The sequence below is a fragment of the Nelumbo nucifera genome, chromosome 3 (assembly GCF_055504915.1).
Source record: "Nelumbo nucifera cultivar China Antique chromosome 3, China Antique-T2T, whole genome shotgun sequence".
Classification (NCBI taxonomy): Eukaryota; Viridiplantae; Streptophyta; class Magnoliopsida; order Proteales; family Nelumbonaceae; genus Nelumbo; species Nelumbo nucifera.
The window spans coordinates 30884391-30956278 of record NC_142651.1 but is presented as its reverse complement, the minus strand read 5'-3'; the positions used below and the strand labels follow the sequence as shown (position 1 = coordinate 30956278).

General features: G+C 35.9%; 5 protein-coding genes across 17 annotated transcripts in view; 3 read left to right on the top strand and 2 right to left on the bottom strand.

Moving 5' to 3' along the window:
- Positions 1-6769, bottom strand: part of LOC104587650 (calmodulin-like) — a 7962-nt gene extending 1193 nt beyond the window's left edge. The window contains exons 1-3 of one of the 2 annotated variants that reach the window (XM_010245379.3): positions 6524-6769; positions 1454-1611; positions 207-287 (exon numbers count right to left, since the gene is read on the bottom strand). In XM_010245379.3, coding sequence (XP_010243681.1) covers positions 207-287; positions 1454-1611; positions 6524-6599 — 315 coding nt within the window. In that variant the 5' untranslated portion in view covers positions 6600-6769. Of the gene's footprint in view, positions 1-206; positions 288-1453; positions 1612-6340; positions 6423-6523 lie in introns of those variants that run through there. The other variant, XM_088901651.1, reaches the window with a different exon arrangement.
- Positions 6770-22444: 15675 nt separating this feature from the next.
- LOC104587573 (uncharacterized) lies at positions 22445-31513 on the top strand. The gene is made up of 3 exons (XM_010245271.3): positions 22445-22817; positions 22951-23280; positions 30979-31513. The coding sequence occupies exons 1-3, from the start codon at positions 22791-22793 to the stop codon at positions 31264-31266; spliced, it is 645 nt and encodes a 214-aa protein (XP_010243573.1). The 5' UTR covers positions 22445-22790; the 3' UTR covers positions 31267-31513.
- Positions 31514-36896: 5383 nt separating this feature from the next.
- Positions 36897-38698, bottom strand: LOC104594802 (cationic peroxidase 1-like). The gene is made up of 4 exons (XM_010255284.2): positions 38536-38698; positions 38101-38363; positions 37794-37964; positions 36897-37700 (listed from the first exon to the last, which is right to left on the bottom strand). The coding sequence occupies exons 1-4, from the start codon at positions 38696-38698 to the stop codon at positions 37662-37664; spliced, it is 636 nt and encodes a 211-aa protein (XP_010253586.1). The 3' UTR covers positions 36897-37661.
- Positions 38699-43193: 4495 nt separating this feature from the next.
- On the top strand, positions 43194-47863 carry LOC104587416 (11-beta-hydroxysteroid dehydrogenase A-like). The gene is made up of 7 exons (XM_010245057.3): positions 43194-43327; positions 43532-43726; positions 43849-44041; positions 44171-44256; positions 44379-44510; positions 44639-44809; positions 47415-47863. Exons 1-7 carry the CDS (start codon positions 43262-43264, stop codon positions 47664-47666), a joined length of 1095 nt encoding a protein of 364 aa, XP_010243359.1. The 5' UTR covers positions 43194-43261; the 3' UTR covers positions 47667-47863.
- Positions 47864-48916: 1053 nt separating this feature from the next.
- TRZ1 (tRNAse Z1) lies at positions 48917-60775 on the top strand. 12 transcript variants are annotated; one of them, XM_010244722.3, is made up of 10 exons: positions 48941-49106; positions 49606-49710; positions 51606-51887; positions 54822-54984; positions 55079-55149; positions 56315-56410; positions 56578-56682; positions 59790-59858; positions 59964-60038; positions 60235-60461. In XM_010244722.3, the coding sequence occupies exons 3-10, from the start codon at positions 51648-51650 to the stop codon at positions 60325-60327; spliced, it is 912 nt and encodes a 303-aa protein (XP_010243024.1). In that variant the 5' UTR covers positions 48941-49106; positions 49606-49710; positions 51606-51647; the 3' UTR covers positions 60328-60461. The 12 variants fall into 12 exon arrangements, with proteins under 12 accessions (XP_088757959.1, XP_010243024.1, XP_010243251.1 ...); XM_010244802.3 differs by lacking the exon at positions 60235-60461 and adding an exon at positions 60468-60775 and having other exon boundaries at positions 48957-49106; positions 56578-56691; XM_010244440.3 differs by having other exon boundaries at positions 48957-49106; positions 56578-56691.
- Positions 60776-71888: the final 11113 nt, after the last annotated feature.

Below are 71888 nucleotides of genomic sequence, written 5' to 3'. Positions count from 1 at the left end.
ATTTCAGGGGTATTGTTCTCATTTCAGCACTGGTACTGCATATTCAGATATTCTCGAGAGTTCTAAGAGATTGGCATCTAAATTTGGCCGTACAGCCATTTCATAGGAAATCACTCTCATGCATGTTTAAAGCTCAGAGACGTACTGCAATCCATGCATGTTCTTTAATTTAATCCAAAAAATGAAAAATGAAAAAAAAGCTCTACCTCAGCAGCAGAGATAAAACCATTTTGGTCCTTGTCAAAGACCTTAAATGCTTCCTTCAGTTCCTCCTCAGAATCAGTGTCCTTTGAAAGTAAAGAAGAATATTAGCAAAGAATGAGTGCACAGACAAATCTAAAAGCACATTGAGCCAAACTGCTAAAATGATATAATTATTATTGAAATGCCATTCCACTAGGCAGCTAGGCCTGATACTAGATAGACCAATGTATAACTAGCAACAACACATGATAAAACAAGATGCCTCTAAGATCATCAGCATTATTTCTAACATCCCAGCAGATGTGAATGTTTGTTCAATAAAAATGCTAGGGTGTTAGTACTCCATGGTCACATTTAAGACTTGACTGAACGATATAAATAAAAATGATATCCTTTTCCATTTTTGGCTAGAAAGAGAAATTAACATAATGTTCATGTAAAATGTCTACCAATGACTTTTTCTAGCAGTAACATTTTATCATTAAACATTTATCCAAATTGACAAGGACATGTAACGATGACAACATAGAATTATATCACAGACTTAAAAGTGGAAATAAAAAACTACTCAGATATGCAAAAGGCCAAATTTTAATGCATCCATGTAGAAATACACTCTGCATGGTAGGATGTTAGTAATATCCAGACAAAGGCACAACAAACTTCTGCTAAAATCCAAATTTAATGCCCAAAACCAAGTACTTGCACAGTTATACAGGAGATATTTTTCACCAAAACATGTGACAAATTTGGAGTTAGGACTTAGGATCAAGTCTGCAGCATCAAAAGCTCCATAGAATTAAAGAAAACATTTTAGTATTTGGGAGACCAGAGGCTGGTATAGTTTCCAGGAGGGAAAGAAAATGGATCAAAGAAAAGAAAGAATGAATTTGGAGTTAGGATCTAGTCTGCAGCTTCAACAGCTCCATAGACTTATAGAAAAAAAAATTATGCTTCGGAGGACCAAAGGCTGGCATAGTTTCGAGGAGGGAAACAAAATGGATCAAGAGAAAAGAAAGTAGGAACTTGCCAAAGCAGTTACCAGATTGGCTCAGGAAAAAAGTTGTGAAGTTGCACCACTATGAGCTGAAGCTGCATTCCTAGGATATCAAGATAGCAAACCGGTAGGATAATGTCTCAAAGTAGTAAAGCAGTAGTTAAATGTCTAAAATCACAAGTTCCACGCAATGATGGATGATTATAGTTTCGCCCCAATATTTTAGACATGGTGCACTGAAATTAGACTCACCTTCATCTTCCGTGCCATCAAATTGAGGAACTCAGGAAAATCAATTGTCCCATTTTGATCAGCATCAACCTCATTGATCATATCCTGGAGTTCAGCTTCTGTTGGATTTTGGCCCAGAGACCTCATAACTGTACCCAATTCCTTGGTGGTGATGCATCCTATAAAAAAAAAAAGAAAGAAAGAAAAGGAAAGAAAAGAAAATTGCATGTCAGCAAGAAAAGAATATTGATAGTAAACATTGCCAATAAAATGGCGTGTGTATAACTTGAAAAATCATCACTCATAGAATTCTCATGTTGCAAAAGTCCATAGTTCTGTCAGGGTAAACTTGTCTTTTGATAACCGAAAATATCATCATGAAACATCAATCAGATTGCCTTATTTTTATCATTTATAACCTGAAGCAGTTTCAATGTTTATTTTATCATCAAAACAAAATACAGTGCATAAATAACATTCATTAACCTGCAATAAACTGAGAAATTTTTGGCATGTCACCCCAAGATTCTGATATGGGACCATTACAAGAAGGCCAAGACAACTCAGACCAACAAATAACAAAGTAGAGGTTTATTATTAAAAAAAAAAAAGTAGCCCCTTAATGTAGGATCAGTTACTCTGATACCAATTAATGTAGGACAGAGATAAGTCAAGGATGACAATAAGAGGGAAAGAATGGGCTAAGAAATGTTTAGCAATGATTTCAGGACTAAAGAAAGGGTTTTATTGGGATTGGAGAGCTTGCCAAATTGTTGAGAATTACTGATTTTCCACAATGTTGTGATGTCTGAAATGTGTATTTTACAAATTTACCCCCAAATTGTTGTTTAAATAACAATATATAAAAATCATTAAAATACTAGAATATTATAGAAAAATTTATAAAATATTAAGAAATCATAAAATAAAAATTAAAAAATAATAAAAATATTAATGAATAATGTAACAAAATAATATTGTAAAAATAAGTAAAAACTTAAAAATATTGATAAAAACAATTAGATGAAATAAAAATGTAAATTAAAGAAATTTGTATATCAACAACTTTAGAGGGTTCATATATATAAATTTATATCAAGTTGGCTTTTTTACCTATGTTGAGGAGTAATTGAGTATGAAGAATAGGAAAGTACAGCATGGAACAAGTTGCTACAATTACAATTCAGGCTTCATAAACAATACATCATGAAAACCATTCTAGGATCATAGAAAAATTGGAAAGAGTGCATATACTGTTTGTGGTATATGAAATTAAACATGAATAGGAAAAAAATTGCATATAAATTTTCAGAAGATTGATCATGATTTTATCAAAAAAAATCCTGATAATTAAATTAAGAATTGGATCATTCCATTACACATGAATAAGTTTGAGCTGACGAGGTTCTCTATATGCCTAACAATTGCTTGATAAATTGCTGATCCAAGCTCTTGTGCAATAGATTTTATTGGAGCTCTAGCTCAAGAACCAGCACCCCATGTATGAACACAAAAAAGATGTTCAATTCATACACTCTTTGCTCAAAAGCCAAGATTGGAAAATGATAAAAAAGAAAAATCCAAAGAGTGTTTCTTGATCACCCACCCACCTGAGAGCCAGTTCAGAAGGGCTTAAACTTACATTGAGCTGCTAAACAATAGCAGTACAGTTGAGGAATACGAATACCAGAGGAAGAGAGATAAGCAACACAAGATTAAAGGAAAGTGATAAAATCATAAAAAAAAAGACACCTGCCAGTAGCCAGAATCCATTCCTAATGCATCGGTATGCTAGAGATTGAATGAGAGAAAAGCTTCCAAGTTACAGACTGTGAATGTCGCTACCACCGGAGAAGGTTGAGTGTGAAAGAGGAAAGCAAAGAGAATACAAGATGATTTTAGGTTTTGGTGTTTGAGGTAATTTTGGGAAATAATTATATTAATGGGAGATAATGATGTGGACGCGTATTGGGAGCAGCAGCAGCAATGATCCGGTGTTCTCATCCTATCCAATTCGGCAGCAACAGTCTTATCCATTCAGCAGATTAGATTAGACTATCTTGTTATTCTTATCTTATTAAGTTAGTAGATTAGATTATCTTATCTTATTAGATTAGGATTAAGAGAGACTTATCTTATCTTATCAGTCTTATCTTATCAAGATAGAGTTGGAGGTCTCCCTATTCAGCAAGGAGTCTCCCTAAGAGCAGGACTCTTGTAATCTCCTATTTAAGGAGCCACTATTATTGAATAAAGGGATCCAAGAATTTCAGTCAAGAGAAGAGTTGAGGAGAGTTAGGGTGATCTCTTGGACAAATCACCCCTTAGGTTGCCACGATAGGGTCTGCACGCAAAGGGAGGGGCAAGGAGAAGCAAGAGGTTCTCCCCGTGGACCGACCCGTAACGAGATCCTACGCTCGGGCCCATAACAGATAAACGCGTCCAAGAAATTTTGTTCACTACTTCCGAATGTGCTTGGAGGTAGCAAGACCACTGAACGTTTCAGATCAATGCTCAGAAGCATTTTTTCCGAGGTAGCACCAAATGACCTCCAAACCTCTAGAAAGCAATTTATCCTGTGTTTGAAGGTCTATTCAGTGTTACCAAATGACACTTAAGTTTAGGAATGGATTTTTTATGAAATCTTTCTAGCGGTGTTTAAGATGAAGGATTCTATGGGGTGATTCAATTTAAACCATTATAAGAGGTTTTCAACAAAAGGATAAAAAGTTCCCTTCATAAGAGAAATTACCAAAATCCAAAAAACTAGTATTTGTGGACAATTTTTTGTAAGATGAAAGATGAGAACAACATTATTTGAGGTTTATTGACAGTGGTAATCTCTGATTGCAGAATTAGAAAGAAGATTGAGAGGAAGAAGGGAGGAAAGCCAAACCACTAAATAGGAACCAAGAATCAATCACTCTGGATTATGAGAATCATTAACCATAATAAGAATAACTATGCAGAAGCGTTTACGCCAATGTCATTTTACCACACACACACACATATATACATATGGTACTCAAAACAATACTGTAACAGTGGCAAATCCTACTAGAACTAACAGAAACAGAAATTACAAAGTTGCCACTATCAAACTTTGACTCAAAGAAACTCAAAAACTTTAAAACTACTTAACCAATGACTATGAAATTTTGAACACAACTAAATTATGACTAGAAAAACCACTATACTAGACCAGACCCCAAAATTGAAATGTAAAATGACCAAAATGTGTCCCAACTATCCAAAAAAAAATCCAATTTTGACTTGTTTGATCTTGCATCACCCCCTCAATAAGGTCTAAAAAACGTGTAAACAGATTATCAAGCATATATTAGAATATAGAAGTTAAGAACTAGGGGAATTTTATGGCAGAGGTAATAATAATTTTCAGTTTCTTTGTACATTTACAAGGATATCATATCCAATAAGTGCATTTCATGACTCTAGAACATCGAATGATTAAATACACATGCAATTATGCAAAATATGAAAATCTCATCCTGTTTCATGGTCAAGAAGATCAGGCACATGAAAAATGCAAAACCATATGATGGTCAAGTATAGAAGCAAATAGGATTAAGCATATGGAATTCAACACACTTGTTGGACTTAGCCTTGTAGGCCTGAATTTCTTAGAAACATTTATTACATAGAATTACATGGATATTGTCATGAGGCAAACCTGTAAATTTCATCTTCAACAAGTGCATTTCATGACTCTAGAATATTCACTCATCCGATACATGTGTGGAGCATGAAACTCTCAGCCCGATTCACAGTCAAGCAAATCAGGCATATGAGAATGCAAAACCATATGATGGTCAAGTACTCAAGTATAGAAGCAAATGGCATTGACCATATTGAATTCAATTTATTGTTGGGCTTAGCCTTGCACACCTGAATTTCTTATAAACATTTATATTTTATATAGAATCATGTGGATATTGTCATTAGGGGAACCTCTAAATGTAGTAATAGACAAAGAAACTAGAAATATCCTCTGTCAATGAATAGGCAACATGGATATCTAAGATGCTAAAACTACTTTCTGGATTAACTGAAGCAATTGAATGGAAAGGTTGAATCAAAATTAAACACCCAGAAGGCAGCATCAAAACCTAACACACTAGAACACATTTGACAATTTCAAGATGAATTCAAGTTATACGCTACGTTGATGACCTGAACTTTCTTAGCAGGGAGAGTGAGTGATAACAAGAAACAACAAATTTTGTACAATCACATAGTATAACTTCAGTTTTTTTACATCACATTCATGACATTAATGTTTTTCCAGCTCAACCAAACTAGGGTATACAAATACGTTTCCGCAGTTACCGCAGAAATCCATACGAGATCCCTCGCAAACAAACCATATATGCAATTTGAGAATCTTAGCAGATAGCTTCTGAAAAGGTTAAAATACAAGACAAAAACAAAAGGTGTCAATCAATACTTAAGAATTTTCTTTAAATTTTTTATGCAGATAAGGTCAGCATGTTCTTGAAACATTTATTACAAGGAAAAAAAAAGATTGGGAGCCTTTAAGCAACACCAATAACTAAGAAAAAGAGCATGGGATCCTTCATGCAATATTAGAAAACCCAAAAAATAAAAAGAAAAGAATCACAGTTCGAGAAAGAAATACAGTAAGAAAAACAAAATAAGAACAGAAAAGAAAGATTGAGGTTTTAACTCTCCAAGTAATTGTTTAATAGCAGCGAGTAACAAAAACATGGAATATAAAACGAAAACAATCTTCAGCCTCTGATCTTCAAAAGTCATGAGAACAATCTATTCAAAAGAAAACGCATAGAGAGCAGAAGGATATACACAAAAAAAAAAAAATCGAAACACAATCAAGGTTCGTATAGATAAAATCGACTGGCATTTCCATACCAAACCAGTGTCTGAAAATGATTCCAACGATCAAAACTTTTCGTTCTATTCTACACAGTTGAAAGCTCCAAACCCTGACAAGCTACTTCAGCCAAAATTCTAGGGTTTTAACATGAGAAACAAAATACCAAAGCTCCATGAAGTTCAGGAACAAAGAAATAAACAGAGGGAGCGAAAGCCTACCATCGCCATCCTTGTCGAAGAGGCTGAAAGCCTCCTTGAACTCCGAGATCTGCTCTTCAGTCAGCTGCTCCGCCATTTGTTCTCTCAAATAAAAACGAACTAAAAATCAGAGAGAGAGAGAGAGAGAACTAAAGAGCTTGCTTGGTCCTTTGCTTTCAATTTCTGTAATAAAAGCAAGCTTTCAAATGTCTGTCTACCTTCCTCCGGTCCTCCCCTTGTTTATAATGGGGGGCTGGAATTCAGAATTCTGCATCGGGTCTTTCCGTATTTTATACATAATCACGTGACAAGAGTTGGATTTTGTAACCCTCGGGACCCACAATGAATTATTCCAATCAAAAGGCTGTCCACAGAAGCTCCTTACGTGTGCATCTTCTATTGGGTTTAAAAATAGGAAACATTCATAATTATTTTGCAGCCTGAATTTCGAAACCAATAAAAAATCGACACGTCAAAACGCTTCTATTGTTAAGTAGATGAGAGAGTTCATGTGTGGTCAACGCTCTAAATCTAAAGGCGAAGTTCAATAAGGAGGTAATATCATTTCAAAACTGACAGGTGGGCCATTCTGCTAAAGACAGAGCCGTACACTTCCTCGAACTTTTCACTCTGAATTAGATTCAGAAGGAAAGGGTATATTCGGCAACATCGAACGATTCTAATTTTCTTATAATGATATCAACGGGTACAATTGATGATAATTATAGATTGGTGAATGGTGGTGGGCCCGATCATGATTATTTTTAGTCATTTTAAGAAAAACTGTTGGTGACTGTGCGCGAAATCTGTAGGCTGTTCTAATAACTTATCCCACTTGCAATTTGCAGCCAATGATGAATAGTTATAGCAAAGAACCTTCATCGTGACGTGGTCCCCACCAAAAACGATCGAATCACACGGCTATGATTGATTCAAGAATTTGACCTTGAGTCAAACGTGGTGTGCTTGGTGGTGAAATCAGGAATGTCCAATGAGAATCATGAGATGTTAAGAATTCTACAACCAGCGAAGCTGCTCGCGGCCCGCCCCACTTGACCACTACACTAGTCCGATCGTCCAACCTCCAAAGTCAAGCGCAGAAGAGCTTCAGCTGATGATGATATGATATTGATGGGATTTTGGGTTGGGGGCGGAGGTTCGCCTCATTTGCTTGGAAGGGAACCTGCAATTCGGAGGAAAATTAGGTGGAGAGTGGAGACTCCTGAGTCCTGACTCCGAATCCCCTACGTCCTACTCTGTGGATCAAAGTGTCACACTCAGTTTTGGCTTTTGGGGTCTTCTCTGTGAAGTGCTTGCCACTTGCTCATCTATCTACTTCCCCCATGCCTTTTGGGGTCCATGAAATGCTAAGGTACCTAACATTTGAATTGAATTCTCTACGGTCACAAGCAGGATTGGTTCAAATAAAGATTGATGAGAAGTCAGCAATTGTGTGTTCCAGGAATCCACCAAGAAGGGATCGCAGAATTCTAGAAAGTATTCTCTTAATACCTATTAATAGTTGATGATGATGATGTAAGGGTCCGTTTGGTTTGTAGGCAGAATGGGAATCGGAATCGATATCCTCTAGGATACTGGACTGGAATTGGAATAGTCTATTCCTATAATCTGTTTAGTTCAGACAGGAGTAGTAATAGAAATTAAAGTCAGCAGGAATGAGATTTCATTCCCAAAAGAATAACAGGGAATGGTCATTCCCTCAAATGGGGGAATGTCATTCCAACAAAAAAGGAATGAGATTTGGATTCCACCCAACTAAATAATTAAAATCGGAATAACCCATTCCAATTCCAATTCCAAACTCCTATTCTTGCAAATCAAACGAGGACCAAGTATTTATGAACTCCTATCATCCAAGGGAGAATAGCAACAACACTGAAGATGGATTGTGTTGAGAATATTTAAAATACACTCGGAGGATGGAAACGGAGTACATAGAGCACTCGGATCTATGGTTCCCATCGTTGTGCAGGAAATACACCAATGTTGTATATACACCAGAAGTACACTAATGTATTCACTCGTTATTGATTAGTAGCACACGATATAAAGCTCTGCATGCCATTCTCACAAAATTAGGGGGGCATTTGGTACAGTTGTATTATGTTTATGAGAAAAATGTTTTGTCACTAGACCTGTTTATAGGCCGGGCTTCAGGCTAGGCCCATTCAACTTTTGGCAAAAACCAAGTTCGAGCCTGGCCCATGAATAGGTCTAATCACAATATATATAAATATTATTTCAAATAGAAAAATGCATGTATAATAAATATCAAATTGGACATTTACATATACAGAAATAGAAATTTATATTAATCAATTCATGTTTTGAAAACATTTCAGGTAAAATCACTTTCTCACAAATTTGCATTTATCAAACCAAAACACATTGGTAAAGTAACAACACTGTATCAAACACTCCCTTAGTCATCATACCTCGGGGCTGCAACTTAGGTTGGGTTTGCCTAAACCCAATTGGGTTAGGGTTGACCTTAACTCAACCTACCATGGCATGGTTTGATCATCATCATCTAACCCTTGTCCCAACTATATAGGGTCAGCTACATGAATCCTGTTTTTCCATTCCATTTGGGCCCTGGTCGCTTTTCGGTAAGTTATTTATCCAGGTAAATGCAATTATTTGGGTAAGTTTTTCCTGGGAAATACTTACTCAGGCAAGTGCATTTACCCATGTTCTTTTATTTGTCATGTAAATAAGGCAATGACGATTTTAGCCATAAAAATCCATTATTAAAAGGGGCATTTTTGTCTCATTCAAGTGTTGGTAACTTTGCTCCTAGGTGGGAAAGTTATTTACTCTCCTAAGAGATGGGTATCATTTACCCGAAAAATGAACTTTCCTTGGTCTCCACATAAATATGAAAAAAGAGCATTGGATTCTTAGTCAATGGAAACTAAAATCCCATTGACCAACTTTCCCCTCTTTCAAAATACGAAAAAAGAACGCCCCCTTGGTGTTATATGCATTTTTGAAGTACTAGTAAGTGCGCATGTGGCAATTCTAGATGATGATAATGATAGTAATGATGTATCTAAAAATTTTTATAAATATATATTTTTTATTTTTTATTATAAATTGGATGCATATTGCAAAATGCAAATATGATTACATAAACCAATGTTTTTGAACCATCGTTGACCTGGACGGTTAGACCGTTTGGCCCAAAAATCGTCCAAGCAACCAGTTCCATTTCACCCCTAACCTGTTTCTGGGTCAAAAACCATTGTCTTCGTCAAAAAACCGCTGACCCAGGTAGTTGAACCGTTGATTCATTTGACCTGGACAACGGTTCACAGTATAAAGTTGCAGAGAGGAGAACTTAGATCTGAGATCCAACACAAAGAGAGAGAGAGAGAGAGAGAAGAAGAAGAAGAAGACTATATGATAATCGGATCAAGTTGTGAAGTTTCAAGTACCATTGACAAGCCTACAATAATGTTTTTATATTTTTTGTGTATCTTTTTTATTCATTTATTAAAGAAATGTATAATTTATATAGAGAGAATTGAGTGAGGAAAAAAGTCGTGGCTCAATTTATAATTTAAACCTCACAATTAAATAGGGACCAAATTAAAAAATGAGTATGTGTATAAAAATAATTTTGATATGTCACATTTACTTTTTGTTTAATATGATAATTATATAATATTGTACATGTGTCTGAATGTATTTTTGCAAAATTTATGTATTTTTTTATTTTTATTAATTTTTATTATTTATCCCCAAAAGTTGAACTATTGGTCTTTGTCAAGCAGTAAAATAGTTTCATCTTTGGTGAGTTCTAAATTATTCATTTCATTTTCAGTATCAATAAAAATAATTCTTGTTTATTACACTTATTTTTTTTAATTTGATTAACAAAAACATCATAAATGTGTCTAGATTTTTCTATATTTTTTGTAATTTTTATATTTATTTTTATTTTAAAAAATTTATTACCTAACTATGACTTTATAGATTGATCAATTTGATTTGTATGGTTGAATTAACCACCACTTTGATAAATAATGATTTTGTTTTTTAGTCAATTTTAAAATATACGTGTTTATATTGTTAAAAATATTAACATAGATCTAATTAGTAGAATTTATTAGCGAAAAATAACATAAATATAGGGTTTAATAAGATAAAATGGGAGTTAATACCTTAAGTATAAGATTTATAGAGAGGGGATTAAATCAGGTGGAAAGTAATACTTGAAGTTACATTTTCAACCCTTACAATTAGAGATGGACTAAATAGACAAATATGGGTATTTTAATAGCCATTAAAGCTGTAATAAAATGATTTTTATATCCTTTTTCAAACAAAGAAATAGAGGGTAATTTTAGTCCAAAAAAATTTTCACTTTGCATCCACACTTTTATATATAGTATAGATTAGCTTGCACCCCTTAAATTCATGCCATAATTTTTGTAAACACATTTAAATTTCCTAAGGACATTTTATAAGAATTGGATAGAGGTATTAAAAAATGAAAAAAGAAAAGATAGAGGTTAAAGGGGATTTTCTATGGAGTGAAAAGCAAGAAAGAAAACCCTTAGCCTAGTTAAGTGGAGTATGGTTTGCATCATTGCAAGGCATAGCGAGGAGGGTTAATTTGTGACGGAAAAAAATAAATAAAATTTGGATGGACATATGGGCAAATATATAACACCATAATAAAAGAGAGAGACTACTTGAAAAAGACGGGATAAATCAAAATGTGAACACCAAGTGGAGGATCTTATTCGAAATAGGATTCATGTGGCTAACCCCATATATTTGAGATAAGGCTTGAATGATGATAGAAAGTAGTGGAAGATCTTTATTACTTGTGGAAGAAATGGAAAGTAGATAAAATTCAACAAATGGTACCGGCAAACATCATTGAAGAGATAAGAATTCAAATCATATAAGATGCAACAGTGCAAGGGAGGACATTAAAGCTGATATGAGAAATTAACCTGAATTGGTAATTTACTGTAAAGTCGGTTTATGACTGCATAAACAAGGAGCAATTAGAGGATGAGATTAAGGGAAAAAGGTCAGAGAAGTACAAACAGATGCAGATTTCTGATTTCCACTGCAGAGCTATAAACATTCAAAATGTCAAAAACCCCAATTTTATATATTAATGCCCCCCTGTGAATTGGCATCAATTCTGAGGTAGCACCAACCCCAACTGTATTTTGGATCTAGAAATTCTAACCCTAGGCTGGATCGTCATTCTCCCAAAAAAATCAATATGCAAGGTTTAAAAAGGTATCGTATCATATATTTTGTTTACCAAATAGACCAAAAAATATATTTTACTTACTGATATGCCTATTGTAAAGCATTTGTAAGAAACCCTTTTTAATAATTAAACATAAAAATAGTTACTTTATGAATTATGAAAAAATAAAAATTAAAAAACACAAGATTCAAAATATTGAGAGACATTCCTCCCGGAATATTGTAGTGTATCAATATTTTGAACTTTAATTGTATGCCACCAATAGGTTACCAACAAAGAAGTTGCTAGTACATCAAGACTGCAAGAGATAACAATAGATAAGGACTGGAAACGCATGTACCAATAATATATCGAAAACAAGAATTTGGGCCCAGCCCATGTAGCAGAAAGGGCTGGAAACGCATTCATGAAATACGCTTTAACAAAAAAAAAAAGAAAAAGAAAAGAAAAGCTACTATAATTGATAACATAAGAAAGATTTTGACTGAAATGCACAGTACTAAAAAATGGGGTATTGAAATAAAATTTGAATGTGGACTGCAGGTAGGCCCATTTCATGACTGCCTACAAAGTAGTGCAAAGAAATAGACCAAGAATGGCACAAAACTAGCAATGGAGACCCAATACAAATACAACCACACAACATTTTGAGAGAAAATAACTGGATATTACTTATCTCATTTAGGGCATCAAGGTTAGTTTTCTCTGGATTATTCTTACGTACCATGAAACCTTAGTTAGATAATCACATCACATTTGTGGGGACCACCCTCCCCCTTTTGTGTGGGCCCTTAATCTTCTCGGATTAACCAAAAGAGGTTCACAATTGATGATGGCTCTACTTATTGTCTTTGCTATAATTATTCTTATGAAGATCTCAACAAAGAATTATTTGTACGACTCACAAATAACAGTTCTATGCAATTTATTGCAAATCTATAATTCAATATATAGACATGCATCCTAATCCTAGAAATAGACCTTCAACTTCAAACCAGAATTGGGGTAGGAATGGAGGTTTCATTTGTACGCCGTGCAAATAGTTTTTTGTTGAAATTCTAATGAAAATGATAATTATAGTGAAGGCAATAAATAGTACAATCAATCATGTTTTTTTTTTTAATTCAAAAATATGAAATTCTAATGAGAATGATAATTATAGTAAAGGCAATAAATAGTACAATCAATCTGTAGTGAACCCAAAACTAATATCTGCAGTGAACCTGATTATAACCCTAAAAGTGGGGTAATGGAAAATAAATTAAGAGAGAGAGAGAGGGGAAGGGAATAGAAAAATAAATATACCAAATTAACAAATTGGAGTTTGTAGATTTCTTGGCAAAATTAGGTGTAATTTGAAAGTTAGATAACTTAGATTTCTCTAGCTCTTTTTGGAATTACTAGTAAGTGTGTATATGTTTTGCACATGGTAATTTTAGATGATGATAACGATATTAATAATGTATCAAAAAATGTTTATAAATATGTATTTTTATTTTTTGTTCTTATATGTTTTTTATTTTTTAATATTAATCGGATGCATGTTGCAAAATCCAAATCTGATTACATAAACACCTCATCTAAATATGTGGTAATCAAATCGAGTTTCAAGTTTCAAGTATCTCTATTTAGATTTTTTCTTTTTATAATATTTTATTTTTGGGGTTTCTTTGTTCATTTATCAAAAAAAAATGTAAGATTTAAATAGAGAGAATTGAATGAGGTGAAAAAGTAGTAGTTCAATTTACAATTTAAACCTCACAATTAAATAGAGACTAAATTAAAAAATGAGTATTTTAGTCAAAAAAAAGTTCCACAATCTTATTTATATTTTTAATAGTAGTGTAAATATAGAATTATAGATGTGCTCATTTTTTCTATATATTTTTTTATATTTCTGTGTAAAAATAATTTCAATATGTCACACTTACATTTTGTTTATTATGATACTTAATTAATATTATACATGTACCTTAATTTTTTTGCAACATTTATGTTTTTTTTTCATTTTTGTATTTTTGTATTTTATTAATTTCTAATATTTATTTATGACATTAAATGTTAATACATTTGACCTAAAAGTTGAACTATTGATCTTTGCCAAATAGTTAAATAATTTCATTTTTGGTCAATTCTAAAGTATGTATTTCATTTTCATTATCGATAAAAATAATTCTTTTTATTACACTTATTTTTTTAATTTGACTAATAAAAGTATCTTAAACGTGTCTAATTTTTTCTATATTTTTGTAGTTTTTTATATTTATTTCTATTTTAAAAATTTTATTAACTAACTATGACTTCATAGTTTTTAGCCAGTTTTAAAATATTTGGATTTATATTATTAAAAATATTGACATAGATTTAATTAGTATCATTTATTGGTAAAAAATAACTTAAATATAGGATTTAATAAGAGAAAATGGGAGTTAATACCTTTAAGTATAGGACTTAATGAAAGGGGATTAAATAAGGGGAAAAACAATAATTGAAGTTACATTTTTAATCACTACAAATAGATATATAATAAATAGACAATTATGGACATTTTAGTACATAAAAATTGGCATTAAAGTTGTAATAAAATAACTTTCATACCCTTTATAAAATAAAGAAATAAAGGGTAATTTTATTCCAAAAAAACTTCCACTCTACATCGAAACTTTTATATATAGTATAGATATAAAACTTTTTTTTTCTTTTGTCCATTTATCAAAAAAATATAAGATTTAAATAGAGGGAATTGAATGAGGTAAAAAGTAGTAGTTCAACTTACAATTTAAACCTTAATTACATAGATACTAAATTCGAAAAATGAGTATTTTAGTCAATGTTTTAAAAATCGGATCAGATTGGACAATCAAACCGTTTTGGCCCCGGAATTGGTTAGGTCATCAATTCCATTTTGGCCCTGAACCGCTATTTTACAAAAAAAACCATTGAAATGGTTAGAGAATTGCTGATCCAGACAGTTTTACCGTTAAAAATGTTTGATCCGATTAACGGTTCTTGGGTTGCTTTCAAACTAATTCCAATTTTTTATTTATTTTAAAAATAGGAATTAGAAAAAAATGATAAAAAACTTTCATATCTCAAATCTTGTTCATTATTGCCAATGACCAAAATTAGTTAGGGCTTTTAGTTATTTCATTTTGATTTTGAGTTTTCTCATTTATGTGATTCTTTAAGTTATAACAACAAAAAATTGCAACTCAAAGGAAGAAAATGAAAATTTGATGCAATAGATGAGAGATCAAACACCGATCTTATATTAAAATTTGAGATACACCAGTGAATCAAATCATTTGAGATTTGAGAGAGATTTAGAGAGATGCAAGAAGAGGACAAGCGGTGTTGTAAAGATGGTTAAACCGTTGACTCGAAAACTGGAAGCCAAAGCGGTTCCATTTTTGGGTCGGTTTTTAACACATTGATTTTAATCAAAAGAAAGTTCCACAATCTTATTTATATTTTTAATAGTAGTGTAAATATAGAATTATAGATGTGTTCAATTTTTTTTATATTTTTTTATATTTCTGTATAAAAATAATTCTGATATATCACGCTTACTTTTTGTTTAATATGATAATTAATTAATATTATACATGTGCCTTAATTTTTTTTGCAACATTTATGTTTTTTTTTTCATTTTTGTATTTTATTAATTTTTATTATTTATTTATGACATTAAATGTTAATACATTTGACCCAAAAGTTGAACTATTGATCTTTGCCAAATAATAAAATAATTTCATTTTTGGTCAGTTCTAAAGTATGTATTTCATTTTCATTACCAATAAAATTAATTATTTTTATTACAGTTATTTTTTTAATTTTATTAATAAAAGTATCATAAAAATCTAATTTTTGTAATTTTCTATATTTATTTTTATTTTAAAAATTTTATTACCTAGCTATGACTTCATAGGTTTATCAATTTGATTCAAATGGCTGAATTGCTTAGCCATCACTTGGATAGAGATTTTTTTTTTTGTTTTTTAACCAATTTTAAATTATATGAGTTTATATTATTAGAAATACTGACATAGATTTAACTAGTACCATTTATTGGTGAAAAATAACTTAAATATAGGATTTAATAAGAGAAAATGGGAATTAATACCTTCATGTATAAGACTTAATGAGAAGGGATTAAATAAGGTGGAAAGTAATACTTGAATTTACATTTTCAACCCTTACAATTAGAGATAGATTAAATACACAAATATGACCATTATAATAGCCATTAAAGCTATAGTAAATGACTTTTATACTCTTTCTCAAGCAAAGAAATAGAGGGTATTTTTAGTCCAAAAAAAGTTTCACACTACATTCCCACTTTTATATATAGTATAGATAACTCTATGTACATTTAACTAGTGGACTTGGGAGATGGCTATAGCCCCCACTTGGAGGCCCTTTTGTTTCCTATCTATTACCCATAAAATAAATGCATGGTGCATGGTTGAAGCCAATGAAAGTATCAACATTATATAGTACTTACCGTAGTGGCCGGCAATGTATTATCTCACCTTAGATTAGAGTTTTATTCAATTAATAATAATTCTCTTTGTTTTAGTTTTTAATTTAAAATTTGAACATTATGTAAAGCTTATCTAGGATAAGTGGTAAGGTCTTTTAGCCAAGGTTCAAAGTATTTATATGCACAATACATAATTTTTGTGTATTGCACAATTTATGATTCAAAGGGGCAATACACATAGTAGAAATTGTTTTAGGTTTAAAGCTTTGAACTAGGGCATCTCTAGGAAGGGTATTAACCATTGAATATGGTTACTTGTCCTAAATTAATCTTTTGTATTCATTAGATTATCGGTGATCTTGAACATGAGTACATATTGATCGAAATGCAACGATATATTGTCATACTAGTAGGGGCCCGTGCGATGCACAGGATGGGCATCCCTCCTTGTCCCTCACCTGTAAGTCAAGACATTCTACTCCATCCCTGCCCCGACCCCAGTGGCGGGGCAGGTTTAGGGCGATGCACCCATTCCTTGTCATGGATGGGGAATCCCCAAAATTTCCCAATCTTGAGGCAACCACCTAAAAAAATATCTAATTTATGGATATTTTAGAAATAAGATATGGGAATTTGGGGGTATTTTAGAAATTGGATTATGACAATTTGGGGGTATTTTAGAAACAAATTTATGGGAGCATAGGATTATAAGAATATGAAGAAAACTTAGAGATATTTTAAAAATCAATTTTAAATCTATAGATATTTTACTAATTTACCATCGGGTTTGGGGAATTATATGTAAACCCCATCCCTAATTTGGGACAAAAATATTTTCCTTGCCCCCACCCCATCTCTACCTCATCCCTGTTTAAGATTTGAGAAAACTTAACCAGTTTTACAAGGAAAATTACCATCCCTACAATTCTAATAATTTTCTATAACTAATTAACTAGTAGTACATTAAATAATAATAAATTACAATATTTTATGATCATTTTCAAAAGATTATTGAAATTGCTATTGGTTAGTAGTAATATATACTAAATTAATTATTTATAATAACAATAAATTAATGTAAATTATTTACTATTAATCAAAGTAAATGTAATTATAGTAAATTAATGTAATTATGTTAAATTACATTATTTTTAATTAAAAGTAAACCATTTGTTGTTAATTAATGTAAAACCAAGTATTATCAAAGTCAGCCAAGTGGTCTAGATCGGTGTGGATAGGCTTAATAATTTTCCTAAATTATTTAATAATTATGAAATAATTTATGATAAATTAATTTCCTAATTTAATTTTTCTAATTTTTTAATAATGATTTATTTGAATAATAAAAATGGATTATTAGTTAAAGAGTTTCCCTAAATTATTTGATAATTATTAACTATAATTATTGATTTTGTAGAAATTAGTAAATTATGCTAATTAGTAATTTCTTTTATCAATAAATTATTATTGTAAAAATTTAATGAAAAATTATTAATAACAAAAAATTATTAAATAATGGATTGTTTATGAATTTTTGGTAAATTATTTAATATTTTTTAAATAAAGGGTTATTTCTGAAATAATTATTTCATAATTTTTGGTAGAATATTTTCCATAAATTTTTAATAATTTTCATAACTAATGGATTATTTAACAATAATGGAAGATCCCATGGATATATTGGAAACATCAAATTCCCCTTATTCCCCTCTCTTTAATTTGCTTGAAATAACGTCTATAGATATAAATATTGTTTGATTTGGAAAGCCAAATCTTAATAAACTATGACCCTATTTTTTATGGGAAAGTGGAGAGACTATAGGTGAATTAGAGATATAAGTAAAGGAGAGGATAAAACCAAGGTTAAAAATATTGATACACCCGATACGCTGGTAGGGGCGTATCAGGCATTTTGATACTTGTTTGTTTACTTTTTTTTTTAATTTTTTTTTTCAAAACTGGTTCATGGGAGCCTGTCTAGGATCCCTCCATCCCTTGAACCGATCAGACCCCCGATACACCCACTGTAGGGGTGTATCAGAAGGGTCCCGGAACGATACATCTCGTTCGATATGGGCCGATACGTAATGATACTTTGAACCTTGGATAAAACATATATTGAGCTAATTAAGGAGAGAAGCTAGGTTGTTATAGGAAGTGAGAGACGTGAGTTGTGGGGGGAGAGAGAGAACCCTATGGGAAGGGAGAGGAATGAAGAGAGAGGGTGTTAAGATGGCAAATTCGGAGTGGTGGGAAGGGGAGAGTAGAGAGAGTCAAAGAGAATGCAGGGTTGGGGTAATGGAGCAAGGAGAAACAAGGTGATGTGGACTGTCTTGCTATATATATAGATAGATTTTGAAACCGGCTTCTCACAATACACGCATTTTGGCAATGTACTAGTTTCTACTTTAATAATAGTCGTAGTATTCGTCATTGAGTACCTCTACAAAGCCAAAATCTTTGCATGAACCTAGGACTAGAAGATGAATTGGACTCATTTTGACCTCCAAACTATTTTGCCACATTGAAGATTACTCAAGAATATTTCATATGGTAAGGTTGTTTTGGTTTCAAAAGAAGTCATTGAGTATATCTCTCCCCACCCTGAATTCATGGAAAGATTTTTGTTCTACAACATGCATGTCTTTGTTTTTTTTTTTTTAACCACATAAGCTAAAACACGAAATGTGTTATTAACTGTGCTTTTTGTTTTGAGAAGAAATTGGTTTTGTTTAAAAAATTATTAATGTTTTTAAAACCAGGTTTCTAAAACAAAAACAATATTGGTGTACAAACATAATGGGGTGTTTTGCAATGTGAATTGTTTGTCCTGTTTGTAAGTTTCAAAAATCAAATAAAAACCAGATGGTTTGAAAACAAATTAGTTCTTAATTTGCCCATGGCATCCAAAAGTAGAGAGAAAATCTAAGAAATAGTTTAAATAATGTAGTTAGGAAACTTCTCCTATTATTTTTTTTTTAAAATTTTGATCTTTTCAATAAAATAAAAACCAAGAATTAATAAAGGTCAGAATTTCGATTCCAAGCGGATGCAGTAACTAACCTATTCCGCATCGATCGTACTGTAATTCTTACTTGGTCTAGTTTTGGAATCATTTTAGATGATTTTGTGCAAAAAACATGTCTTCTTATGTTAAAATTAAATGTATTTTAAAATCATCCTTACCCCATCTTCCCTCATTTTCCCTTTTTTTTTTCATTGTTTTTTGTGTAAAATTTAGGTGACTAGTCACTTGGCAACGCTGTGACCCCGTGGATTCCACACAAAACTGATGGAACACTTAATTAATTAGAGCATCACCATCATCTCAGAAGATTCTTAGTATCTTGACATATGGCATCTTCATCAACCATTTGACATCTTTAGTCAATCCTATTCACAATATATTTACTTCAAGTAACAAAAAAAAACCATAATTTTTTTTTCTCTTTCATTTTATTGTTGCCTGTGGGTTCATTTAATTTATTAATTTGGCTTATAGCTTATCATCCAATCTCGTTAAATTTCTCAAAAAGTTTGGTTTCTTTATATCAGTTTTTCTATTATACTCAAATCTATCCAAGGTTTTGAATCATCCTCTTAAATCAGAAATTTTAGAAAGTTGAATAAAATCTTATAAATGGCATATCTTTTCAGGCCTCCTGGTTCAAATCTTTTATTTTATTTTTTTCAGATCTTGTTAGTTAATTAGATCTACTATTCCCCACTCTTATGATCTTATCAGTCAGATCTAAGACCTCCTTTAATTTGTTCTCATATCAACCCCGAGAAAGGTTGATTTTATTAGGAACAGGAAGACTAAAGATGGATTACGAAGTAATGGAACATGCTTTAATTAATTAGAACCGAGATTAAAAACTGAAGAAAAATATTACAGTGAGTAAATGGTAGAGGAAGATGAATAACCAAAAGAGTTATACGTAGAATATTTAGGTGTATCGATCAAGGGTTAATGGGGATTGATCTAAGTCTTAAGCTCTATATCTTGGGTTAAATGATTAATTGTAGCAACTTTAGTGGATTAAAAAGCCTTCAACCTACGCCTTTCATTGAAAATGTGATACTCAAACCAACATGACTGATACACATATATGCTAGTTTTTAACCCAGTTGGTTCTGATCATCATAAACTTGAACTTGTGAAATCACTTGAAAAATTCCAATTATATTGGTCCCAGTACCCTCAGAAACTCTCTCTCGACAAATCCTCTGCCTCATCTTCTCATTATCCTTATTCCATGCCTGCCTGCAGTGGTATGTTCCTTGTACAGAATCATCAGGTCAGATTAGCAGGTTATTTTGTTTTGTTTCCTTTTTTGGCTGCAATTTCATTTTCAAAGTACAAATATAAAATTCTTGCGCTCTGAAACCGGATTAAATAACAAGATGAAATGGAGCTTGTTCAGACGAAACCAGTGGGAACATAAGAATATTAATTTATCAAACTGATGATATTTTCTATAACTATAAAGATTAAGAAAAACAAAAAGATGATATTTTCTGCCATTTTTAACATGGTTTAATTTAATGTGAAAATGCAATGCCGAACTGATAAAGGGAGTTTGGTCTGGGTAAAAGATGCTCTAGCTGAGAGCAGCTTTTGTTGCATTGCAGGTAAGTTATAATACTTTAGATGTATGTGTATGAGAGAGAGTTTCAGTAGTAATAATGAAGGCAACAAGTATACACTTTTATGACTCTTTGAATTGGAATTCTCCACCTGACATTTCGACCGGTCGGGTCTATTACCCCGGTTCCCATATAGCTAGCTCTGTAGCTCATCAAACACATTCACTTGAATTCTAATTCCTAGTGTTGTGAGACTCAGACCCGTCCTGATTGTTAAGCCAATTGTTTGATGATTCTTACTATAGGTTGAAGAATCCAACCAACCGGTTATGTTCTTTTGGCATGGTTTTTCAAACCGAACCGGTCAGGGCACCGTTTTCCAGTTCGTCAGTTCAACTGTCTGGGTCAAGCGATTTGACCCGTGACATCATAAATAAATAAATAAAACAAAAAAAATACTTATATATAATATAATAAAAAATACCATAGAAATTTAAATAAAATACACAGAAAAAATATAGGAAAAAGAACAACATATGAAAAAAATAAAAATAATAAAATACAGAAAAAAATTGTATAGGAATTTTGTGCAAGATAAGGGTGCAAATCACATTATTGCAAACAAAACCAAAATATAAAATTTGTATCTGGTTCAGATCGATTTGTATTGCGAACAAACATAGTCTCAATGTTTTTTGTTTGGAATATTACCATCAGTCCATCACTGACTGGTAAACGGACCAGGCTGGTTTCTTTTGAACCGACCCGGACAAACTTCACAACTATAGCATCAAGGTAATCACGGTTCAGACATTGGAGAAAAATAAATAATTAAATATAATAAAGAAAAGGTAATATCATCTCACTAGCCAGTAGCCACTAGGATTTCTCCCTTTTTCTTTTCCTTTTTCACCTTTTTCTTTAACAAGATTGAAGATTTTCTTTTAGACCCCACGTCCCCACCAAGATACTTCTTTGCGGAGCAAATCTGGCAATACTCGGTTCTTCCGGTTCAGACCGAGTTCTAATCGTCTAGACGTCTATAATAATGAGCCAATCACAACACACCACGTCAGCTCCTAAGTGGGGCTCACGCGTCCGTATGACGTGTTTTAAATTGATTGCCCACTATGTTGGGTTATGGGGCCCACGAACTAGCAAATGGTTGGAGCTTGAGAGCACGAGATCCGAACACCGAATGGGTTCCGGTCCCGCCAAAGGATTAAGTGATTAACGACGACAAAGATCTTGATGATCTGATGATTCTGATCCTGTGTGGACCTCAAATCAGGATCAGATCTACTTGAGCCTGTATCGTGATCCGTAATCTCAATTGCTGTGTGGGCCCCAAATCTATCAACATTGCCACGTTGTAAGCTAGGGACTAAGACCTATCTACGGATTGTAGCAAAGGACAGAAGATATGGCCAAGAAAAGAGAAAGGACAGGCATACGTATCGTGCGTCATAAGGAGGAGGAGTGTACGCCATAAACTTCACATTGAAAAAATGGAACAACAACGGCTAGTAAAGGCGGGCAAGGGCGGAAGGTGTGGGTAGCCTATTCTTGCTTCTGGTCTCTCCCTCTCAGAAATGTCTGAATACATTACATGAAAAGCGAAAAAGTCTCATTTTCTGTTGTTTTTCAAGGAAACCAATACTGTGCTTAAAGCAAGAAAGAGAAAAGGCAGAGATGCAGAGAGAGGTAAAGGTTAAAAATGGTGGGAATCTTTTCTCGTTTTCCATGTATAGCCGATCCCACAGCACCAGAACCACCGCTGTCTGTGTGTGTTTCTCTCTCCCCTCTGGTGGCTTGTACCAGTGCTACTACTTCTTTTCATGTGCTCTTACTCTGTCCTTTTCTTTTCTGTTTTACTCTCTCTCTCTTTCTCTCCCCCCCCCCTCGAGTTCTTGATGGTGGTTGTGTTTCTGGGGTGAACTAATGCCTGTTCCTCAATGGGTTTTTCATGTGGAGATGCATTTGTAAGGCCTACCTTCCTTTTCTTATTTTTGTTTTCAATCTTAACATTTCTGAGTGTTTAGATTTTTGTGGGTTTTCTTGGATTTAATTCCCAGGTTTCTTCTGTTTGTTGGTTTTATTGTGATTTTATTTCAGGACGAAAAAGAAACCCAAGTTCCATTGAGAGAGGAAATTGGAGAGAAGGGCCGCAACGGTGGTGCCAGTACGAGAGGTCAGGAAATGGAGGTCGAATTCGAGTTCAAGCCAATGGAATACCCCCTCGAATTCAAGCCAACAGAATGCCATCCTGTTGAGTTCAAGCCTATAGAATACCACCCTGTTGAGTTCAGGCCAACAGAATATCACCCTGTTGAGTTCAAGCCAATAGACCACCCTGCCGAGTTCAAGCCAATAGACCACCCCATCGAGCCGTCTGATGAAGACAGACCCGTGAAGTGCCCGATTTCGGGTTCTTCAGTTCTAAATGTAAGACCTTGCCTTGTCTCTTTGTTGTTTTTTCTGATATCATGTTCTATGTTTATTAAAGGGCTTCCAGTGCTCATTTTTTGGTTTCTTTTTATCTGTTCTGGGGTCTTGTCTGAAACTACTCTAATTTATACTTGTTCTTCTATATTTACTTTGCATTCATGAATATTATTATTACTATAATTAAAGCAGTTCCTGTTTTGTCTGTTGTTTCTACAATCCTGTCCTGGAAGTATGGGAGTTGCTCCATAACTTTTATTCTGCCTGTGTAATGGAATATCTAAGTCTGCACTGTTTCACTATGCTGCCTGTCTGTCAATCTGTTGGAACTAGAGGTAGGGGACATGAAAGAAGAGAAAGCTGAACATTAAACTCTTAGACATGATGCGAACTCCTTTTTTGATTGTTAGCAACTTTTTCTGGAATTTAAGTGCAGATCCTGTTTATTTTTTCTAAATTCACACTTGGTTGGATTTTCAACTACTTGTTGGCATCTCGTGTTTCTGTTATGGGCCCGAGCGTAGGATCGCGTCACGGGTCGCTCCACCGCAGAACCTCAGATCTTTCCTTGCCCTTGGCCTTGCATACAGGCCCTATTTTGACTATCTCAGGGGTGATTTGTCCAAGAGATCACCGAACTCTCCTTTACTCTCTTTCTTGACTGAATATTCGATATCCTCATTCAATAATAGCGTCTCCTTAAATAGGAGATTACAAGAGGAGGGTTCCTTGTTAGATTCGGCTAGGTTAGTCCTAAACGGACTTAAACTCCTACTTCTAATTAGACTACTTACTTTTAATGGTACTACAATTCCTTCTAAGGATAGGGGATAAGATAAGAGAGAATGGGATAAGGGATAAGGGATAAGGCGCATTCTCTTGTCGTGTCCGGCTAAGGGTGGGCCCACCCTATGAGCCGTCGTGTGGCCCAGCTCTGCTGCTGCTGCTGGTGTGCGTGCGCGCGGTGCTGCGCGTGGTGCCGCTGCCGCGCAGTGCGTGCGCGCGGCGCGTGGCGCCGCTGCCGCGCGGTGCGTGCGCGCGGCTCATGGTGCTGCTGCCGTGCGGTGCCTGTCGTGTGCGCGCTGCTGCCTCAACTGCTGCCGTGTGGTGCGGGTGCTCATAACAGTTTCATGCTAGTTAATTATCTCTTCGTTCCTGTAATCTTGGGATTGTGATCTATCGGCATGGTTATTATTTGATATGCTAAAGGTTCTAATATTGGTTCTTGAAATCCCACGACTATTTCAGCTGTGTTCATCTCCCCACTCCCACTTACATTAAGCAATGACTATGAAGGATAGAGATACACTGTGATTGTTTTTCCTTCTAAAATTGGAATTAAAAGAAGTGCGCATATAGGGAAATAATAAATGCCTGGAAAGAGAAAACTATGGAAGCAAAAGGCCTTCTTATGAGCAGGCAAAGAAATGTCCCTTTAGATGTCAGGGACACATGGGGAAGCTACCATGTTATGAGCTCTGCAAAGGGTCCTTACCATGTAGCCAGTGTCGATCTCTAAGAGCATAAAAACATAAACAACCCATAAGGTGTCTCTTAAGCAGTGCAGTAGATCAGACGATTTGCTACTAATTCTGCATTCCCATAGTACCCTGGCACATGAATCACCTCCATAACTTCTTCCATTGGGTTCTAAAATAACTGTGGCAAGCCTTAGCTCTCTGGCAATCTGGCTGATCCCAAGAGCTCTATAGCTATACTCCAGGAACGCTGTTGTGAACATGGATCCTTGTGCTGCATCAGAAAGCCAGTAGCCATTCTGACAATAAGTTTAATGCCACTTTTACATATTTTGACATCAATGAGGCAGGACTGTTAATTTTGACAAAATTAGTGGGTGGCAAGGCCCATCTACTCTCTGAGCTATGATCATGAATAGCTCTACATGTTTGATGCTGATCAGCTGATCTATGCACAAGTAACATCTCCCTTAATGGTAGGTTGCTGCATTGAATGATGTCCTCTGGGGTTCTGGATTTCTGATTGAAAATAGTTCAATCCCAGATATCCCATAATTCTAATAAAAATCAACCAGAGTTCTATGGCTTTTATGGCTCTTTGTCTTATTGTCTGTTAGTGGTGGTTGTTATGAAACCTGTCCATTCTTCTGCTTTTGAGCTTGCTTGTGTGCTTTTGCTTCCAAGCCAGAAATACAAAGGCACATGGGCACTGGAAAGTAAGTTAGTGTGGTTTTCCACACTGTGTTTACAATGAGGTTAGTGCCATGACATTTGTGATAGATGCTTGCAGAGAATATTAATAATAGGAAGGATACCCAAGTATAATCTCAGTAGAAATTCAGGCTTCAGCTGAATACTAGCTCTGCTCGAGTACCATCTTTTCCTTGTTAGAGGATAGAACAAGTTCTGTGGTGCTCAGAAGTAATGAACTAATGGTGCAATGTTTTTTGCATTGAAGTGATTTTCATTAGTCATGTGAGGCCAGGAACAACCACATCAAAAGTTACTGCATTACTAATTTACTATTGTGTTGACCTGATTGCCCCGTATCTCTCTCTCTCTCTCTCTTGTGTGTGTGCAGCTTCTGTCTTATTAGTCCCATCAAACCATTCACTTGCTATGGATCCCTCTTTTGGACCATGGGTTCATACATGTAGAAAAAGGTTTCAATCCCATGATAATCATCCTCATTACAAAATTGATAAGAGCCAAATGATGAGTTTTCTTCTGAGAAGAAGGGGTGTCTCTTTCAGAAGATTCTGAAGTTCAACCTTGGAGATATCTTCTTTATATCTTCTTTAATGAGCATGATAGGTGATCCTTAACTTTCCCATTAATGAATTTTGATGTAATCGTTTCTGGTTACATATCATTTTTTTCGTGATGTATCAATTTTTTGGCTAAGTACCTCATCATTTGATCTACTCCCAGGTGGCCTGTGGCTCAGTGGATGAAGTGGAGCTCCCTGGTGGCGAACTGCATGGTGGCGAACTACATGGTGGCGAACTACATGGTGGCGAACTACCTTGATGAGCTGCTTGGTGACGAGCTCCCTAGTGTAGTGCAATCCGACTGCTCCCTGCATGAGATGATCTGCTCCTCTTTGTAGACGGCGGGAGCTGATGAACCTGCGAGAACTGAATCAGAGAACCTGGGGGTGTTGACCCGGCGGGGTCATTTCGATGGCTAAGTTAGCTCTCTGATAGTAGAGAGCTTGAAGATGAAATTAGAGAATGAGAGAGATAGAGAGCAGGGGTTACCATCTTTTTTCATCTCTCTCTCCCCTCTGGGGGGTGAGGTCTTTATATACTGGAGTTCTCGTGGGTTAGTGTAACGGTCACTGGATCCCTGTTGTGATGGGACCTGTTGCGTGTTAGGTGGGTGAAAAGCCTTCAAACGGTAAGACTCGTCACATTCCGTCAGAACCGGGGTGCGGTGGTGAGCTCCTTGAGGTTGTCAGGCTGGCGCCTGTGTCAGGCGGCTAGGTCGGCGCCTGGGCTAGGTTGTCAGGTCGACGCCTGTGTTAGGTGGCTAGGTCGACGTCTAGGCCAGGTTGTCAGGTCGGCGCCTGTGTCAGGCGGCGGGTCGGTGTCTGGGCCAAGTTGTCAGGTTGGCGCCTGTGTCAGGCCACCAGGTCGGTGCCTGGCCCAGGCTGCCAGCTCGTGCTAGGGCTAGCTCGCGCCAGGGCCAGGCTGCCAGCTCGTGCCAGGGCCAGCTCGCGCCTGTGCTAGGCTAAGGGTGAGCTACCTGTGGCGAGCTGCCTTATGGCGAGCTGCCTGTGGCTGGCTCGAGCTGTCTAGTTGTCAAGAGGCTGCACATTTGGCATGAGGTGCTAGGTGTCACAATTTCACTGGAGGGCCAAATCCGCCCTCATCATTTGCCCCCCACTCCCGAGCCGAGAGTAACTCGGCGAAGGGAGTAGATTTCTCCTTTTGGCCCGTAAGTTGACAAGCTCATAAGTGCTGATTCAATTTCTTAGGCTCTGGGAGCTACCTGTAAGTGGCGAGCTGCCTGTAAGGTGAGGATGTCTTTGCCAGTTCAGTACTGTAGCCCTTAGGCTCTGGGGGGAACTTATAGTCCATTTTTGTTGATTTTGCCTATGCCGACAAGGCGACTGGGTCTTGAGCAGTAGTATGGCCCGTAGGCTTTTGGGAGCGACTCGTAGTCCACTCTTCTCGACTTTTCCCATGCCGAAGAGGTGACTAGGTCTTTCAGCAGTAATGTTGCCCATGCCGTAGAGGCGACTGGGTCTTTCAGCAGTAATGTTGCCCATGTCGTGGAGGCGACTGGGTTTTTCAGCAGTAATGTTGCCCATGCCGTAGAGGCGACTGGGTTTTTCAGCAGTAATGTGGCCCGTAGGCTTTGGGAGCGACTCGTAGTCCACTCCTGAACTTTGCCCATGCCGTAGAGGCGACTGGGTCTTTCAGCAGTAATGTGGCCCGTAGGCTTTGGGACCGACTCATAGTTCACTCCTGAACTTTGCCCATGCCGTAGAGGCGATTGGGTTTTTCAGCAGTAATGTGGCCTGTAGGCTTTGGGAGCGACTCGTAGTCCACTCCTGAACTTTGCCCATGCCGTAGAGGCGACTGGGTCTTTCAGCAGTAATGTGGCCCGTAGGCTTTGGGAGCGACTCGTGGTCCACTCCCGAACTTTGCCCATGCCGTAGAGGCGACTGGGTCTTTCAGTAGTAATGTGGCCCGTAGGCTTTGGGAGCGACTCGTAGTCCACTCCCGAACTTTGCCCATGCCGTAGAGGCGACTGGGTTTTTCAGTAGTAATGCGGCCCATAGGCTTTGGGAGCGACTCATAGTCCACTCCTGAACTTTGCCCATGCCGTAGAGGCCACTGGGTCTGTCAGCAGTAATGTGGCCCGTAGACTTTGGGAGCGACTAGTAATCCACTCCTGAACTTTGCCCATGCCGTAGAGGCGACTGGGTTTTTCAGCAGTAATGTGGCCCTTAAGCTTTGGGAGCGACTCATGGTCCACTCCTAAACTTTGCCCATGCCGAAGAGGCGACTAGGTCTTGTTGTAGCTCCGAGGTCTCTACCTATGAGGTGCCGAGCTGGATTGATGAGCTTTGTTGCCCTTTAGAGACCTGCAAGGAACTAAGTGTCAGAGGACCCAGGGTGGCTAACCCAGTGAGGTCACTCTGACGGCTAAGTTAGTACTCTCATAGTAGACTGCGAGCTAGAAATCACAATTTGAGAGTTAGAGCTTGCTTACTTGTTTCTGAGGCTGGTGCCTTTTCAGTTCGTAAGTTCGCGCCTGGGCCAGGCTGCCATGTCGGCGCCCATGTCAGGTCGCGCCAGGTCGGCGAACGTGCCAGGCCGCGCAGGCTGCCGGGTGGGCGCCTTAGAGCTATGATTGCACTGCATCCGCCTCGTAATGTGAGGGCTTTAGTTTCTTTGAGTTCATAAGAAATGGAAACTATAAAGCGAGAGCTTCGGATCCTAAAAAGGTGAGGACTTAGCTTTTTGAGAGAAGAGGACTTAGCTTTTTATAAGATAAGAACTTAGCTTTTTGTTGGATGAGAACTTAGCTTTTTGTAGCGTGTTCCCACAGACGGCCTGTGGCTCAGAGGATGAAGTGAAGCTCCCTGGTGGCGAATTGCCTGGTGGTGAGCTACATGGTGGCGAACCGCTTGGTGATGAGCTACCTTGATGAGCTGCTAGGTGGTGAGCTGCCTTGGTGACGAGCTCCCTAGTGTAGTGCAACCCGACTGCTCCCTGCATGAGATGATCTGCTCCTCTTTGTAGACGACGGGAGCTGAGGAACTTGCGAGAACTGAATCAGAGAACCCGGGGGTGTTGGTGGCGAACTGCCTGGTGATGAGCTACCTTGATGAGCTGCTGGGTGGTGAGCTGCCTTGGTGACGAGCTCCCTAGTGTAGTGCAACCCGACTGCTCCCTGCATGAGATGATCTGCTTCTCTTTGTAAACGGCGGGAGCTGAGGAACCTGCGAGAACTGAATCAGAGAACCCGGGGGTGTTGACCCAGCAGGGTCACTCCGATGGCAAAGTTAGCGCTCTGATAGTAGAGAGCTTGAAGATGATATTAGAGAATGAGAGAGCTAGAGAGCAGGGGTTACCATCTTTTTTCATCCCTCTCTCCCCTCTGGGGGGTGAGGTCTTTATATACTGGAGTCCTCGTGGGTTAGTGTAACGGTCACTGGATCCCTGCTGTGATGGAACCTGTTGCGTGTTAGGTGGGTGAAAAGCCTTCAAACGGTAAGACTCGTCACATCCCGTCAGAACCGGGGTACGGTGGTGAGCTCCTCGGGGTTGTCAGGCTGGCGCCTGCGTCAGGCGGCCAGGTTGGCGCTTGGGCCAGGTTGTCAAGTCAGCGCCTTTGTCAGGCGGCTAGGTCGACGTCTAGGCCAGGTTGTCAAGTCGGCGCCTGTGTCAGGTGGCGGGTCGGTGTCTGGGCCAGGTTGTCAGGTTGGTGCCTGTGTTAGGCCACCAGGTCGGTGCTTGGGCCAGGCTGCTAGCTCGTGCCTGTGCCACGCTAAGGGTGAGTTGCCTGTGGCGGGCTGCCTATGGCGAGCTGCAGGCACAAGCTGCCTATGGCGAGCTGCAGGCACAAGCTGCCTATGGCGAGCTACCTGTGGCGAGCTGCCTGTGGCTGGCTCGAGCTGTCTAGTTGTCAAGAGGCTGCACATTTGGCATGAGGTGCCAGGTGTCACAATTTCACTGGAGGGCCAAATCCGCCCTCATCAAATTTCATAATCCAGCACTAGCAGTGTAAGTCAGGTTGCCTGATTTAAAGAATTTCAACTACATCATACTTGTGGCTGGGCTTGACCCATACAAAATTTGAAAATTTCTCAACCTAACCTGACCCAAGTTGCACCACTATCTAGCACAAGGTATGAGTGGTAACATTTATTTGACCATTTAGGATCTTTTGCTGGAGAGACCCTAAATAACTTCCACCAGATAAACATACAACTCAGGTTACCAATGGAAAATGATTCCACAAATCTAATAAAGCACAAATGTTTGACTTGATGACTTTCAATTAACAAGACTTGAATTTGGTGCCAAAGATCCAAAGTCAATTTTTATACCCCTGATATTCATCAGAAAAAATCTTTATACTCCTGACCAAGTAGCAACTACTTTTTCTCATTGCAACATGGCATTTGCGTTGACATGGTTTTCTATATAACAATTTGTGTAACATAAAGCATGTATTGTATTGATAATAACATAGAAAGATACCTAGCTACTTATGTGGAGGGGTTTGGGTATACCACCTATTTTTGACTTCTTCTGCAAAGCTAATAATGAATTGGTGTTCTTCAAAGGAAAATCCTGTTCCACCAGGACTTTTGATCTTCCTGTTTATTTGAATTTTGGATTCTTGCAATACCATTATGACATGGGTATATCATTTCTGTTAAGTATACAGAAAAAAAAAACTGTGGCATGAAGTGTCTTCTTTTCCACTAGAAATCACATATTGCTAGTCATCTCTCGTTAGTCACCTGCTTGATCAATTTTTCTTAGTTACCACCTCCTCCATCCCCAAAAAGAAAAACAGTGACTGATTGTAAATTTTCCATAACTATTTTTGAGAATTATATTATTAGGAACTATAAATGTTACATGCAAACTATTGAATTTTTTTAGCGGGTCCCAAGAATTTGAGGTAAAGCTTGTTAATTAGTGGAATAGCCAATCATTTCTTCTGACAGATTTTTAAATGATGTATGGAAAAGGATGGAGGAATGCGGGAGGAGCGTTTTTCTGAAAGCTTGCGGAAGAGGGTCGAACTATCTTCAATGGTGAACGAAGAAGGGATTATAGTGGTACCCACAGAGCCTCCTGCTCGAGCAGTACGTAAGAGGCATCACACTCTTACTCTTGACCATGCAGTTCTTCCACCCTTGTTTGGGGGAGGCCTTCTTTCACCTCAGTCACCTCATAATATGGCCAGCTTCCACCAAGCACTTGAACAATGCAATGAGTTTGACTCTTGTCAAGACATTACTGCCATTATTGAATGACAAGGATTTAACCATAGATTAGTAAGCTATCTTGAACTTAATGGATAGAGCACCCCAATTCATAAATTTTAGAATTCTAGTAAGGAGTGGAAGTATCTATTAGATTATAACGACTAGTGTTCTGTATAGAATCATGTAACTGTGCTAGAGTCACTGTCTACATTATCTTAGATTAAATGTATTACCAAAAAAAGATGTTCAGTTCTATGGTGTGATAACTTATTGGACAGTCAATATTCATTCCTCAGCTCTTGTGAGTCCATGTAGGAGTCATTTCTAATCCAGCCAGCCTGCAATGCTCTTGTGAGTCAATATATGTGTGTGTGTGTTTTATATTATATTATAGAGTATATATAAGTATTATTTTATGATATAGAATGTTATATATACAATATATTGAAAGTTGTGGGCCTGGAAGCCCAGCGAAGCGCAGGCACATGTAGGGCTAGGCCTAGGCTATGCCCCTTATCAAAGGGCCTATGATCATCACCCCTAATCCAATGTTCTGCATCTTCTCAAAGCACAATCTGCATCATTAAAGTATCTTCGTCTTTCTTTTTTTTTTTTTGGTTTTTTCTTGGTATTGGCATTTTATCAGTGATATTTCTTGGGTACTCGTGTAGAATGTTTTATGTTCAGTGAGGTTGATCTTTTATATCACATTCTTTTGGTTGATCAGGACACTAATGCCAGTGATACTGGTCATGTCCATGTTGGATCCCTTTAATCAAATCCCTTCTTACAATGCTCACCAGGAAAAATATTGCAAGCTGCTCAGAAAAATGGTCATTAGACTGTTTTATTTTATTTTATCTTATTTTTGGATGAACCTATTAGACTAATATGTTTCAGCAAAGATAATTCTCCTGGATGGGTCCCATCTTTTGTCTTTTACCATGTTTGGTTGCTACAGCCTACAGAGGGACTGCCTTTGGATCATTCAACAAGAAGCAATAGGTACTAGAGTCTAGGCAGGAGTCAGAGACTAAAGTTATCAGAACCTCTGGGAAGTTGAATTGAATTTACCCAATGATGCCATCGATATTGTAAAGAAAGAACTTGAGAAGTATTTTTAGAGAGCCCTAATACACTATATTTGTAGAGTATTTTGCTTTTTTATTAATATAAATGTTAGGTACTTGTCAAAAGAATACAAGTATTTACAGTACAAACCTCGCCATTGTTTCAAATAATAATACTTTTCCTATCTTTTTTTGTTATCAGAAATCATTGTATAAGTTTAATAAGTTAATAATTTAATATCTTTAAAATGAGTCGAGATGTAACCTCTCAATATTCCCTGTTACCTTTGCTAAAGTCTTTTAAGAAGCTTGGATAGTGTTGGTAGTTTTAAAAACTCTTAATTTTAACAGGTCTTGAGTTGAGTACAGTTGGGGATTAATGCTGTCTTAATTTTGCAGCTACATGTTCTAAGTAAAATTATTTTCTCAAAACTCCCTTTTACAGAATATTTAGGATAACTTTAAGGCTGTGTTTGGTTTCAAGGTAGGGGAACCTATACCTTTTCCTTGAAACCAAACAACAGCCTAAAGGAAAATTTGAGGAGCTATCAAGTGCTGGTAGAATTCTTATAAAAAGTCTATTAATATATAGCCCGAGTATCTGGGGTTTTCGGAGGGGTAGACTTGATACAGAGTTAACCTTTGACATTCTTATTACACATCCATTGTCAGCATGATATTTTATCATTACAATTTACACCAAGCAATGGCCTCTTGCTGGCTGAATTCTTATATTAAACTAAAACTATGGCCCATTTAGATGTATAAATTATATGGATAGTTGAATGAACTCTACATGGAATCATTTCTTGGATATATCCTTGCTCCAATTTGTTGTCTATTCTTCTTAGATCATCTATTATGTCTATTATCATCCCCTTCTTTCTTCTGCTTTTGCTATTACTAGTTGTATTCAATTTAGGTTCTGCACATAAGATAATATCCTTGCTCCAATTTAGGTTCTGCACAAACACCATTGTGTTCAATTCATTATAGTGTTATTGCGCATTTTCACACATAAGATAATATTTGTTTTGTTACTGCTACACCTTCTTCCCTTTGCACAGCTTTATGGCCCACCCCTTGATCAAATCAGATTGCACAGTTCAAATTGCAGTCATTTTCTTGACCAGACTCTTAACATCCATTCTACCATTAAACCAGCTCCATAATCCCTGTTTTGAACATTTCCACTTACCTGTCCACCACCATAGGGTCTCTATCCAAGATGTTGGGTCCATCCTATACGTACCCGATTAAGAACCAGGTTCATCTAAATTGGGTCCCAATTTGGTAACACTTGTACTTTTAAAAACACAATAATCCATAAGTCAAGATACTTTTGATCCTTCAAGCAGAAAGCCTAAAAATGGGGCGTTTGTTTTTGGGCTTTGAAAGCACAAACCTTGAGGCTTATTCGAACGGAACTTCAGTTTATTAGTCACATAAAAAGCCATATACTAACTACAAACTCTGGATTATACATTGAAGTCAGAAGAGAGCCAATGTGGTAATGGTGAGAACAGGGAAAGGGTGTATGCTTTTGGACCTAATCAACTCTTAACTGTATACAATAGGGCCCATGTGGCTTATGCAGACTTGGCCTAGACCCAACCAGTTGATGCCCCTATGCATTCAATAACCACAGAATACCATGCAATCAATATATGGTAGAGGCAAATGCTGAAAAACTAGAGAAATTAAGAAGTGATTTTTTTTTTCTGAAAAAATCAAAGACTAATGGAATGTTCATGTATTTGATGGAAGATCCAGGAGTTCCTTCACTCTCAAATGGGATACAACAAGGAAACGATAGAATTCCAGTGGAGGATGGAATATGAACTTTCTTGATAGTTGTTTGAGATAGGGAGGAACATGAAACAATTTACATGCTATCCTTGGGCTGAGGGGAGACCATGATCGTTTGCCATAGAAAGATCAGGGTAATCACTAAAGAGGAATCGCCAATGACTGGTGTTTTCTCTTTCTTTATTTTTTTTTTGGATATTACACACTACACATTATAGGGGAAATGGGGGTCAGGCAGAGTAGGGTGCACGTGAGACTTCCTGACCATATCACAGAAAGTAGGGATGACAAATTTCCCCATCCTCGATGGGGACCCGACTTCCTCGACCCAATTTTGGCGGGGCGGGGATGGGGATTGAGGTCCCCGCCCCAATTATATATATGTTATTTATATTTAATGTATAATATTATATTATTACCCTTTATATTATATATATATATATATATATATATATATATATATATATATATCAAAACATATTTAAAACATTATTTATAATTTAAATTTTTTATTTATTTTAAATATTTTTTTCAAAAAAAAAATACAGTTATCTAAAAACTTTTGGGTATTCGGGTCCTTGTGGGAAACCCATCCCCTTTGATGATCGGGGATAGAGGACAAATTTTATCCCCAACAGAAATTGGGGATGGGGGTGGGGGTTAATTTCAGAGTCGGGGTTGGGGACGGGGAATATGACCCCCACCCTAAACTCGACCCGTTGCCATTCCTAGGTTCTACAAGTTTAATCCCACGCTTTCTATTTGGAGGGGTACCGAGTGACCATCCTGACTTACACAACGGGGGGTAGCCCGTCCCCAACCCAGGAGGTGGGATTTCATTCCAAGTCTCCACCAGACCAGCAGCAGATCTTAGCAACCAGCTGTTTGGCACCTTGCTCTTCAACCCGTGCAAAGTACATGGAACAGAAGAAGCCGAATGGTGAGCAATAATGTATACATTAAGGAGAGATCAAACTTTTGGTATGAGTAAAAAATGGATGATGAAGCACTTCTGATCTCCATACGGTCTTAATCGCCATGGTCCCTCTCTACTAGACCTGTTCATGGGCCGGGTGGCCCGACGGGCCAGCCCGACCCCCGGACGGGCTTGGACATTTTTATAGGCCCGCAGGCTTAAATTCGGGCCAAAAAGCCCGGCCCGCAATAAATTCGAGCCGGGCTCGGGTTTTGTCAAAATAGCCCGGCCCGAGCCCGGCCCGACCCAACCTAATATTAAACTTAAAATTATTTATGTGATTATGTCTATTTGAATAATTTTTTTTGATTTAAGAATGTAAAATTGTGTTTTAAAATATAAAAGAAAGGGAAAAATACCATCTTGTAGGCCCATTGTTCATTTAAATAGAAAAAAAATACTTATCTGAAATTTTAATTCTAATTTGAATAGGGAAAATTGTTTTTTTTTTCAATTTGGTCGGGCTTCGGGCTCGGGCTCGGGCTCGGGCTTCGGGCTTTTTACCAGGGCCGGGCTCGGGCCCAAGTTATAGGCCCGTTGGTCGGGCCGGGCTCGGGCTCGGGCCTAGTATATTTTCATTAGTGACAAGTGAAAGCCCGGCCCGACCGGGCCCATGAACAGGTCTACTCTCTACGTAGCTATTGTCTTGCCTATGGCTCAATTGGGTGATGGAAGATTTTCTCACTGGACCACTGCTCCGGCATCGACCTATTTGGAAATTGGTTAAACCCCATATTATTATAGCCATGCAACTGTCTCCTGGTTTTATTTCTAAAACCATTCAAAACGAAAAATTGGTAGGAATTAATCCGAAAAGCACAATAAGGAACTCATCAATAAGCAATAGTGCTTGTACATTGACAGACGTAGCCTTCCCATTAGTATCACTACTTCCGTGATCACCTTGATACCTAAAATATCCATATTGTTAGAGTTTCATTAATTTTACCCAAGCTGATCTCCCTAGAACAAGGGTCCTTTCAACCATTATGAATAATATCTCTATAGTATTGGGGTTAGATATTGATATAAATAACTAAATAAGAATGTGAGAGCGGGAAATATGATCCTTAAGTTGACTGAATGTAAAATGCTAATTCACTAAAAAAGTTTTATGCAAATTTGGTTTTTCAAATGTTTATTGAATTGATATGGTGAGTAAAATGGTGACAAACTGCTAGTTTTTAATTATATGAAATGGGGTTATTTCTGGCATTTTCAAATTATCTCAGGGTTTAAGATAAGGAGATTCTTTATCTACAACTTGGGAGTTCACATTTGTGTCCCACAACGTCCCGTAGAACATTCCCGCCATGTATTGAGAACATCTTTCGATGATGATCTCATTGGTTCTGGTATATCATCAAGAGATATTCCTAATACATGGTGGAGATGTGCTGCAGGACGTTGTGGGGCACAGATCTGAACTCTTGGAGGTTGGGATAAGTTTTAAAAGGCACTGAGACGAAGCATTGAGGTGCACACCTCAAGGCGAGAGCGCCAAAACAGGTGCCTTGCCCCTTTGCTAAGAGGCTACTGCCTCTATTTTTGAGAGACTTGTACATACCTGCGCCTTGCACCTCAAATTGGTGAGGCGTAAGCCTCATATGAAAAGCATTATAAATTATGAAATGTGCAAATTAAATAAATGGATAATTTTATTTTAAGTAAATTGTAGCTATAAAATATATGATTAATTTTAGGAAAAATTCCCTGTAGGCCTAATATCAATTTAGTATCCAAACTTTAAAATAGCGTTAAATCCAACATTTAACTTTATCAAATGAATTTCAAAACTTGTGCAACAATCTAATACCCGAACTTTAACTTTAAAATGCAACATTTAACTCACCGTTAAATGTCATGGGAAAAGACACAAACGTCTCTTAAGTTTCATCGAATTTTCTTTATCAAATGAATCTCAAAACTTGGTGCTTTGAAAATGAGGAATCAACGTACGCAACGATATCAAAATCGACGGCCGGCTATAAGTGAAAGCAAAGCTTGGCGGTTTTTCCTGCGCGAAATGAATCAGGTGATCAACTGCGCACTGGGCTTAAAGAACCCCATCGATGTTAACTACTTGAAAGAACAAGTCAAGAGCTCCATCATGATACAACACCCAAGATTTTGCAGTCTATTGGTGAAGGACAACCAGGGGAGGGAGCACTGGAGAAGAACTGAGGTGGAGATTGACAGGCACGTACTTGTTCCGGAACTCGGTGGCGAACTCGACGCTGGGGGTATTCCTGAAGACGATGAGGAGATGGTGAACAGTTCTAGACTTCTAGTCAATACATCAAGGCTCCCCATCTTGATCATGGCGTTCCCAAAATCGGAAAAGAAAGCTGCAGAGTTGGTGCTGTAAGCTCTAACTTCAGCGTCAGTGGAGCCACCACTGAAGAGCTCTTGGTCTGAGTGCAGCAGACCCTTGTTGTTCAACAAGTTGGTGAAAGAAGCATTATCGAACGTTGTATCAGTTGTGTTGTCAAGATTGTGGAAGAAGTCAGCACCTTCCTTATCACAGGTGGATTTTAGGAATCCATTAAATGTGGAGTCTATATTGGCGTCGTTGTCGATACGACTTCTTAAGGTGGAGCACTTGGCCAGACCAACTGAATGAGCTCCTTCAAAAACAAAAAGAAGACAACAGTTAAGCAGATCATCAAACATGTAGTTAGAAACAACGCCATTAATTCTGGTTTTGGAGCTCTAGCTACCTGATGTGGAGCAACGAACTCAGTTTCAGTAAACCCCTTGTCTGTAAAGTTTTTTATGAGGGTACTGAGATCCGAGTCAAAAAACGGGAGGCCACCATTGTCAGCCAGAGCAAAATTTGCAGTTGTTGAATCTCTTCTCCCCAACTGCACTGTCCATGAAGTGCCACCCAACTGGGATAATTATATTGCAAAGAAAACAAATTGTCAGAATCTATACTAAAGAAAACCGCCAAATATTGCTATAAATTAAAAGATATTCGAAGAATTTCTATGGTGAAATGAAGCTTTAATTGCAGCTTTTGCTTACAGCAACGACGGCGTCGGGAGCAGCTACTGCTAGAATGTCTGCACAAGAAACAACTCCAGGGCACTCGGTAGTTTCCAGTTTAGTTTTAATGGCATCGATCATTTCAAATCCTCTCACGGAGTTGTTGTTGGGAACATCGGTCTTCTCCCCTTGGAAGCCAGTAGTGGAATTGTCATCCAAAAGAAGAGATGCATCACAGCCCTGTTCAATACATAGAGGGATAGAGTATTGTTTGTCAATTGTCATCATCAATGCTATATATTCTTAAAAGATGACAAGATCATTCATTATTAAACACATGAAAAAAAAAACAGGTCTAAATATATAAATTGAAATAAAAGCTACAGGCAAACTCTAGCTATGGCCAACTTCGTCTCATTTGTCAGCAAGCAATACAGAATTAGGCAAGCTAGCTTGGTGAATAGGAGTGACTACTTGCCGTAACAAAGCAGTCATGAAAATGGAGACGGAGCATTAATGAGGCCCCCATGCGACGCTCACGAGCCACTGCAGAATTTACTTCAGATTGAATGGTGGAGAGGGCTGTGGGGTACGACGTCGCGTAGAAACCTGACGACGATAGCTGCCCAGAGGCCATGCCCAGTAAAAAGACTAAGATTGAGAATAAGGTGATCATCCTATTAATTGTTATTAGTGATTTTATTTCCATAATTTTATGTTTTACTATTGTTAATTTCATGAATTTATATTTTTGAGAAAAATTCTATCATAGGTCATAACTCATGATAAATAAATACTTATTTTTCTACTAGATTTTAAGAGATGGGAAGGTCGGGTTGGGCCTAACCCGAGCCCAACCCAACCTGAAGTTGACATCGGGTTAGGTCTGGTTGGGTTAGGGTTGAAGGAATTAGTTAGGGTTAGGGTTAGGGTTGAGTAGGTCGGGTTAGGGTTGGGGGTTTAGAACATAGGGTTGGCCTCAATCCGACCTAACCCGGCCCGACTTGCAGCCCTACTAGGCAAAGTATACGAGCTAGTTAGAGGCATAATGAAAATGGGTTGCGCAAGCCTTGTGCCCAAACCAAATGCAGCTATCGCAAGAAAAACACAGGTCTCCACTAACACTATTGCTAGCGTGGTTTGGTATGAGATGGAACCTGATCCATGAAACCCCACTAAGTCATATGCAAATTCACCCAAGTCTTCAAGAACGAAATAATCTCGGCACTGCTTCCCTGTAAGGATGAGCATATCCTTCGTGTCTCGAAGAATGGTGTAATTGAAGAGCTTGGTTTGGGTTATGTTTCATTTTCTTGAGAAAGAAGATGATGAACAATGTTTTAGTTTCAAGGGTAATTTTGGCATTTTCAAAAGTCTTAAGTCGCACATGAGGTCACATGATATACATAACTGATGATCCATTAACGGTAGATACTAGATTGTCGAAAATGAAAGTTCAAGTACTAAATTGACACTCGGCCTAAAGTATAGGATACCTATTGGGAATTTTCTCTTAATTTTAAGATAAAAATTGAATATGAATATAATTTTTTTTTATAAAATATGTACCTTTAATGCATAAAATATTGCAAAGAAACAAAGTTATAACATAAAATAAAATTTTGAAAAACATAAGACTCATATTAAAAAGAATATATGTGTAATGAAAAGAAAGTATGTAAGTTCACTACAAAATGTGTAATGAACTTATATTTATGCATTTATATACATAAAAATTAAAAATTATATTTATAGTTTGAAACTTATGCCTCGCCTTCACCTTTAGCCTTTTAAACCTTGGGTGCAATACAGAATAAAGCCAAGGTAGTTTTTACATTAGTGGTGGCAATGGTGTGACTAAGATAGAAGATTTTCATTTTTTTTTTGGTGTGTGTGTGTGTCGGGGGGGTGTGTTTGGTTTGCAACCAGAATCAGAATTAGAATCAGAATCGAAATCCTCCAGAATCGGAAGTGTAATGATCTATTCCCATAGTTTGTTTGATTCCGACAAGAATATGAATGAGAATGAGAATTGGAATGGCCATTCCTTCAAATGGGGAAATGTCATTCCAGCAGGAATGAGAATGAGATTCAGATTCCATCCAATCAAACAGTTGGAATCAGAATAAGCCATTCCGATTCTAATTTCAAACCCCTATTCCTGTGAACCAAACGGGACCTTAGATCCTTCTTATGATTCTACAAAGTTCTTGTAAAGTCCCCTAGGCTATTTGGTAATGGAAGACTCAAATAATGGAATTTTATTTTTGAAGGCTCAAATAATGGAATTGACTAATAATCCGGCGTATCAAGCGAATCGATACTCCTTTTGATAGTTTTTATTTATTTTTTATTTTTTTTGCCAATTGGTTCAAGGGAACCAGTTTAGGTCTTCGCCACACCCTAAACCAGTCAGACCACTGATACACCCACTGTGTCCATACAATGAACTTTGCTAATAATTATGTTCACACCTCTGGGAAGGCAATAAGGTAGCTGAATCATTGGCTAATCTCGCATGTCAGCTTGAAGGTAACAACTTCTTTGATACAGTTGCCCAACTTCACCCTTACTCGTTGAATTGTCATATCTAATAAATAATAACTTTAATATTTAATATTTATGTAATTTATTTGAACTATAACCCATGAAACAGTTTGAGTAGTTTACTGGTTTAATCGTTAGGGTCGACAATTTTTCCGTAGTCATTGGTTTTTTTAATAAAAATGATCATTTATTTAGACACCCCTATAGTTTCACGTATTTATTATCTTTTTGTTTGCATGTTATTAAAACCCCATAATTTGCAACTAATTTACTAAGGAGGTGTTTGGTACATTTGGCATTGTGTTGCTGTTGTGTTTTGGGTTGAACAATACAAATTTGTGAAAGAGTTTTTTTTTTTTTTTTTCTACTTGACATTTTACAAATATTTTGAGTTGATCATTAATACAAATTTGTGAAATAGTTTTTCTATTGTCAAAGAGTTTTTCTACTTTAAATGTTTTGAGTTGATCAAGTACAAATTTGCAAAAAGAGTTTTTTTTTTCTACTTAAAATATTTTAAATTGATCAATATAAATTGTTATTTGGACCGAAAACATCAAATATGATGTTTTACATACATGCATTTTTCTAGTTGAAATAACACTCATATAATAAGTGGCAATACATATTTCTCACAAACTGTAACTATCAATCCAAATAATTAATGACTTATTATGTGATTATTTTATTAAGTTATTAAAAATAATTAATTGTTAAATGCTTAATTAATTAATAATTACCAGTTATGTACTTATTAAAATAAAATTATTTAATAATTAGTTAATTAATTGATAATTATTAATTAATTATCAAATGCTGAATTCATTAAAAATATTCAATAATTTATAATTTTTATTAATTTCATTATTTATTAAATATTTTATATTAACTTAATTTGTTTAATATTAAATATTTTCAGTTAGTTTGTTAAATAGTTAAACAAATTTTCACATATCAAGGGTTAAAATGGTCAATTATCATTTTTAGAACTCAGCATTTAGATCTCAGAATTTCATTAGTATTGCAATATTGGAGTAAGTGATTTTTTTCGGGTTCTAAAGATTGAGGGGGCATTCTTTTTTTTTTTGGATTTTGAGAGGGGGGAAAGTTGGTCAATGTGAATTATTCCCATTGACCAAGAAACCCATGTTTTTTTTTTCAGATTTATGTGGGGACAAGGAAAAGTTTATTTTCCTAGGTATCATTTACCCAATAAGTGATACCCATCTCCTAGGTGGGTAAATAACTTTCTCACATGGTGGGAAAGTTGCCAACACTTGAATGGGACAAAAATGCCCCTTTTAATAATGGATTTTTATGGCTAAAATGGTCATTGCCTTATTTACATGGGAAATAAAAGAACATGAGTAAATGCAATTACCCGAATAAATCTTTTCTGGGAAACACTTACCCAGGTAAATAAATTAGTGAAAAGTGAACGGGGTAAATGTAAAGTTAAGTTAGTTTGGTTATGTTTTGGGTTAAGACCGATTTTCATTAATATTGCACTAATACATATTATATAATAAAATGGCGAATTATCATTTTTTTAGTAAATTAGTTTCGATTTAGTTTTATATTTTATAAATTTGTTCAATTTTTAAAAATTTGATTTATTCAATTCGATTTTTAGCCAAATAAACGGAATCCTCACTCCTATCCACAACATTCTTTACATTCATATTTAAAACCCAAAAAATCTCACCAATTCCATTGCAGCTCTTAAAAACATTATAAGTTCATAGGCATTCATATATTGGACAACAATGCATGCATATAGGTGTAAATCGGGCCATGCTGCCTGCGGCTCGACACGATCTGCGGGTCGTGCCAGGCCTGACATGACCATGCGAGCTGTGTTGGGCCTAGGGTTTTAGGTCCACAGGCCGGCACGGCACGGCATGGCACGACCGAGCAGGCCGTGCCAGGCCGGGCACGACCATGCAGGCTGTGCTGGGCCTAGGCTTTTAGGTCCACGGCCCATAGTTTCTCGTGTCAAAGTAAATGACCTTTTATAAAACTCTAGATTTGGGTGAAAATGGAGATTAACACAGAGATGCACGTCAGAGAAACCCACTAATGTACGCAACAAGGATAACCTTTGTTAAATAAAGAATCGGCTTTTTTATTTTTTTTTTTTTCACGAGTTCAAATGGGTGGTGCGTATCAACGGTGGACTTCCAAGTGACAACCAAAAAATGTACCCCGTTAAATAACAGCAGGGAGTAAATTTGCTTCCAGATATGAAACCGGGGGCGGTTAAGGTGATGGGAATGGGATTGAAGCAAATAAAAAAAATAAGAAAATTGTTTCCATGACAGAAAATAAGAGATAAACAGAAAGTTGGGAGAGAAATATATTAAAGTTCTTTAATACTTCTCTGAAACTAACTGTACGCGTACGTAGCCTTGAATTAGGATGGGAAGTGATGACAAATTTTAATAGTTTTCCATTTTCTTGACAATAGTTTCATTCATGGCTGGAGATCCTCAGTCTACACATCTCGCATGCATACACCATCAATGATGCTGACAATGCTTATGGGGTTTTGGTAGGTTGGGTCCTCTCTATTCATTCTTCTACATTAAATGGTGAGCATGGTCTCACCGTCCCAGCTATCTCTCTCACTTTCACTTTCTTCAGAAAATCATCAATGCTCACCTTTTCTCCACCTCCCACGTCTGACGTATCCCTTCAATGTCAGCCTTCTTTTATAAAGGTAAGTTGTCTTTCTGGGTATAGAGAATGGATTTCTCCTCCACTGTCCATCAGATTCATTTTTGCTTCTCTTTGTTTGTTGTTCATTCTTTTATTGTTTTCCAATCGCTTTTGCATTGAAGCTGAACGCAGAAGTTGCTGCAGGGATTTAAAATTTCGGAAAACATAATATAATAAACCTTCCATTAATTTGTTACTACTGTAGGTTCAAGTCATGGATCTGATCCATCAGTTGCTGAACTTGGTGCTTCCTCCTATCTCTCTAATCATTCTCTGCGTCAGTATACCTCTCCTGTTGATCTTCAGGCTTGTCCGTTGTATAATACAGTCCATCTTTATAAGCGAGAACTTGACCGGAAAAGTCGTGCTCATCACCGGCGCATCATCAGGAATTGGAGAGGTTCATGAAAATTTCTGTTGCTAATTAGGGGCTCGGCCGGATTGGTTCTTTCTCAAACTTATTATTCTGATTATTAGGTTGTATGCAGGTGTTTGATCTTTGTGATCTGTTTGATTTTGTAGTACCTTGCTTACGAGTATGCCAAAAGAAGAGCTTCCTTAGTCCTTGTTGCAAGAAGAGAGACCAAACTCAGAGAAATTGGCGAGAAGGCTCGTCAGCTCGGCGCCACTGATGTTGTGATTGCTCCTGCAGATGTATCCAAGGCTGCCGAATGCAACCGATTTGTCCAAGAAACAGTGAAACACTATGGTCGACGTAAGCTGATAAAGCTTTAATTAGAAAGAATAAGCTAGCTTCTGCAATTTACATACAGTCCACTGTCCAAGGCAGGCATGGCGCAGCTGCTCTAACGCTTAATTAATGGGTCTGATTTTGATTTTGCAGTGGATCATCTGGTGTGTAATGCCGGTGTTGTTCTCTATTGCCCCGTTGAAGACACAACCGATGTTGAGAAGTTGAGGCCTGTGATGGTAATGATCTATGAGTCTACATATAGCCAAGAACAAGTCTTTATATATAATTAGTTCAATTTAATTAATTCACAGTAGAAGCTGCATGCGTCTTATCGTTTGATTATTATTAATTGTATTAGGACATCAACTTTTGGGGATCAATTTACGCCACTCACTTTGCACTTCCTCACCTCAAAAGGAGCAAGGGCAACATCATAGTGAATGCTTCAATGAAAGGGTGGTTGGTCTCTCCCTGGTCGATCTTGTATGGTGTAAGGCATCTCTGAGCAATTAATGGAACCATGATTTATTTCTTCTATACTTTTTGTTTTCCTATGGTAACTCAATCAAACTATTTTCTAACCAAAAGTCAAACATTTTTATGGTGGTTAATTTTCAGGCAAGTAAAGCTGCTTTGATAAACTTCTTTGAAACGCTTAGAGTTGAATTGCCACAAGATGAGAATGTCAAGATAACTATTGTAGCACCTGGGTTTATCAAATCAGAAATCACTCAGGGAAAACACTTATCCAAGGAAGGTGAAGTGGTGATAGATCCAGAAATGAGTAAGGTAAGATCCTGCTGCTAGCAGATTGATGGCCATGAATTGTTAGTTGAAAGAACGTTTTCCTAATTAATCGGGTCAAGGGGGAGTGGGAAGTGAATTAGGGAGATTCCCCATTTCCTCTTGAGTCTTGACCGGTTCAACAGTAACCAATTGGAATAGAACTTCTTTGGTTCCCCAAAAATAAACCACCTCGAATAATATTGTTGTAAGTTGTTGACATTGGGCAAACCCAGTTGGTTAATAGGTTTTCTTTTCGCATTTCTTATTATATATTTCAATTAACTTAATTATAGCCAATGGTTTAAAAACTGATCCGGAGGTCAAACCGTTTTGCCTCTGGGTCGCAAGTCACCAGTTTGACCGTTCGGGTTGAATGGGTTGATGTTTGAACCGGCTGGGTTGGACAGTTCTTGACTGGGTCAATGATTTTTGACCACCTAATGAATTTTAACTGAATTGGACCCGGAATCCTAACCGGGTGATGATTCAAATGGTTCAACTGGCCTGGTTAATAGCAGATTGAAAACACTGGTTATAGCATAGCTGAACCAAAAAAACTGTGGTTAACTGGTAATTAAACCTATATCCCTTTTGGTTGATGGTGGGTTTAATTTGCCCTTCATTAATTGTTTTTTTCGTATGTATACAATTATACATATTCAACAAAAATACATAAACTTAATAGAAATTAAGGTGGCATTTGATAAATCTGAAAAGTTAAAAAGATATTAAAAATGTTTGAAATCTGAAAAGAGGCATAGTTGATTTTCTACTTTTTAGAGGATCTGAATCCATGAGTTTGTTTGTGTTGGATCAACCCTTTACCATCTTAAATTTACTGGTTTTACTATTTTACCCCTAGAACATATTATTTGAAAATGTTGAGTTCAATTTGCACTATCTTATAAAAAATAATTTTCAACCTCAAAATAATATTGGAAAAATACAAATAAAAAATAAAAAATTATTAATTATTAATTAATAAATGAAACGATTAAAATTAAAAAAAATTAATGACTATAAGAATATTAAAATAATTAATAATTTACACAAATAAAAATTAAAATAAATTTACAAATTAAAGAAATAATTAAAAAGTACTAGTTAATAAAAATAATTAATAATTAATAAATAACACAAGTAAATTTAATAAAAATATTAAAATAATTAATAAAAAATTATAATTAATAATTAAAATAAAAATATTATTATTATTCACCGAACCACCGCTGTAGCAGCGATGGCGGTGGTGGGAAGACAAGGGAGGGAGGGAGGGAGGGAGAGAGAGAGAGAGAGAGAGAGAGAGAGAGAGAGAGAGAGAGTGCAGCAACGGTGGAGCTTCGTTAGGTTGCAGGGATAGTTCGATTTGATTTACATGAAGGACAAAAAACATGTAATATTAAAATTTCTTTGAGGGCATTTATGTCTTTTATGCACCTATGAATTAGATCTGAGTGCATTAAGCAGTCTCTCCACCTCTTACAAATTAAGATCTGAAATCCAATTTCAGATCTGTAATAAGAGATCATACCAAACAAAGAAGATGTTTGAAAAGCAACATTTTCAGATTCAGACATTTGAAAAGTGCAATTAAACGCCACCTAAAAGTTTTATTGATTCTATAGTTGGAAATAGTGATAACATGGGGACTCTATTAAAATTGAAGGGGAGTGTATTGTATCATGATGGGCAAGGGTTTTTGATAAATAAAACAAGAACATTAATAAAAATTTATGATGTGGAACAAACCATAAATTTTCCTAAAAAGCTATGTATTATATTTGATCATGTTATTGAATAAATTAATTTTACTACTAGAAGAATCACAAGATTACTTCATGAACCACTAGCCATGTTGTATAGTGGTTCAGGTCAAGCTGTTCATGGGTTGGACTGGGGCATATTCAGGTCAAGCTTTGCTTCTTTATTAATAGAAAATATCTAAGCCTGAACCTAAGCCCAGCCTAACCTTTATATAAAGCCCTCGAAGCTCGAGCCCAAGCCCAAAGCCTAATTTGGACATTAAAAGTCTTATCCATCATGTGATTTAATAAATTAATATTATATATTATTAATATATATTTTTACTATTTGTAATATTATTGGGTTGGACTTATTTGAAAATGCTTAGCCCAACCCAAAAAATAGGCAGCTCTGATGCTTAGAGCCCAAGTCCAAGCCTACGGGCTTAAAATTATGTCCAAACCTGATAAAGAATGAGTCTCGGACATAATTTAATCACACACGAAATAATGTGAAGTAATTTAATCCAATGTAATTTACAAAATATTAATTACAAAATTTAATCCAATCACATTATTTCATTTCCTCTCTCTTTTCACTTTCAGTGACCTCTTACATGTGGCCACTTAATTAGTATTATATATTTCTAAAAAGCAGACAACCCAAGAATCATTTTAGTTAGTTGCCAGTTGGCCTGGGCCGGTTCTGATCGATGGTCTGAACATCTGGTCCGGTCTGAGACTGCTGGCAATAATGTGAATGTGTTATACGCTTGCGTTTTAATACATGGGCACTGACGCACTGTTTAGTGAAAATCAATGGAATTAATTAATTAATTAAATATGGTGACTGGAGTATTGGACAGATGATGAGTGGAAAGTTCCCAGTTGAGAGTACAGAGGAGTGCGCAAGAGCCATTGTGAAGGGAGTTTGCAGAGGAGAGAGATACATTGTGGAGCCATCTTGGTACAGGGTGTTGCCACTGTTCCAGTTCATGTGCCCAGAGCTTGTTGAATGGTGCAGCCGTTGCCTATATAAAACCAAGCCAGGGGATGCAGCAGCAACCAACAAGAGCAAGAGCCTGAATTCCACGGTCATCAACAACAAGTCATTATAATTAGTTGTTTGCAGTGTATGTTTGAATGCAATTCCGTATCTTCTGTTGATATACATGCCTTGGATTCCTTGTGCATGGCTAGTAATTAGAAGGAACCCACGTGGCAAAAAGTAAGACCTTTCCTTCATCACTTCATGAATGGAAGAACTAATTAAGTTAATAATGCATCATATAATCATAATTTACAGTTGGTATTTTATTTTAAAGATGAATTCATGGAGCAAATAATAGATATATATGCTACGAATTATAATCGATTTAACTTTTAAGTTAGGAAAAGTATAAAACATAAAAAGAGAAATTAAGGAGAATGGGTTGATTCCAAATGGCTTGTCTTGTACATTCAACATTGTGTTGTTGGGGCCAACAGCTTACAGCTTTTAGGAATGTCACTTTATCGTGAGAATGAGAATGGGTAAATTAGTAATTATATATTAATTTAATTTTACTAAAAAGTAAAAACCAAACCATGCGCGTGGATAAGTGAACTGCAAGTGCCCAGCCCAGCCCAGCCCAAAATCTGTCTGTGCGACTCTGTTGCAATTTATGGGCGGATTTGGGTTGGGCTATTGTCAAATTTTCCAATGAACGAGGTCCAAAGGCCTAAGCCTATAGCAATGGAAAACTGGAAGATGCTAAGTCGTACGTGACAAGGGGGCCCTTGGACAATCCATGTGTTAGAGTCTAGGTTTATAAACTCCAACTCTCAGGTTAAGGTTTAGATTTTCCTCACCCAACCCTCACTCTTACCAATTCTTTAATTGGTTTGAGATGGACCCAATTATCCAACCAGAATTTGCACCTTTCTCCATCCCCAATCCTCCACATCAAACCTTTTCGTATCCACTCTTTTTGTTGGCTGAGCAATTATTAGTTTTATTATCAAAAAAATCTTTTAATAACTTGGATCCATAGGTTATTGTGTTTTGTTATAATTTTCCAGCCTAGCTTCATTAGATTTGCCTGCTTTACCTGGCCCATTCTTCTTAGGCCCAGACCGCTCCTTTCTTTTATCCAAACAAAAATTTTCCCATTTTGTGAGAGCAAAACGTTTATTATTTTGGAAAGTTAGTCTTCCCGTAGGGACAAGGTTTTTCCTTTCCAACCATCCAGTTTATTTTTTCACTTTATTGAGGCTTTTCTTTAATTTAAAAAAAAAATGCATTACATCAGTAGTCTTTTCAGCTTGGAAAGAATGAAAGATAAGGGAAGGGAGGAAATTGTATGTTTTTTGAAAACTATAGGGGAGGTTTCTATTAAAATCAAAAGACAGGAGAGATTTATATGATTGTCAGAAAATTCAGGGGAAGTTTTTATGTTTTACCCATCGTCTTATGATACAACACAAGAAGCCATTGCTGCCGAGTGCCGACTGCTCGAAGTTTTGAGCCGAGATAGATAATCGATCAATAAGAGGACTGAAAAGTTACAGTCACGTAGGTATGATATTATTTTTTTTCTTGCTTGTTTTCTTCTTCTTCTTGGACAAAACAGGAGCTTTGCCTATTCTCCTTCTTCTCTAAAGGCACACACAACTGACAACTGAGACAAGGGCTCCAGCCCCTCTTAATAGGCGCTCGCCTCCTTCTTCCCCTTCTTTTCTGAGGCACAGACAAGGGTTCCTTCTCTTATTGAAAACAATGGCTATGTCCCCACATTCACTCCTTCTCTGTGGCTACGCCATCGAGAACAGTGGCTCCCCTTACACTCTTTCTAGCGGCTTATGGTAGGTAGGAACGCTGCCCTAACCTTTTCTATGCCTCCCTGTTCTCCGCTCTAACTCTCTCTAGCCGCTGAGAACATAGACACACACTCTCTCTGAAGCAGTCCCGCGGACCTTGTATCCTGCCAAGGAAACAGCGCCTCCTTCCCTTTCACTCTTTTCTTTCGCATTGATTTTTTGGTATAGCCTTCATAACAATTTCTTTTTTATTTCTAGTTTTTACAGTAAGAAGGCGCTATTGAGCTGAAAATCGCCATATGGAGCGAAGCTTAAGCCATTGAGATAGAAACATAAGAGTATAACAGTGTCATATCCGATTTGGTTCGTCATCTCCACTTCAAAAATCCGAATTTTCCATGAGTTTCATACTTAGATCAGTGATTTTTTTTTTGTTTAATTGGTTGATTTGATAATTGTTTTTGGTCTGCAATTTCTCTGTGCTCTATTAAATTTTTATTTCATTACAATGTTCTGTCCGGGATTTTGATATCAATAGATTTAAAACCCCCATTCTCTTAAACATATGAGACTTTTCTATGTTTTGGCATGAAATTTCTTGTTACTTGGAAAGATAATTGCTTTTTTTTTTTTCAATATAAATGCCCATTATGCTATGTAAAAACTAAGGGGTTAACATAGGATCTAGAATATTTTTTAATCGAAACTCATTGCTTAGCTTCGTCTTGGCACCTTGACAACTATGCCTTGAGCCTTTCCTAGAGGGCCTCAAGTTGTAAGCCTCATAAGCTTTATGAAACACTGATACAACATATACAGCCATTCACATGACAGAGATGAAAAGAAATAATGATGTTCCAGTTAGTACAGAAAATGGTTGAAAGTCAAACCTGGAAAATCATTGAAAAAGAGAGGCTTAAAAGTAGATGATCAGTTCTACTTTCCCCATATTACCAGAAACCAACCACTTTTTCTTCTTTATTTCAAATACTTTGTCAGACTCAGACAGGACCTGATGGTTGAACCTGTCACCTGGTGACCCAGTTGTGGTCCTGGTTAATTGATAGTTTTCACAATCAGAATGAACTAACCGCCCAGTTAACCGGTAAAATTGTGATAAGCATTCCAGTTTTATATGTATTCTGAGTCTGACAACATTGCTTCATAGCTTTGTATATGACAAATGATGCTTTCCGTCATCATGGTATTTACCCATGTTTGTGAGACATTTCTAAAATCCTATAATTCCTTTGCAAGATATTTTTGTTGTTTCCTCATTTACTATTACCAAAAAAACATATTCTTTTTTATCATGATCTTTTAACCAGAAATCTAGACAATTGAACTCATGTCTCAGCTCTCAAGATCAGCCAACTAATATTGGAAATCCAATTGAGGTGCAATTTTCTTCATGTAACCTGGGTCATGATTATATAAAATTACTTCCTATTATTGTTGTTGTTGTTGTTGTATACTTCTGCTTTAGCTTTTCATTAAAAATACTAAATAACTGTCAAATATTTTATTCCCATATAAAAGAGATTTTATAAGTGTAGCCTAACACAAAACTGTTTCCAATAATAAACCAACTTGAACAAATAGGAGTTTTGTGTTCCATCCATGGCCTAGATTACTTGAAAACATTGCACATCAATTGGGTTTTCAATATTAGTTGACTGATCTTGTGACATGAGTTCAATTGTTTAGATCTTTGGTTGAAAGATCATGATAAAAAAATATCTTTTGTGGTGATATTAAATGGGAAAATAACAAAATTATCTTTTAAAGCAAGAGAAAGGCATTGTAGGATTTTAGAAATGTCTCACAAACATGGGTAAATACCATGGTGATGGAAAGGGTAATTTGTTGTATAAGAAACTATAAAGCATTGCTGTTATACTTGGACTGGATAGAACACTGGAAGCTCATCACGATTTTACCAGTTAACAGGGTGGTTAGTTCCTTCTGACTGGGACAACTGTAGGTTAACCGGGATACAGATAAGGAATTGGGTCACTGAGCCACCGGTTCAACCATTGTATCCGGTCTGAGTCTGACAATGTACAGGGGGCTAAATGCCACACCCACCAAAGTACAGGGTAGGTTCCAGTAATTTACTTTTTTCTTTTCAACCATGTCTAATTGTGTGTCAGTCATATGTCTGTGAATTGTGATACTGTGTACTCATGAAACCCTGCTCTGTATTTTTATCCCATGGAATTCCAGGATGTAGCAACTGATTTCTACTTCACTGGCAGGCCTTGGTAATTAAAATTCAAAACCATATCCAGAGATAGCTGATGGATACGAAGGGGAGAAGAGGGAACGGCTTAGGAGAAAATCCTGAAACCACTGCACAATCAAAAAAGAAAAAAGGCATCATGATAGAAGGGTACCCTGTAGAGGGTCTGTCTATCGGAGGACAAGAGACATGCGTAATATTCCCCACATTGAAGATTGCCTTTGACATTGGGAGATGCCCTCAACGAGCCATTTCTCAGGAATTCCTTTTCATCTCCCATGGTCACATGGATCACATTGTGAGTACTTTGGTGGTTTGTTTTCATTTGGCTGGACAAAGTTGAAATTGTTGACTCAATTGTAGACATGATGTTAGTAAGTTTTTTATTAGAAGGCAATGCATGACAGCTATCATATAAATTCTCTTTTGCAAATCTTTATTTTGTCCATCAATCTACTTGATCTGCATTTTTTCTCATTCACTTCGGTTTGGTTAATTGTATCAACAATGCCATAACTTATCATCAAACACTCCCTGTTTCTCTTTTATTTCTGTTATTATTTTTTTTTCTAGAAGTCAATACTAGCAATTCCAAGGTTGAATCTCAGATACATTTTCACTATTCAAACTTTATAAATAAAAACAATCAAATTCAGGCTTTGTGACTATAAGGAGAAGATAAACTCTTTTAGACCACCTATCTTATATTTCTTTTCCCTTTTCCAGCTTCCTTTCCCTTTTCTCCTTACCTCTTGTAGTTCTCAATGGATTGGTTACTGAAATTAAGATTTCAGACAAACGCTAACTGGAGATGATTTTGTTTTTTTTTCCCCTTTAAAGGGAGACCTTACTGCACAGAATTAAAATATTAACTACCTTTTTCTCAAAAATGTTGTATCTATCTAATTGCTTATATGTTTGTATATTTTTCTTCATAGCTCTATATGTTTTCTTAAACTTCTTGCACTATAGTTAAATTTTAAAACACAATGTCTAAGTCAAAATAAAATTCCAAAAAGTCTAATAGTTTGTATATCTTTGTTATTTTTTCTAAGAGTTTGTTTGAGCTATAATAAATTTGAGTTTATAAGTTACAGAATGGATGAATTTTTTAGCCATTTCTAGTGCTATTGTATCAGCAATATTATTGTTATTATATGGTTATCCTTCCACTTTAAGTGTCAGAATATAACTGATTCTCCTTATCTACAACTAGTGACAGTTTTTGGGAAAAAACCAATGATTAAGAAACAATCTGCTGTACAGTAAACAGTACATCTCTGTCTGTCTGTCTGTCTGTCTTTCCCGTTGATTGGTAAGTACACTACTCTCTTATGCAGTTAGAAAAAGCTTATTTAGAAATTAGAATTTTAATAAAGTATTAATGATTCTGGAATTTCCAGTAAATATATGAATTAAAAAATGATTAAAAAAATCCCAGAAGTCTATTCAAATCTGTTCAACTCCATTTCTTCTTTAGTAGGATTCCATTTATCATGTTGTGAACCTCAATTGGTGAGCTCAGTTTATTCTATGAGATCCGGGAGTATTTTTAATCAGTAACAAGGTCAAAGCATGCTTATTTAAAAGAGTACATAATCCTTTCCGAGGAGTTGGGATAGGATCTATGGCAGTAATGGCTGTACATAAACCTTATAATATAACAAAAGGTGCAAATTACCTATTTACCCTAGCATTCCCAAACCTTAATACAGAACATCCCTCACTCTAGTTGGACTATTCATAACTTTGTGTGAATGAGTTGCAAAGTGGAAATACCTCTTAGAAAAGAACAATTGGTGCAATTAATGTACTGTTTTAAATGTTTTTGTGATTACCAAAAGTGGAACTCAAAGAAACTAGATTCTAAGATCAATAGTGATTCATGTAAATCACTCCATGGGAAACACCATGAAGCAAGGGCTGACAATGTCCAGTCCAGGTCAAGCATAGGATACTAGTAATACTGAGCAACCTTGGTCCAGGCTGTGGGGCTGAAATTCAAAACCAACCTGATTCCAAGTGCTTCTGGGGACTGACAATTGGGCTTGCTGTGCTAGGCCAAAATTTAACTCCCTAAATTTTTGCCCATACAAATATTTTGGTAACTATTTGTCATATTTCTTTAGGTTAAAATATCTTAACAAAACTTTTACTTGTAAGACTTCTTATTCATACCTTAATCAATAGGAGTGTGAAGATTTGTTGATTGGCAATTGATGCAGAACCATCACCATGGTTGCTGTGAAGCTGAAGTTTGGCAGTTTTGTGTATTGGCAACCAGAAACCTTACCATCATTTTGTTATTTAAGGGTTCCAGGAATACTAGGGCTAGTTTTTTATATAATGGAGATTGAAAACAAACTTTGGGATCTCTACCATGTCGTCTGGGACTTTTGGGCTGTGACATCCCAAATGAACATCTTGTAATTCCCATATATTGGTGAATTCCCTTGCCAAGGATTGGTTGCTTCATCTTCTTCAGGTCAGGGTACTTCTCTACCCATGTAATGTTTTCTTTCATTTCATTTTTTATAGAAAGCTGTTTTAGTTCCCTTTTTTTCTACTTTCTCATAATGATAGGCAAAATCAGATGCTCCCTGTTGCAGCAAGATGGGTCTCTTGTATAACATGTGTATTGTATGGCAAAAATCATATGGTGGACTAGGTTGCATCAAAGCTGCTCATTGTCCTACTAGAACATATGGGTTTGGACATTGTCTCAATTTCTATATAACCAGCGGACCTTTTTCACCACTTGGGGCCAGTGATGTTGCAATCTTTTGACTGGGGTTCAATCCATTTGCACACATGGAGGTGGCTGGATTGGTATACACATGGTTATTCACAAGGCACCTTAGTTTTCCTCTTGTTTCCTTCATTTGTATCTTAAACTTGTCCTGTATTTGTGATGATGTGCATGTCTTAGTTTTCTTTTGTGATCATATAACATGAAGTGACTACACTTTGATATGCTAAAGGGAGTAAGGGATAAGAAATGTCTGATCTCAGATATTACTTTCCTTGGAATCAAATCCATGTGTTGAGTCATTATGTTTTTTTTATTGCATGGTTTCTTCTATTAACCTTACTATTTATTTATTTTTGATCAGCTATTAACCTTATTACTTATTTGTGCTGTTATTTATCAGCAAAATGAGGATTCACATAGGTGACAATGATAAGTTAATTGGGTAGAATATCATCATCATTTTTTGTGTGTAAATGTCAGGGAGGCTTGCCCATGTATGTTGCCACACGAGGCTTGTACAAGATGAGGCCCCCAACAATTATTGTGCCTACAGCAATAAAAGAAAATGTAGAAAGGCTATTCGAGGTGCACAGGGCAATGGACCAATCAGAACTAAAGCACAATCTAATTAGCTTGAATGTTGGTAAGGTCCCTTCTTTTGGTTAATTTATATTTGTCATTTTATTTGTTTGCCTCCCTACATTCATATATGAAGTTTTTCTAATTTTATTGTGCAGGGGAAGAGTTTCAATTAAGAAAGGACCTTAAAGTAAAGGCATTCAAGACATATCATGCCATCCCAAGTCAGGTAATGCTGGTTATAATTGTATGCTCTGATTTTTGGTTGCAGGTGGGTTACCCTAGCTTGTATAATAGACTTGTTCTCTATGGATTTATTGGGGCAAAGCAGAAAAAAGGGGAAGATCAATGTGGAGGTGTACAAGGGCTGCTATATTATAGTCAGTTTGGGAAGAAAGGATGCAGGAATCTACAAAGAAAAAAAAAAAAAAGAACCAAAGAGGCTATAATTGAATGTATAAAGATTGGAGCAGTGCTTTGATAAAACCTTTGGAGATTTTTTTTTCTTTTTTTTGATTGGAAACAGAAACTTCATTAAATAAAGAATTTCAAAGTACAACTGTCAACCCTTAGTAGAGGGTGTTGACCACAAATACATTTTGTGATTACAGCACTGCCCAGAACATATTCTCCCGAACAGTCCCTTGTTTTGCTAAGGTATCAGCTAACCCATTAGATGACCTTCTTATCCACTTTGGAGACTTCTAATCCTTTATCAATTGATGGTATTGTAAGAAAGTGGGGGGAGGTGGCTGCTTCTTCAACAAAAAGGCAAAGGCTATGAGAGTCTGGGAACCCCTAGAGAATGGTTTTTTGAAGCTGAACTTTGTTGGAAGTAGCTTGGGGAATCCAGGACCCTCAGGGGTGGAAGGAGTTAAAAGGGATGAAGGAAGTTTGGAAATGAGCTGGTGAATTGAACATTGAGAAACTTGGTATGGAAGAGGATGCTAAGGTAGTAATTAGCTGGTTGAAGAATGATGACAAGGCTCTTTAGAAGTTTGGAAATGAGCGGAAGAAAATAAGGTGGCTGACAAGAAAATGCAGGTGAAAATTTAATGGGTTACAAGATCGGCTAACAGTTGGAATGATTATCATCATGATCATTATCCATGCCTTATCCAGTTGGAATGATAGTTTAGCTAAATAAGGGGTGCATAGAAATCATATGTTTTGGGTAAATCAGTAAAATTGTAATGTTTAAGGAGGGGTAGCATGGCTATGCTCTCAGCCTTGTAGACTATTTAACTTCGGGTTATATTAATAAAATGATTTTTCTTTGTAGAAAAAACAAAAAGAAATTTTATGCTCTGATTCCTCATTTTATCTGGTTATAAGTAAAATTATGCCTTTCTTTATACCTTATGTAGTAACACATCTCCCTCAATTTATGGCAGGGTTATATAATTTACTCTGTAAAACAGAAACTTAAGGAGGAGTATATTGGCCTTTCTGGAAATGAGATAAAAAATTTGAAGTTATCAGGTGTGGAGGTCTGTCTTGGCACTTGAATTTACACAAAACACATTACACTGACATATTTTATATTTTAGAATACAATTCATAATTTTATTTGTGATTTATTTTTGCAACTTTTGTTTTTATTTTGATGTTGTTTTGGGCCCTTGGTTTTTAATGGGTTTCATCTACATATTGGCAGATCACATACACGGTGACTTCACCTGAAATTGCCTTTACAGGGGACACTATGTCAGACTTCATAATCGACCCAAGCAACATTGATGTTTTGAGATCAAAGATTCTTGTAATGGAGGTTATCATGTCATTCTCCTGTTCTTTGTCAATTTTGTATTCTATTGGTCTCTTACTTTTGCTACCTTGCCATTTGTTACCCTTTCTTTCAATTCATGAGGAATATATTCATTAAAAAAAGGGGGATCAAATTTGAAAACCCCTAAGCTATACAGTAACTGTGCACCTTATAACAAGGGGCTCTTCCACAAAAACAAAATTAAGAAGATCAATCAATCAGCTCAAGTACAAATGTGCTGAGAATGGCTTCTAGTAGGAAACACTTTTCTGATACATGCTTCTGATAGGGAACATTATAAACATTTTATCAACTTGCAGTCTCTTGAGAACATTTCTCCTCAAAAGTTCTGGAGTTCCGTTCTATCTAAATAGTCCAAAGAACTTCTGCAGGTCTATATCTTTAGGCATTCCTTCCTTACCTAGGCTTCCAACAGCTTTGCAATGATTCCATTACAAAATTAGGAGACACCCAACTCAATGCAGGGAGCGAAGGAAAAAAAACTAGAAAATTAACACTTGTGAAACTCTTTAGAAGAAAAGGCATGCTGGTGCTCATCTCCACGCAGTTGTGTAATGCAAGTGGAGAAAGCCACACATGACTTACTAATCTTCTTCTCTTCTGTTATTGGAATTTGGTAGCAATGTTTTAAAACACGGAGGCATCCAAGAAATGACTAGTTTTGAATCCCCTTCAAATTCCACCTGTTGCAGCTCCATTTGCTTAGCTAGTCACACCTCTTGTAATAGTGCCAGAAGCTCAGCTTTCAGGGAGTCCCCATGTCCCACTAGGCCTGAATACAATGCTACCACCTTGCCTAAAGAGTTTCTGAATACTCCTCCACAATGTTTTTGAACCGTCGTTGACCCAGATGGTCGGACCGTTTGGCCCGGAAACTGTCCAAGCAACCGGTTCCGTTTCACCCCTAACCTGTTCATGGGTCAAAAACCATTGACTTTGTCAAAAAACCGCTGACCCGGACGGTCGAACCATCGACTCGTTTGATCCGGACAGCGGTTCGCAGTATAAAGTTGCAGGAGAGAATTTGTGTTTCAGATCTGAGGAAGAAGATTAAGAAGAAGACGAAGAAGAAGAAGAAGAAGAAGAAGATCTGAGAACTGAGATCTCAGATCTGAGAACTCAGAGTCTGTTGCTGCCGTAGCCGTTGCCGTCGCCATCGCCATCGCCATTATTGTTGCCGGTGAGCGTCAAACCACCTTCCTCTTCCTTCTTCTTCCCTCTTTCCCTCCTTTTTCTTCCCTCCTTCCTTTGCTTTCTCTTCTTTTCTTTTTTCCTCTCCTTTCTTTCTTTTTTTTCTTCTTTCTTTTTTTCTTTCTCAGCCGACAACATCACTTTCTCTCCTTTCTCAAATCTCATAACTCATAAAATATTTGCCCTGATAGCAAACCGTTCGACCTGGACGGTCGAACCGCTGACCCGGAAACCGGTAGCTAGAACGGTTTCATTTCCGGGTCGGTTTTTAAAACCTTGCTCCTCCAATACTTGCCATGCCTAGATTGCTCAAAGAGTTCCCATCAAAGTTCAGCTTTATCTTATTATTGGCAGGAGGTTTCCACTCTGTCACCACCTTTTTTCTTTTTTTTTTTTTTTTTTACTGTGGAAGAATTTGCCACTTGCCCAAGCGTTAACTGAAAAAGAATGGAATACCTATAGTGTCTTCACTCATTGTGCAACTTTAACTTTGATGCTCTCCAATATTTCTTTTTTTTTTTTTTATCAGTTCTCCAATATTTCTTCTTATTGAATATCCTCTAAAAGATCCTTTTTTCTGGACCCATTCAACATAGCTTTCAACAAAGAAGCTGCTTTCCATGATTCTTATGAGATCCTAGGTGATTCTCCTGTTTGGGTCCCAACTCCCAAGGTTACAAAGGAATATTCAAGACTGGGAAGGCAAAAATTTCTCTTGCTGGAGAAGGTGCCTAGAATTCTCTTCAAGGCATCAGTTATGGGTGAATGGTGGTGGAAAGTGGAAAAAGTGAGGCATCTTCTCTGTGAAATCCTGCTATAATTCTTTAAATAATTTCGAGGTTGCTCTTGTCCTCTGGAAGTGGATCTGGAATCTGAAAGTCCCCATGTAGGTGACTTTCTTCTTATGGACTGGTATCTAGGGCATAACACCTACTGAAGCTCATCTAGCAGCAGAGGCATGACTGTGGATACCATTTGTGGCCTTTTGTGGCAGTGGCAATGAATCACAGAGCATCTGTTCCTTTGGTGATTTTGAGTTACAGAGTTTGATTTCATCCTGGCCAGCTCCAGGTTACAGTAAGAGAGGCTGTATGCTTTGGAAGCTTGTGCCCTTGCTATTTGCCTGTCCATGTTGAAGGAACATAACAGCAGGGCCTTCGAAAACATTGAGCATCCAATGGAGACAATTCTGGGTAAATGAGAACTGAACATAATGGGGTGGGCTAAATGCTATAAAGAGATGCAGCATCTGTAATTTAATCGTCTCTGTTCCTATTGGGAGGGGATTGTTTTTGATGATATTTTTGTTTTAGAATAAGAGATGGTGTACATTTTGTCTCTTTCCATGTACAGCTAATATTTATTGCCACCACCCAAAGCTACCTCCCACCCCACCCCAAAACCCTGGTGGCAGCAGTGTTAAGTCTATGCTGGAACAAGCCAGTGACCATACCAAATAACCCACTCATCAGGCCATCAGTTGGTGTTAGGATGCAGAAATTTAAAATGAAAAGATAACACCCAGAAGAAATCATACTGTCATGTAGACCTGTTCATGGGCTGGGCTTTGGGCTCGGACCATGAACATTTGACACTGCTTCAGGCTTGGGCAGTCAGGCTTTGGACAAGGCCAATTTGAATTTTCGCAAAAGCTCAACCCAAGCCATCCATAAAACTGTGATGTAAGCTAAACAATAATGGATTGTTAATGTAATCATATTATATTGTGAATAACAATGAGGGGTTATTGAATGCAATGCAGGTCCACCCTTACTATCAAAAATTACATCCTAGTCCCATTGTGACTATAAACCTGAAGATTATATACATAGAGAACACTCTATAAATGACAAGATCATATACTCAAAACAGTTTTCCTTCTCATGCAGAGTACCTTTGTAGACAATTCAATGACAGTAGATAATGCAAGAGATTATGGTCACACTCATTTGTCCGAGGTTAATTCTCCGAACCAGATAACAGAACCCTTTTGTATTTTGCATCTTAGATGGAGTAGGGCAATCTGCATCTTGGACTTTTAACGTGTTTTGTTTAATTTGCAGATAGTTAGTTATGCAGATAAGTTTGAGAACCAAGCTATTCTTCTAATCCACTTCTCAGCTCGTTACCAAGCAGATGTAAGTTTCTATTAGATTGGTAAATTTGTTTCTTTATTCATCATGGACCCTACCTCTCTGGCCATGCATCCCACATATTCATTTCTTAAGACAGGGCGAAAGCCTCTTGAATGTGGTATATACCAAATCCTAATGTAACCTTGAGCTCTGATCATCTCCTTTTTTCTCCTTTCTGATATTACTTTATTACATTCAGATATTCAAACTACAAATTTTATCTGTAAAATGGAAGGATAAAATCCTCAAGTTGGCCTTGGGCTTGTGCCACATCCAAGAGGTGTTTTCCTGATAAAACATTCCAGATCAATTAGACAGTGGGACTGTCTAGTTTTTGGTCTAAAGGTGGTATTAGTCTCATGTCCCTGTAAATGGCCCTTATAATCTATACTCTTATCATAATTGCGGTCTTTCATGGTTACAATCTATTAGGAAATTCAGTCAGCTGTTTCTTCACTGCGTCCACCTTTGGCTGGTCGAGTTTTTGCACTTACAGAGGGTTTCTAAAGAGAGAGAGTTGAAGACAAAGCTTATTTCATCTTATGTATTTGTATGATGCATATTTCCATGATGAGCAAAGCATTATTATCCAATCATCTCAAACAGCATTCAGGGATAAAATATTCTGGGACATGCAGTTCTTAGTGGCTTTTATAATCAATGCATGGAAATGCTGGGCATTAATCCCATGTACTTGTTTCTCTGAAATTTAAATACCGATTTTAGCTTGACTTTTTTCAGCCTTGGATTTGGTAATAATCTTGCATAAAACTTGTTTGGGCACAATGACCATTATTTGTCACTTTTTACTATGTACGCAGATTTAATGATTTACTAATGGGGAACCGTGCGATGCACGGGCTTTGTTCACTGAAAGTGTAATAATGAAAATACATAATAGTAACCACATTTTTTCTAGTTTCCATTGTAACAATATGAACTAATATCATCACAGGCAAGGATTATAATGTTTAAATTATATAATTTATAATTTATACAAAAAAACAAATGTGTTTTAAGTACATTATGAACTAATTACATTTATTTCTTGAAGATTATTGATAATTAGTACATATTTTAAAAAATTAATTTTAATGGTTATATTTTTTTAACTTTTGGTAATTTATCAAATTTATTAGAAATCATGTTAATCCATTTTTGGTTATTTTCTTGGCTAATTTATGTTCATTAAATGCAATTTTATGCTATTTATAGCTTAAATTATAATTTAAATATAATTACTTAAATTATAATTATATTTATAGCTTAAATTATAATTTAAATATCAAGTAAACTGCGCTGCTCAGCACATTCTCTAGGCCCAACCCAATCACATCGCTTAGAAGAACTTAAGAAGGCAACTTGTTCTTCTAATCTAGGTTAATCTAAGGCCGAAATTATTGAAAAACCGTTGATTTAATCAGCAACCTCCTGACCCAGGCGATTGAACCTTTGACTTTTGACCCAATCAGCGGGTTATGGGTTACAAATTGCAACTTTACAAGAAAACTTATGGAGGTCATAACTTCACGCTGGACAGTGAGACTGAGTTAATCTCATTTTTTATTTTGGGTAATTTTTGGCAATCTATGGGCTAACCTGTTTTTGACCTAGACAATCAAACTATTGACTTGTGACTGAGGGAAAAACAGGACAGCCTTCTGATCAGTTTTTAAAACATTGGGTTGTGTGGCAATTCAAAATCTAACAAAGTTTGATGCCTTGAGCCAAGCTCAAACGCTTTCAAGTCTTTTTGTACAAAAGTATGTTTATCGGTTGGCCAACTGTGACGAGGGTGCACCCGTGCCGGTGGAAATTATGGAAAAGTGCAGCACATTGAGTGTACAATGCCGTCCGACCTTAATGCATGGATGTACAGTTTTACACTACTCAACTCTAAATGGCATGTTGGAATATGTTACATGGATATGTTAGAAAAGTTAGGATATACATGATCACACTAGGAAAACTCAAATAAATCCCTACTATCATAAAAAAGTGGAAATAACTCCCAATGTCTTATGGACTTTTTTTTTTTTTCTTGATTAAAATATTCTTTTTGCATTTGGTCCCTCTCCATTGACACAATGACAGAAATTGTAACTTAGAATATTAGTTTCCCATTCTCTCTCACTTAATCCTGTATTATCCTATATTTAAGGTATCTTTGTTTGTGATCATTAAATATCGCTAATTATATCCATGAACAATAATTTTAATAATATAAAAATCTATATTTTTAAAACCATCTCTAAATAAGAAATTCAATTTTCAAGTGGTAGGCAAGCAATTCAACTATTTTGGTCAAATACATCAACCCATGCCATATCTATATATTAAAACATTAGATAAAAATAAAAAAATAAAAAATTCAAGAATTTTTTTTTGGAAAAATCTTAATATTATATATATATATATATATATATATATATATTTGTTATATTAAGGTTGTAACTTTATAAACAACTTTGCCTTATGATTGATGTGAAAGGCAAACTTGAAAAATAAATCAATTTCAGAAAAGAGATTGAAAGGGTTTGGACTAGGGATTCATATGAGGAGAAAATTTGGAAAATAAACATTTTGGTCAAGAGTAACCAACCACATGGGTATTTTGAACATTTTCATACCTCTTTTTAGAAAGATTCTAACAAAGGGGATCTACATGCAACTATGTGAGAAAATTCAGGGAAAGTGATTACAATTACCAAAGTTCAGGGGAGGTTTCTTCGACAACTAGAAACTTCAGGGGAGGTTTTAACAATTTATCATTTTCTTTTGGCATGTAACCTTATGCCTATATCCCCCTTATAGAGGGTGTAATTCTTTCTTGGGCATAGCACAACAAGTTAACAACACTCTAGTAGGTGTTTGGCATCGGTGTTGAGAACACCACACTATTTTTTGGGCATGTGGAGTTGTAAGTGTTTATTTTTTGTTTGGAATTGGTGCTACCATACATGCGTTTTCTAAGAAAACAACATTGGTTTTGTTTGGCACCACTACTGGTAGCAACATTTTCAACATTGATCTATATTATCCAACATCCAAGATGATGCCATATTGATTCCACATCATTGCATCACTAGCAGCAATGCACCATTTTCTCAAAAAACAATGAATTTGGCATTGCTCCAAACCACACTTTCTCGATTTCCAAGGCATGGTATAGAGCAATGTTTTTTCTAAAAAAACAATACCAAACAAGAGAGCATTGTTTGAAGCACCACTTTCTTTGATGTGGCACTTACGTTGTGCCATTTTCTCATAAAACAACACTGATGCCAAACATCACCCTAATAAATTTCTTCTAAAGTCGATGGTAGCTGATAGCACAGGCTCAATTCTTATCTTCTTCCGGTTCAATTGCTCATTTATTGGATGTAGTGTCATGCCCTCCTTTGTCTTGTAATCTGTCTTTAACACCCAACCAATCTTTAAAGCAAATGCACATATCTATACTTTCATCATTCAGATAGCTTCTCTTGTCGTTCAACACCTTAGTACCTACACTAAAATAAGACTCCGATGGAACCGTAGACACCGAAGGGGTTAGTAGATCACGTACCATGGCAGCGAGAATTAGATAATTTTTTGAATGTTCACTCCACCAGGTGAAAATATCAAAATTATTTGTTCCCTCACCTAAAGTAGAAAAATTTGCCTGTAAATAAAAATTAAGCTCAGCAAATGAACTTGTTGTTGAGGTAGCATATTTCTACCTTCTACTTATTAAATAAAAAAAAATTCTCTTCTACTATTGGGCTCAAGTTAAGAAGTAGAAGATGCATTTGTACAACTTGTAGAATTATTTCCTATTACTTCAATTTCATATAAAATGTACATTTCAAATAATAAACTATTAATTTCTTCTTTTTTATTTTCAATTTCAATATTCATATTTTCATAACATATTTCAAGTAAAATATCTAAACCATTTTTCCTAATCCTATGATCTAATATTGTAGCTAAGCAATAAAGAGGAGAAATGTTCTCCCAATATTTTTTAAATTTATTTTCCATTACTTCAACAATACTTGTAAATTGTCGACTATTTCTACATTTTGCAAAACAATCACTAATCACCATTTATTGATAAGGTAAATTACAACTAGTTGGATAATAAATACCCGATAATTCATTAGTTGCATCATAAAAATGTTTTAAAAAATCTCTTATACAAATTGTCATTTCCTAGTCTTTCTCAAATATAATATCATTAAACATTTTTGCATTATAAAAATCAGTAAGAATTTGTTTATGAAAAATACAACTTTCTAACATAGCGTAGGTGGAATTCCATATATGTTTAACAACTAATATAAACTGTTTATATTTTAAACCATAATTTTGACATAAATATTTAAATTCTTGTTTTCTTGCTTCAGAACTTTTAAATATATATATATATATATATGAGTAGAAATCAAGGTTTTCCAACCACCGTTGATTCGGACGGTCAAACCGTTTGGCCTAGGAACCGTCTAGGCAACCGGTTCTGTTTTACCCCAAACCCGGTCTTTGGCAAAAAATCGTTGAAAAAGTCAACAACCCGTTGACACGGGCAGTCGAACCGTCGACCCACTGACCCATTCAACGATTTTTGAACATTTTTAATTTTTTAATTTGATTGTCAGAACAAGTCGTCCATTCGAACCAGACGGTCAAACCATCAACCCAAAAACTGGTGGCTAGAACAATTCTATTTCTAGGTCATTTTTTAAAACGTTGGTAGAAATAATATTTAAAGCATCATGAATACATAAATTTAAGATGTGACATGCACGTCTGATATGAAATAATTTATCATTTAAACATGGTTTTAACTGATATTTTAAAATATTTATTGCTAAATCATTATTGCTAGCATTATCAAAACTAATAGAAAATAATTTATTCTCAATTCCATAAGCATGTAAAGTATTTAAAATGCTTGCAACAATAGCTGGGCCAGTATGTGGTCATTCAAGCCTAGTAAAGCTTAAAATTATTTTATTTAAAAGCTAATTTTTATTAATAAAATGACTGATAACACAAATATAACTTATGTTAAATTTAGAAGTCCAAACATAAAAAAATAATTGCAACTTTAGAATTAAGATTTGATAACATATAAATTAAATTTTGTTTATATGAATAAAAAAAATTTAAAGCATCTGATCTAATAGTATTCCTACAAACTTTTTTATATTGTGGATTTACAGAATTAGGTAACCATTTTTAAAGTTTAGTATCTTCAGCTAACAAAAATGGTTGTTTAGCATATACAATGTATTTTGCTAATTCTTGCTTCATTTTTTTAAGAATATTTAAATGTACCAAACTCCCCTCCCAATTTGTGTTTGTGTTGTTTCTCTCCCTTCTTCTTCTTCTTCTTCTTCTTCTTCAACTTTCTCATGGGTGAGCAAATGTTTGCTTAAATGGCCAGTAACACCCTTACTACAATGCTAAAGTCTTTCCTATATTTTTGGCAAACAACTCTTTTTCTCTTCCCCTCAACATCTTATACTTTAAATATTTTCCAAACCAAGCTAATCAACTTAGAGGCCCTATTTTTCTTTCCCTTAGTATCAATACTAGGGGTGGGAGTTCCGTCAATATCAATAACATCCATATCGGTGCTAACACTATCATGATGCGACTGAATATCATTGACATTGAACATGTTGGGGAATTGGTTTTGGGAGGAATCGACCATTTTTTAAAATTCTAAAAAAATAAAAAATAATTTAATTGGACTTACCTGGATTGTCGGTTCAGATTCCCAACTTGATTTCAACGGTTGAAGCCTTTCAACTCCAAGAGTCCAAGCCTCCAAAATTGCTAACTTGAGATACTTGAGTTGGTTGAGAAAGCCTTATTCTTGTTGAAACTTCAATAAAGTTGAGAATTGGAGAATCAACCAATTAGAGTTCAGATCACTTCAGACTTCAGAGAATGTATAAGAGAGAGACTAAGAGAGTTGTTGAATTGGTGTGATGAGAATGGTGGAGGATAGGGCTATTTATAGGAATTGAAAATAAATCAATTACCTAAAATATCCTAAAAAGTAGCCTTTTTAGTTGTCAGGAGGGGTATTTTGGTCATCATAAGGTTATTTATCACTTTACCCAAAATGCCCCTGTAAACTAGCTGTTATATAGCTTTTGGGGGGCATTGGTGCAATTTTTTCTCCCCCCATGATCAAAATACATAAATACCCCCTATATAGTTGTTTATAGCTGTTGGGGGTATTTCTGTAAAAAAACCTCCTAAAAAGCTGAAACTAGCCATTGGGGGGGGGGGGGGTCCCCAACGGCTAGTTCTCAGGCGGGTCGTGCTATGCCAGCCTGTGACGGGCCATGCCGCAGACTGGGCCCTACTGGTCCGTGGACTTCGAACCCCAAGCCCAACATGGCATGGACCATCGTGCCGTGCCTGACACAACCTACGTGTTATCGTGCCATGTCATGCCGGGCTGGTCCCATGGCCCGGGCCGATTTACACCTCTACTTAGTGATCGTAAGTGACCAATTCTTCAAGGTCAACCCTGCTGTGTGATTAGTTATGCAGCCCATTGTACACAGGCATGTTCAGTCTTTAAGTTGTGATTAATTATGTAGTCCGTTATACACAGCAGGGCAGGCAGGAGATGCTGCTCAACATACCCATTCAGGGATTTCTTTTCAGCCCCACTCCTCCCTCTCCATCTCCTTGTTCAACTCTCTTTCCACCTTATTTTCTTCTAATAAATTTACGGAGTAAGGCTCTAAAGATTGCAGCTGATTAAGTTTCCTGCTCAGCAATTCCACTCTCCCTTATTTTGTTATTGATCATTGTAATTTGGCAAGTTCTTTTAGAAAGATCTTTCAGGGACACAGATTGTCAAAAGATAAAGACTGTTTAATATACTTTTTAAAATACATTTAGAGACTATTTATCACATGGAAAAATCAGAAAGCTTGGACTTACCAGCTTTTGATTAATAAATAGAAATGATCAATTTTTTTTTTGATGGGTTGGGTTCAACCCAAACCCTCTATATGACAACAACTCTTCATTGATTTCACCGTAAGTTGTCACTATCTCACCAGTGAAGAGCTCTCTAGTATGTTGTTGTCACTATCTCACCTTGGCGGTCAAATGGGTTGGATGCAATTTTTTCTTTTTTTTATTCCACGTAATTGTGATTAAACCCAACGAAAGGCGAGAGACATTTGAACTTCCAAGACGTCTTCTGCCCCCCTTATTAATTCGTTTAACAAGTTGGAATGCCTGACGTTTGGACGTGCCAATCTTCTTCCAATTTCAATTCTTTATTTTGATTTTTTTTTTTAAATTTAGATTTTCCCGATTTCATTTGGGTTTTGCAAATAGATTAGGTTTTGTTAGCCATTCTCCAAGATAGAGGCTCTAGCTCTAGCTCAAAGCTTTGATTTCACTATCAAAGCTCCAGTCATTCTTCAAGACAGGTAAGGTACAAAACTTTTCCTCTGTTATGTATATGAGGAACTACACATCTTGGATATGGAGGTACAAGAAACATACACAAAGACTGCGTTCAGGTTTGAAGTCTTTCTTTTGCATACCAAAACAGGGGCTCCGCCCCATTGTCCCTTTCAACCTATCCTTGAATGACGAAGATCTCTTAATGTTTTACATCAACAGGTTATTCAAGTGGTAGTAACAACTCAGTTCATGTACCATAACACAAACCTTCGTTTCAGGTAAACTCTCTGTTCGTAAATCACATTTTAGATGGCAAAACAGGGCTCCGCCCCATTCTCCCTCTACCTATCCGCGAAATATCATTTTATTTTAATGTTTGAGAAACCATCTCAAACAGTTCCATCTATTTCTTCTAATATCATTTTTAGGTGAACAGTTTTATTTTTTTACCTCTATTTTATGCATTGCATTCTTCATATAAACAGTTCACTGCTTTTGTTTGAGAAACCAAGTCTCTTCAGTTGCAGCCAGACCCAGTTTTGTGCTATGCATTATCTCTTTTCTTTAGCTGGTAGTAGTTCAAATCTTTATTCTCTATTTTTCTAAGTGGAAGTTGAATGTAACATACAGTATATATCTGCTGCAATTGTAGATTTTAGAAGCACAACACCGTCAAGGCCTTTAAGAGGATTGGGAGCTTTGTCTTTGGTCACCTGGCAATGATACCAGAACAACTGTCGACAGAACAGCCAAGGCATGGGAAGATAAATAGACCCCCACAACGACTTACCTGAGTTGGAGTTGGAGAGACGAAGATGAAAATTTCCTTGCAAATGTAATGAGGACTTGAGGATAGCCTACTGCCTACCCAATTGGAGATGAATAGATTTTTGTCGGTGTTGGTAGTTCCATTAGAACCATAAAGATGAGTTTCTAGATATCCACCTGTTACTGATAGGATTTTTGCTTAGACAAAGTAGGAGTTTCTACTTTCCTTTTTAACGTCCCTTTTCTCAGTTCTCAATTTTCTTCGGTCCTTTACAAGCCAACCAATGACTGGAACAACTAGATTTCGTTCAGAATGGCCACTGGCCATTTTCCGATTAATTGGGCTTGGGCAATTGGAAGTAATTGATTGCGCGAATAGACCGTTTATGCATTCGGGTAAGGACGACAAAGTAAGCATGTGTTGTTCATCCGTTGTCAATCCATGCAAATGGGTTAATAACTTTCTATTGGATAGACCGGTCCGTACTTCGATCTAAACCGTTTTTCAAATCCATGCTCCATGTTTGAGTCAATTAAACAAAATTTTAAGGTTCTTAGATAAAAAAAAAATTATGGTTTTAAAATTCATTATTACATATAAAATTAATTTCCATTAGAATCAATGCAATTTATTTAATAAAAATGTTTTTATTAATAAAAGTTAGTACTTCAAAAAAACTAACTTCATAATTAATATACTTACAACAACTAATAAAATTAATAATATTTAATAAAAATTAATCAAGCAATAATTAATAAAACAAATTTATTAATATATTATTAAATAAAGTTCAATGGCATTTATTAAACAAAATTAGTATTTAATAGAAAATAATAAAATGTCAATTTATTATTATTCCAAAATAAAGTTAATATAAAATAAAACTAAAATTAAAATTATTAATAATTTTCATTAATTAATAATTAAAATTATATATATATATATATATATATATATATATATATATTTATATATATAGGTTTGTCCATGTGAGCATGCCTCTCCTTTGAGAGAAGCTATTTATTTATTTTCTCCATTTTTTGTATTTTTTTCTTAATTTCTTTTGTTTTAAAAATACAAAACGGTAATATAAATTAATAAAGCTATATACTATTAGAGAGAGACCTTTGAGTTTTCTAAGGCCTCCTATTTTAATGCATGTTATTATTACATTTAAGAGAGAGATAGAGAGAGAGAGAGAGAGAGTAGTAATAATAGTATAAATCAAGGTTTTTAAAACCGAACTAGACAACGAACCGGTTAGAGGTCCGGTTCCTGGGTTGAATGGTTCGATCATTCAAACTGAATGGATGGTCGATTCTAACAAAAAAATAAAAAAATCATTGGACGGTTCAAACGGTTTGACCGCCAAGGTTAGCGGTTTACTGACCAAAGCAACGGTTTTTGGTGAAATAATGGTTTTGGGGTAAAATGGAACCGATCACTTGACCGGTTCCCGATTATTCTGGTCTGGTCCGATTTTGAAAACCATGATATAAATCAAATAATATAAATAGGTTGTGCTTAAACAATCAAAAAATTATTAATTTAAAAATCCACTAAACTTTCACTAAAAATAAATATTAACGAAACTTAGTAAATATTAAAAATTTGTTTCAATTCTACTTAAAAATCCAACTTAGTAAATGCTAATAAAAATAAGAAATTTAAATATAAAAATATTAATTGATAGTTATAATAATATTATTAGATAACTTATGAGTTGAGACCTTAATAAACGCTAATAAAAAATATTAATTGATAGTTTTAAAATACCAACAATTAATTAAAAATCAGAAAAATTCTGAAAAACCTAAACATAATTAAAATACTAAAAATAATTAAAAAATATTGAAAATTAACAATTTTATATTAATAAGGGTATTTACTTAAAATAATTAAAATACTAAAATACAATTAATAGTATTTTACTATTAAAAAATAAAAAAAAAATTATTAAAAAATACCCAAGCCAAAAATTATTGAAAGATAATGAAATTTAGTTGTATTTTTAATAACTATGGTATTTATTTAGTTATGAAAATACAAGAAATTATTGAAAAATACCCATATGCAAAAAATACTGAATAATAATAAAAAGACACCAAAAATTATTAAAAATCCAAAAATTCTGAAAAACCTAAAACTTAATTAAAATACTAAAAATAATTAAAAAAATAAATTATTTGTACTTTATTACAAAAATAGTGAATAATAATTAAAAAATAATGTATTTTCATTATTAATGGTAATAATTAACAACAATTATTTTTAAACTGTAATTAGCAGTAATTATAATTTAAGCTATAAATAGTAGAAATTACATTTAATAAGTTTTAGCCAAGAAATTAGCAATATTTCTGAAAATATGATAATTTCCATAAATTATTATATTTTAAATAGATATAGTAATTTAATAATTATAAAATTTTAACAGCTAACAATATTTTAATAATTAATAATAAAAAGTAACAAATCGTTTATAACTTAACCTAACCCGATTAGGTCTAAAAATTTGCAAGATCAAGCAAATATTTTCTTTTGAGTTAGGTCTAGCTGAGATATGCACCATGCCCACACATTATGAGGGATAGTTAGATACGAAGTTTAATTGGGTATCAAACTTTTGGAGTCTAGTGATAGCTTTATCGGATAGGGCCCAAGCTAAACAACCCCTAATAAGCTCAACTTGGAAGTTATATGCATATATGGTAAATATTATTATATATAATTTAAATAACAAATTTTATATTAATATATAGAAATGTTATATATTTTTATACTAGACTAGAATTAAGTATAAAATTTAATTTATAAAAAATCATAGTTTTATAATTAACACGAGCCTCTTTATCAACAGAAAATGTGCAAGCCCGAGCCCGAGCCTGAGCCTGAGCCCAAAGCCCGATCTGTACACAAAGTGTTTTATTTTCAGTATACTTTTATAAACTAATATTATATTTATTTAGTAATAATTTAATAAGTTAATAAACTAATTTATATTTCCTAATAGTAAATTGATATTTATTAATAATTTAAGAAGCATATATATATATATATTATATTTATTATATAACATAAGTACCTTTTTATATATGTAATAGTATCTAGTTGGGCTTATTTGAGAAAGCTCAAGCTTGAGCCCACGAGCCTAAAATTTTGTCCAAGCATGAAAAATAGCGGGTCAGGCCAGGCCGGGCCATCAGGCTACTTGGCCCATGAATAGTTCTAATTGTATACATCAAAAATCATATGGAATAAAAATTTAAACGTCTTTTTCATTTTTTTTAATGGACCTCTCATAGCTTGGCTTGGTTTGCGGCCTGACCTGGCCCAAGGCTTGATCCAACATGACCCGATTTACACCTCTACTTGAACTTGCCCAATACTAGGGACAGGGTGGGGAAATTCGAGGATTTCCCATCCTTGATGAGGAGTGGGGTCCCTTGCCCCTGAACTCGCCCGACATTGAGGAGTGATTGGCTTGCCTTGAACCTACTTGACATTGGGGACTGGGCAGGAATGGGGTAGAGTGTCTTGATGATGGGGCAGGGGACAGGGATGCCGGTGCCCTACCTTAAATCCACCCATTGTCATTCTTATATAATTGTTAATTATTAGTGAAACTAATAAAAATGTTAGTTTTTGTAATTATT

What these genes read in the sequence shown, in the direction of transcription:
- LOC104594802 (XM_010255284.2), bottom strand. Translation starts at nt 38,698, where the DNA reads ATGGCCTCTGGGCAGCTATCGTCGTCAGGTTTCTACGCGACGTCGTAC. An exon ending in TGACTGCTTTGTTACGGCAA is followed by an intron (nt 38,364 to 38,535) that starts GTAGTCACTCCT and finishes TCATCTTTTAAG; the next exon opens with AATATATAGCATTGATGATG. An exon ending in AGTTCGTTGCTCCACATCAG is followed by an intron (nt 37,701 to 37,793) that starts GTAGCTAGAGCT and finishes TTGTTTTTGAAG; the next exon opens with GAGCTCATTCAGTTGGTCTG.
- TRZ1 (XM_010244644.3), top strand. Translation starts at nt 51,648, where the DNA reads ATGGATACGAAGGGGAGAAGAGGGAACGGCTTAGGAGAAAATCCTGAA. An exon ending in ATGGTCACATGGATCACATT is followed by an intron (nt 51,888 to 54,821) that starts GTGAGTACTTTG and finishes TGTAAATGTCAG; the next exon opens with GGAGGCTTGCCCATGTATGT. An exon ending in GTCACACTCATTTGTCCGAG is followed by an intron (nt 59,859 to 59,963) that starts GTTAATTCTCCG and finishes TTTAATTTGCAG; the next exon opens with ATAGTTAGTTATGCAGATAA.
- LOC104587416 (XM_010245057.3), top strand. Translation starts at nt 43,262, where the DNA reads ATGCTCACCTTTTCTCCACCTCCCACGTCTGACGTATCCCTTCAATGT. An exon ending in AGTGAAACACTATGGTCGAC is followed by an intron (nt 44,042 to 44,170) that starts GTAAGCTGATAA and finishes TTGATTTTGCAG; the next exon opens with TGGATCATCTGGTGTGTAAT. An exon ending in TAGATCCAGAAATGAGTAAG is followed by an intron (nt 44,810 to 47,414) that starts GTAAGATCCTGC and finishes AGTATTGGACAG; the next exon opens with ATGATGAGTGGAAAGTTCCC.
- LOC104587573 (XM_010245271.3), top strand. Translation starts at nt 22,791, where the DNA reads ATGGGTTTTTCATGTGGAGATGCATTT. An exon ending in TTTCATGTGGAGATGCATTT is followed by an intron (nt 22,818 to 22,950) that starts GTAAGGCCTACC and finishes ATTTTATTTCAG; the next exon opens with GACGAAAAAGAAACCCAAGT. An exon ending in CGGGTTCTTCAGTTCTAAAT is followed by an intron (nt 23,281 to 30,978) that starts GTAAGACCTTGC and finishes TGTATGGAAAAG; the next exon opens with GATGGAGGAATGCGGGAGGA.